Genomic DNA, 61,677 nt, shown 5'->3' with positions numbered 1-61,677 from the left:
TTGCGCATTTTCTGTTAGTACAATAAACCTCATTTTAATCCTGAAATATTACTGTGTCCATCAGTTATTAGATATATCAAACTGAAATGGCTGTTGCAAATACCAAAATATTTAGAACTAAAAATGATTAAGATTAATAGGGGTGCCCAAACTTTTTCATAGGACTGTATCTAATGCTGCAGCCCATCATTCTGTGGATTGCAGCAGTCGGACCCCCGCAGATAAGTAACCACTTACCATCATGGGAATGCCCCTTTAATAACTTGGCATATATTAATGTATAATGATATAAGCGTATCAGATTTTATTCCGCATCTCATGGGATGATCTGTTTGATGCCGAGGACCTTTCTCTGCATGAATATAATTCCAGTTTTGTCGGCAGTGTGACAATCCAAGCAATGCACACACATCAAAGAGTGTGATGGTGGGGGGACGGCCTGACTCCCCTCACAGCGTGGTATATTTTAATTAAAGACCTGCATTTTAATTGAATGGTTAATGATATGGTTATTATGTATACACACGCCACTTCCTTTTCATCTGACTCGGAGTAAAATGATGGCAGAGTCCTGTGTGTTTCTATAGTACATTTTATGGGTTATCATTCATAACATTGTATATACCGTATACATTTTTTGAAGCCTATTAAGACTGTTATCCAGATCTTCCAGAAACAGATAGTCCTATATGGTACGACCCCTGGTTCACACTAGCGTATGTATTCTGTCCAGTAAGAGTTTGCATGGAGACCCCCCCCCCCGGACGGAATACATACACTAGTGTGAACCAACCCTGACTTGTGTTATATCCACTGACCCAGACTGATCTGCAGATCTCCCTATAGTTGTATAATGACACATATCCTGCTAAGGCCATGTTCAGACGGCAGATTTTTTCCACTGGAGTCTTAGTTTTCAGAGGCAGATTTGCAGTTAGATGTAGATTTGCTGGCTTATCTGTATGTGGTAACAAACCATGGTCTCCACATGCATCCCATAAGTGACGTTTCACTCATTAGAGTGCTTGAGCCCTGACATGACGGACAACCATTGCTTTTAACCCCTTCCAGCATCTGATAGTCATGTACATGATAATGTTGGATCAGACGTAAGAAGAGGGCTCAGGAGCTGATCTGGCTGCTGAAGGGTGCTGGCTGTATTACAGTATTTAGCAGGAAATAGTGCAGATTTAGAAGATTTAAGGTGGTATTATGCTGAGTTTACACAGGGTATTTTCATCAGGATTTTGAGGCCGTATCCGCCTCAAAATCCTGACCAGAAAAACGGCTCCCATTGATTTCAATGGGAGCCAGTCAGTTCTTTTTTCCGGGAGCTGTTTCTTCCGGCTCTCGGGAAAAAAGAAGCGACATGCTCATTCTTCAGGCCGATTCGCCTTAAGAATCCACCCACAGACACTCGCTTCTCCCGACTAGGCCCATTCATTTGACATGCTGCAATTTTCAAAACCGCAACGTTTTTGGAAATCACAACATGTCCGCGCTGCAATTTTTTCCGCAAAGTGGGCATGGGATTTGCATGAATCCCATCCACTTTGCAAGTACTGTAAAAGTTGCAATTTTTCACGCGGCATTTCCGCACCGTGGGGCCCCAGCCTTAGGGTGAATTCACACTGAGTAAACGCTAGCTTATTCTGAACGTAAAACACGTTCAGAATAAGCGGCGTCTAAAGCAGCTCCATTCATTTCTATGGGAGCGGGGATACGAGCACTCCCCATAGAAATGAATGGTCTGCTTCTTTCACTCCGTGCAGTCCCATTGAAGTGAATGGGGAGTGCCGGCGTGTACGCTCCGGCATGAGCAGAGCTTGCCGTATACGCCGGCACTCCCCATTCACTTCAATGGGACTGCACGGAGTGAAAGAAGCAGCCCATTCATTTCTATGGGGAGCGCTCGTATCCCCGCTCCCATAGAAATGAATGGAGCTGCTTTAGACGCCGCTTATTCTGAACGTGTTTTACGTTCAGAATAAGCTAGCGTTTACTCAGTGTGAATGCACCCTTAGACTGGGTTTACACTGGACGTTTTTTTTTTTTTTTAATGTAGATTGTGAGCCCCACATAGAGCTCCCAATGTACATTTTTCCCTATCAGTATGTTTTTGGAATATGGGATGGAAATCCATGCAAACTCCTTGCAGATGGTTTTTTGCCCTTGCCGGGATTTGAACACCAAGACCCCAGCGCTGCAGTGCTAACCACTGAGCCACCGTGTGGCCCCCTCACTGGACGTTTTTGAAGACCTGTATGCAGTGTATATCTGCAATAAAGACATGCACACTAAAAGCAGTAAACTGAAAACCTCTGGGTTACTAGAATAGTAGACATATACTACTCAGAACTGCATGTAGTTATTCATCAAGAAGCTGCCATATAAACTGAGCCTGAGACAGGCCAATGGTCAGGAATAAGTGCTTGCATGAGCATCTGCGCCCTACTCTTGGCTGCTTCATTGCCTCGGTCTAATAGGGCCACTACACAGAGACAAGTCTAACTCCGTCCGCTTACAGAACAAAAACTATTTATCCCACATGATGGTCCCTGTAATGGTATAAAAAGTTATCAGTTAAGGGCGGGTTCATACCTGCCCCCGGTCTTTTCAGGTTTCCGCCTTCTGCCCGAGAAACTGGACAGGAGATGGAAACCGATAGTCAGTTTTCAGACCCATTCACTTGAATGGATTTGCAAAGTGTCCCCTTGTGAGCGTCTTCCGGTCTCCGCGGCGAAACCGTTTGTTTTAACCGGACACAAAGTTGGACATGCAGGACTTTGTGTCTAGTTAAAAAAAAAAAAGGTTTTGCCGCAGAGACCAGAAGACGCTCACCGGCGGACACTGAATGCGGGATTTTCATCTCTTGTCGGCAGAAGACGGAAACCCACAAATTGGAGACTGGGCGCAGGTGTGAATCCGCCCTATGTAGTAATAAATGTTACCAAAGAAAACTAAACATGCAGTAAATATGCCATGGGGAAATAGAACAAAAAAGTTGAAATACGGCAATTTTGTGTTTTTTATAGAACCATTAAAGAAAACAAACAAACAAAAAAAAAATTGTTTCACTAAAAAAAAAAAAAAAAGCCCTGATATGGCGGCCTCCACCTCAGGTTCCGGGCCAAAAAACCCCATGCGAACCCTGTAGTGACATTCAGGCCCTTCGCTTCAGTACAACTCTGGAAGAGACCTGCTGGAGCAGAAGAATCGGGACGCAAGGGAGGACACCAGAGCAACAGGGACATGCGTGTATTTTTTAAAAAAATTTTCACTGCCCCCAGCTGATTATAACGTTTAAAGTGTTGTCCACTTTTGCCTGGACAATCCCTTTAAGGCTAAGGCTCCACTGGGTGTATCCGCACCACTAAACCGCTGCGAAAAGAACCGCTGTGTGAACGCATTGCAGTTCTTTCCACAGCGCTTTTAACAGAAACTTTCGCTTAACATTATATCAACGGGAAAGCCGCCGCCGTTTCCATAGATATAATTGACATGCTGCGATTTGTAAAGCCGCAACGGCTTTGCAAATCGCAGCATGTCCGCACAGTGTTTTTTTCCGCAAAGTGAGCATGGGATTTGCATGAATCTCATCCCCTTTGCTTGCACTATAAAACGCCGCGTTTTTTCCCGCAGCGTCTCCACTGAGGGCAAATCGCGGCGTTTACGCTCAGTGGGGCCCTGGCCTTTGGCTGGATTCACACTTGTGTTGGAATTAGGGTGAGTTCACACCTGTGCCCGATCTCCGCTTTGTGGGTTTCTGTCTTCTGCCCGAGAACCTGGACAGGAGAAAGAAACCCGGCAGTCAGTGTCCGCCCATGAGCGTCTTCTGGTCTCCGCAGCGAAACCGTTTTTTTTTTTTAATCGGACATAGAGTCCTGCATGTCCGACTTTGTGTTTGGTTAAAAAAAAACGGTTTCAGCTCGGAGAGGCAGAACACGCTCACGGGTGGACAATTTGCAAACCCATTCAAATGAACGGGTTTGAAGACTGACTGCCGGTTTCCGTGTCCTGTCCAGTTTCTCGGGCAGAAGACAGAAACCTGAAAATGGAGACCGGGCGCGCAGGTGTGACCCCGCCCTCAGACTCCGCTTAAAACTGTCCTACAAGGAGGACTTTTCTCCGGTTTATTCTGCAGCGGACTCCATTATACTCTATGGCAGCGGTTCTCAACCTGGGGGTCGCGAGCCCGGCGGGGGTCGAACGACCAAAACACAGGGGTCGCCACATACCTCCCAACTGTCCCGGTCGGTGGGAGGTATGTCCCGGTTTCAACTGATCGGCGCAAGGAGGACGCCGATGAGTTGAAAACACAGGCGATTAAAACAGGAGCTGTCACAGCCTGCTCCTATTTTAACGCTATGCTGCGACTTCTGTATGTGTAGCCACAATGTGATGACATCACATCGCGGCTATAACTATATGAGTGAGCGAGACTGAGCAGGCAGCTGGAAGGTGAGTATAAGTGTTTGTTTGGTTTTTTTTTTAAACATTAAGGTGGAACATAATGAAGGGGCAGATGACGGGGGGACGGCATGACACTGGGGGCAGAGATGGAGGGACATGAAACTGTGGGCAGATGAAGGGGGGACGGCATGACACTGGGGGCAGAGATGGAGGGACATGAAACTGTGGGCAGATGAAGGGGGGGGGGACGGCATGACACTGGGGGCAGAGATGGAGGGACATGAAACTGTGGGCAGATGAAGGGGGGACGGCATGACACTGGGGGCAGAGATGGAGGGACATGAAACTGTGGGCAGATGAAGGGGGGGGGGGGGACGGCATGACACTGGGGGCAGAGATGGAGGGACATGAAACTGGGTAGATGAAGGGGGGGGACGGCATGACACTGGGGGCAGAGATGGAGGGACATGAAGCTCTGGGCAGAGATAGGGGAAAATGAAACAGATGGAACAGATGGGGGGGACATGAAACTGTGGGCAGATGAAGAGGGGGGGGGTACGGCTTGACACTGGAGGCAGTGATGGGGGGACATGAAACTGGGGAAGAGATGGGGGACATGAAACTGGGGGCAGATGAAGGGGTTATATGAAACTGGGGGAGAGATGGCGGGGGGACATATAATGTACGGGTGACTGTAGGAGGATTATACTGTGTGGGAGCACATGAAAAATGAATGAGAGGGCGGAGTCAACATAAAAGTAGGCGGAGCTAAATTCGCCGCTGCGCGCGCCACATACTTTCTCCCTCTTTCTAATCTTCAAAAGTTGCGAGGTATGCCTAAAGCCATCAGAAAATACATATTTTTGATGGCTTTAGCCACTGAGAAGCCACGCTACTGTCTACAGCAGCGCTATTCAGCTGGAACGCACGCCATTATGGACACATGTTCCAAACTGAATGGGGTCACCGCAACATGAGGAACTGTATTGTGGGGTCACGGTATTAGAAAGGTTGAGAATCACTGGTCTATGGGGTCTGGGGGTTGCTGTTTTTTCATTCGATGGGGTCTTTCGTGTCCCCATGAGGACCCAAGTAATTGGAAACTCAGCGTCACTATCATTTCACTCAGATTTCAGCACAAAGTACGCCCTTGAATTTTCCACCATGTGAACAGAACCTAATGTACCATTGAGTTTCCTTTTAGGAATTTGGGAAAGGCAGATATCACCTAATCAAATGTCTGACCCAGCTTTCCCATAATCAGACAAGCCTTCCTTATAAGCTGTAATAGTACGGCCTACTAGTGTCTATGTGCGGCGGCTATGATAATCTATGTGCAGTCCCATACCCCGGGCACAGCTGTGAGGTAACTCTACTTCCGTCCCTCCAGCGCTAGATGTCGCTACAGCCGCCAACCGCGGTTTTGCGCCGTTGCTATGCGTGATGGCGTCGTTACTAAGCAAGAGACAAGGGCAGCAGGTGACACGCCATTTCCGGCCGGCTGTGAGGGAGGGGCGAGGAGGAGGAGCTACAGAGCCGGCTGGCAATGAGAAGCAGAGCTTTAAATCAGGGGAGGAGAGCGGCCCGCGGCTGGAGATAGGAGGACACTGGCAGGCGCTTCCCTATTGTACCAGGTCACCGCTCTGTGTATACAGGGGCTCTGCCGACTGACCTGACCGACATGGATCTACAGGTGAGTGGACTCACTAGTGTAACCCCCTCAAGCAAGGGGCTGTCCGCAAAGCAAACCTCTCTCCTGCTGCCGTAAATGGGGTTAGGGCATGCTGGGAGTTGTAGTTTCACTGCATTTGGGAAACCTTAAAGCCATAGCACAGATGTCAGAAGAAGTTCATTGTATTGGTGGAACTTTCTGAAAGTCTCAGGGACTGGTTAGGAGAGGTAGGAAGCTGAGTGTGTGTGAGGGTGCTGGGCTGTCGTGTAGGGGGCAGTGTTATATTAGGCATTGTATTAGTAACACAGGACTAGTTTGGTTATTGTTATTAGAACAACATTGTAATAATAATATTATCATTGCATTATTTTCTATAGAAAAGATGCAGATGTCTCATCTGCTCAGCACAGAACTTGATGGTAATTTCACAGATTGGACCATTGGGATGTGTTCACACTGTGTTTTTCATACCAATTATCTATGTTGTGGTACCTGCACAGGCATACACTCCATACACTCCAGTCCATATAGCGGTCTGTCCTGCCATGTAATACTCTGGTGCTCCCATATGAGTATGCTGTGGTACCCGCACAGGAATACACTCCATACACTACAGTCCATATAGCTGTCAGTCCTGCCATGTAATACTCTGGTGCTCCCATATAAGTATGTTGTGGTACCCGCACAGGAATACACTCCATACACTACAGTCCATATAGCGGTCTGTCCTGCCATGTAATACTCTGGTGCTCCCATATGAGTATGCTGTGGTACCTGCACAGGAATACACTCCATACACTACAGTCCATATAGCTGTCTGTCCTGCCATGTAATACTCTGGTGCTCCCATATAAGTATGCTGTGGTACCCGCACAGGAATACACTCCATACACTACAGTCCATATAGCGGTCTGTCCTGCCATGTAATACTCTGGTGCTCCCATATGAGTATGCTGTGGTACCCGCACAGGAATACACTCCATACACTACAGTCCATATAGCTGTCAGTCCTGCCATGTAATACTCTGGTGCTCCCATATAAGTATGTTGTGGTACCCGCACAGGCATACACTCCATACACTACAGTCCATATAGCTGTCAGTCCTGCCATGTAATCCTCTGGTGCTCCCATATAAGTATGTTGTGGTACCCGCACAGGAATACACTCCATACACTACAGTCCATATAGCTGTCAGTCCTGCCATGTACGGTAATACTCTGGTGCTCCCATATACCGTAAGTATGTTGTGGTACCCGCACAGGAATACACTCCATACACTACAGTCCATATAGCTGTCTGTCCTGCCATGTAATACTCTGTTGCTCCCATATGAGTATGCTGTGGTACCTGCACAGGAATACACTCCATACACTACAGTCCATATAGCTGTCAGTCCTGCCATACAATCCTCTGGTGCTCCCATATAAGTATGTTGTGGTACCTGCACAGGAATACACTCCATACACTACAGTCCATATAGCTGTCAGTCCTGCCATACAATACTCTGGTGCTCCCATATAAGTATGCTGTGGTTCCCGCACAGGAATACACTCCATACACTACAGTCCATATAGCGGTCAGTCCTGCCATATAATACTCTGGTGCTCCCATATAAGTATGCTGTGGTTCCCGCACAGGAATACACTCCATACACTACATATAGCGGTCAGTCCTGCCATACAATCCTCTGGTGCTCCCATATAAGTATGCTGTGGTACCCGCACAGGCATACACTCCATACACTCCAGTCCATATAGCGGTCTGTCCTGCCATGTAATACTCTGGTGCTCCCATATGAGTATGCTGTGGTACCTGCACAGGAATACACTCCATACACTACAGTCCATATAGCTGTCAGTCCTGCCATACAATACTCTGGTGCTCCCATATAAGTATGCTGTGGTTCCCGCACAGGAATACACTCCATACACTACAGTCCATATAGCGGTCAGTCCTGCCATATAATACTCTGGTGCTCCCATATAAGTATGCTGTGGTTCCCGCACAGGAATACACTCCATACACTACATATAGCGGTCAGGCCTGCCATACAATACTCTGGTGCTCCCATATAAGTATGTTGTGGTACCTGCACAGGAATACACTCCAGTCCATATAGCTGTCAGTCCTGCCATGTAATACTCTGGTGCTCCCATATAAGTATGCTGTGGTACCCGCACAGGAATACACTCCTTACACTACAGTCCATATAGCGGTCAGTCCTGCCATACAATACTCTGGTGCTCCCATATAAGTATGTTGTGGTACCTGCACAGGAATACACTCCATACACTACAGTCCATATAGCGGTCAGTCCTGCCATACAATACTCTGGTGCTCCCATATAAGTATGTTGTGGTACCTGCACAGGAATACACTCCATACACTACAGTCCATATAGCGGTCAGTCCTGCCATGTAATACTCTGGTGCTCCCATATAAGTATGCTGTGGTACCCGCACAGGAATACACTCCATACACTACAGTCCATATAGCTGTCAGTCCTGCCATGTAATCCTCTGGTGCTCCCATATAAGTATGCTGTGGTACCCGCACAGGAATACACTCCTTACACTACAGTCCATATAGCTGTCAGTCCTGCCATGTAATCCTCTGGTGCTCCCATATAAGTATGCTGTGGTACCCGCACAGGAATACACTCCTTACACTACAGTCCATATAGCGGTCAGTCCTGCCATGTAATGCTCTGTTGCTCCCATATAAGTATGCTGTGGTACCCGCACAGGAATACACTACATACACTACATATAGCGGTCAGTCCTGCCATGTAATGCTCTGTTGCTCCCATATAAGTATGCTGTGGTACCCGCACAGGAATACACTCCTTACACTACAGTCCATATAGCGGTCAGTCCTGCCATACAATACTCTGGTGCTCCCATATAAGTATGTTGTGGTACCCGCACAGGAATACACTCCATACACTACAGTCCATATAGCTGTCAGTCCTGCCATGTAATCCTCTGGTGCTCCCATATAAGTATGCTGTGGTACCCGCACAGGAATACACTCCATACACTACATATAGCGGTCAGTCCTGCCATGTAATGCTCTGTTGCTCCCATATAAGTATGCTGTGGTACCCGCACAGGAATACACTCCTTACACTACAGTCCATATAGCGGTCAGTCCTGCCATACAATACTCTGGTGCTCCCATATAAGTATGCTGTGGTACCCGCACAGGAATACACTCCTTACACTACAGTCCATATAGCGGTCAGTCCTGCCATGTAATGCTTTGTTGCTCCCATATAAGTATGCTGTGGTACCCGCACAGGAATACACTCCATACACTACAGTCCATATAGCTGTCAGTCCTGCCATACAATACTCTGGTGCTCCCATATGAGTATGCTGTGGTACCCGCACAGGAATACACTCCATACACTACAGTCCATATAGCTGTCAGTCCTGCCATGTAATGCTCTGTTGCTCCCATATAAGTATGCTGTGGTACCCGCACAGGAATACACTCCATACACTACAGCTAACTCTTATATGGAAAGAAAATTGTAAAGAATATGGTTCCCGTGATAAGTGTCCAATTGTTAGACACAGTAGCTGGACAGGTTTTTCCTCCGCACATCTGGTTTAATGACACGTTTGTGATCTCATCTGTTTTGCTTTTAGGATAATTGAATTATTACAGTATGACATTTGTGACCTGTCAGTGCAGAATGCTATGTATATATGTAGAGGTGGTGATAGTGACAGTACTGTCATTGTAATGGATCTAATTATTATAATATCTATAATAACTGGTGCTGAGTAATACATACAATAACAAATCCACCAGAACACGAGGCAGTGCCCTCATAGATAAGTATGAGGTGTCCTTTTAGCCCATGACTTCTAATGTCCCAGTGCAGTTTGCACATAGGCTGCTTTGTCTGAATGGGTGAGGCCTATACAGTATACACCGTCTGTTATTGCTGTATAAAGGCAAACAAGCCTGTACTACATAAATCTTCCTACAGTATAAATGTACCGGTAAGTCGCAATTCCCTCTGTGTAGTTAGAGGAATGCTATCCATACTCGTGAGCTGTCCAGCTCAGGCCAGGTTCACATCAGCAGATGAAACCAACTCAAAATCCTCAAAAACTGATTTTGAATGATTCGAGTTAAAACCCATGGATTTCAATGGGCTGTAAAACCCCCCGCAGGTGTACGTTTGGAGCGTCTGTCTGGTATCTGCTCTTTAGGGGTAGAAGTAAATCAGATTTTCAGGACTTTGTCTAAAAAAAATGGTGATTCCTGATGAACAGCAAGAAATCCTTTTTCGGTTCTTTTTTCCTATAAATTAACGTCTATGGAAGTGGACACGAATAGATCACCAATGGATTAGTTATCTGTTTGTGTCCATTTTGTGATCCACTTTTGCCTTTGTGCATGCTCAGAGGGGTGTTGAGTGGGGGAATGGGTTTGTCAAAAACGGAGAGTTTGTTTGGTGGACGCCAATTGACTAATTTGTCTAAAAAGACGGATTTGGGTATCCACTGCGTGTAACTGTTAGGAATCCTTTTTGGATCAAACTATTTTGAGTTCACCTGTGAACCTCACTTTTTTTTTTTTTTTTTTTTTTTTTTTACCAGAGTCTTTCCTTTTCTTTTTTCTTCTTGGTAGAGGATGGAAGGCCAATATCTGGGTACCCTCATGTACTTGAGGTTTTTATATATGGCACAGCTAGCTTAAAGGGATCCTATCATTCAGACAACATTTTTTCTAAGTACCCCGTCGGAATAGCCTTAAGAAAGGCTATTCTTCTCCTACCTTTCGTTGTCTTCTCCAAGCCGCCATTCGCCTGCAATCCAGGTTCTTGTCGGTATGTAAATTAGCTTTCTTGCAGCACTGGGGGCAGGCCCCAGCACTCAGACAGCACTAGGGGCGTCCCCAATGCTGCGAGAGAACTCTCTCCAGCGCCGCCTTCTCTTCTTCAGCAGTGTCATCTTCAGCCTCTTCTTCCGACGGTGGCTTGTAACTTCTAAGGCCTTAGGCAGAGCAGACTGCGCATGCCCATAGGCCAAGAGAAAATGGCCGCTTGCGTAGTATTGTAAGCGGCCTTTTCCTCGGGGCCTGTGGACATGCGCAGTCTACGCTGCCCGAGGCCTAGAAGTAAGAAGACACCGCCGGAAGAAGAGAATGAAGAGGCCATTCCTGACGAAGATAGAGGCGACGCTGGAGAGAGTTCTCTCGCAGCATTGGGGACGCTCCCAGCGCTGTCTGGGCACTGGGGCCCACCCCCAGTACTGTGAGAGCACTAATTTGCATACCGAGAGAAACCAGGATTGTTGGCGAACGGTGGCGCGGAGAAGATGACGAAAGGTAGGAGACGAATAGCCTTTCCTATTCCGACTTGGTACTTAGAAAAAAAAAATGTCTGAATGATAGGATTCCTTTAAGCTGGCCATTCACATTATATGTATATCGGCCAAACTTGTCAGAGGGATTTAACAACTTTTTAAGGGTAAGTTCAGACAGTGTTTTTTGATCAGGATTTTGAGGCCGTATCCGCCTCAAAATCCTGACCAAAAAGACAGCTCCCATTGAAATCAATGGGAGTCGCTCATGTGTTTGTTTTTTTTTTTTTTTTTTCTGGGAACTAGTTTGTTCCGGCTCCCGGAAAAAGAAACGAGGTGCTCATGAATGGGCCTAGTCCGGAGGCGGGAGTGTCTTCAGGTGAATCACGAGGAGACTCCGCCTGAAGACACTCCCGCCTCCGGACTAGGCCCATTCATTGGGCCTAATCCAGAGCTGAGTTCGCGGCTGGATGCCAGGGCAGTGCACTGGCTTTAAGTTGTGGTTACCCGCAGATAACAGGTGGAAGAGGGGGTGGGACAGGTGGAATCCCACATGCCGATTCGTTTTTTTTCTGAGGACTGTTCCCCAATACTTTTTGGGAATATGGACATCATTGAGGGAGTCCACTGCCTTCTTGGTGTTTGGCTGCCATTAAATACTCTATTACTGTGCAGTGGTTGGCTGTTTGCTGCTAGTGTCAGGTGTGTGTGACCTTTTGCAAAATTTTAATCCTGTTGAGTTCTATTTTAGCTGAACCTTTAGGTTACCTGGTTGGTTCAGGCTCTGGGTTATGTGATTGGAACCAACACCCGGTTGCTGAATTGATCCTCCTTTCCTTCTGCCTCTCCTGTGTTCATAGGTAGATAGGTAGATAGATAGATAGATAGATAGATAGATAGATAGATAGATAGATAGATGACACCTGAATCAAAAACCATTTTCATCTTATGACTTGGTGCCTCTGCCCATATTTTGCCAATTTTGTCAATGCTCAAATGAGCTTTTTGAAACAGCAAGGGTTTCTGCTTACGTCTTTGGAGCAACATCATCACTCTTCATGCTCCAAAAAGGACTTTTGCATACTACCAAAAGTCAATATCTCTGTAATGGATGCAAAGCACTGTTTGTTTCGGGTGACCCTATCCTATTTATCTTTGGGGCTAGGTTGTTTTGCTGCACTGTGGTGACAGACTCCCTATACGTTACCTATACTAGGGGGAGTTACGGGACATTAGCCTGTATACTCGTAGGCATGCCGCAACAGCAAGTGATAAAAATAGATGGGTCTGTGGTCTTCCAGTATATTGTCTGCAGTTATAGGGTATGACCACCACGGACCACCTCACATGGGTGTCTACAGAAGTCAGGGTTTCCCTGTTGTCTTTTCCTTTTTATGCTGTGATCAGCTTTGAGGCCGAGCTCAGCTGGATAAGACCTCTTCTAAGAGAGCTGTAGTATAAAGGTGCTGATAATAAAGGTATCACCTCCACATCTGGACTTTAGACCTTGGTGGAGATTCTTCATGGACCTTTGTCCTATCAATCAGTATTGCTTACCACATATCAGTTTGTTTTGTAAGAGATTTAGCTAGTTGACGCTAGGTTCACGCTAGGTTCACACTTGGCGTTCAGGTTTCTATTAAAGGGATCCTATCATTAAAACTCATTTTTCTTCTGCCTAACATGTGGGAATAGTCTTAAGAAAGGCTATTCTTCTACCTTTAGATGTCTTCTCTGTGCCGCCGTTCGGTATATAATCTGGTTTTCGTCAGTATGCAAATGAGTTCTTTCCCAGCACTGGGGGCGGGCCCCAGCGCTCAAACAGCACGTGGGGCATCCCCAATGCTGCAAGAGAAATCTCCAGAGCTGCCTCCATCTTCTTCAGGAACGGGTCTTCTTCTGGCGGTGGCTTCAAACTTCTAGGCCTTGGGCCTAGGGCAAAGCTGACTGCGCATTCATGCCGGTCACAAGAAAATGGCCATACAGTACTGTAAGCGGCCATTTTCTTGTGGCCGGCAGGCATGCGCAGTCGGCTGCCTGAGGCCTAGAAGTTTGAAGCCACCGCCGGAAGAAGATGGAGAGTTCTCTTGCAGCATTGGGGACACCTCCAGTGCTATTTGAGCACTGAGGCCCGCACCCAGTGCTGCGAGCGAACTCATTTGCATACCGACGAAAACCGGATTATATACCGAACGGTGGCACAGAGAAGACATCTAAAGGTAGGAGAAGAATAGCCTTTCTTAAGGCTATTCTGATGTGTTAGGCAGAAAAAAAAGCGTTTTAATGATAGGATCCCTTCAAGGGGATCAGTTTGGGACTCCCCCCGAATGGAATCCTTATCTGCTTAAGAAAGCGGTTACACTCAGAAACTTGCAGACCTCGTAGACTATAATGGGGTCTGCCAGGTTTCAACATGGTTTCCGCACAAGAAGGGCAAGAAAATGCAGAGAGAAAAGCGCAACTTGCAGAACTGTTCTCCCTGCATTTTTTAAGCAAAATGGGGAACGCAATCCCCAGGCGGAGACAGGGCACAGGTGTGAACTGAGCCTTGGTTGATCAATTTAATATTTCCAACATCTCCACGAACATAAATAACTTTTTCTTTAGATTGTATCTTGTATGTAATTTTCAGACTTTTTGTCATTTGTTTCCTTAATATTTGATGTTACCATCAGCAATGTAACTTCCTCCTAAGCTGTGGTTACAACATGACGGCCGAAGCAGACAAGTCCCCCCCCCCCTCCTTCCTCTCATGAAAACTGCCTGTGTCAAGCACAAAACCTTTGAAATCATCGCTTTATGATGACTCAGAAAACAGTCAATCCCCAAAAAAGTCCCACTGTCTGATATAGCCTTGGGCAAGGAGGTTTATTACATTTCTTAATCCATGTTTTGGTGTAAAAGTTTTGTTAAAACTGGTTTGTCTTATTTTACTTTCACGGAAACAATGAAAATATCCGAGCAGGGAGCTGTGTACAAGTAAAGGGGAGAGACTCGCGCAGGCGCAGCTCATCATCATAAAGTGGGCCCTGTTCTTGAGATAGATGTGAGATCAGCATATATGGTATATCCGATAGTTGTAACCGTAATGGGATCTCCTCTAAGATGGGGTGTGTTATGTTGCAGTGCTGAATTGAGTATTTGTGCCACTAGTTTTTATCATCACTGCTGGGTGGTAATGAACAAGCAGCTTCACAGTACAAGACTATAGATGTAGCCAGAGCAACACGGTAGCTCAGTGGTTAGCACTAAAGCCTTGCAGTGCTGGAGCCCTGGGTTCGAAACCCGCCAGGAACAACATATGCAAGGAGTTTGTATGTTCTCCCTGTGTTTGCATGGGTTTCCTCCCATTCTACAAAGACATGCTGATAGGAAAAAATGTACGATACATTGTGAGTCCTATATGAGGCTCACAATCTAAAAAAAGACGACTATAGATGTAGCCATTGGGTGGGGTGGGGGTTCTTCATTGTCCTCTAAGTTTTCAGGAGGCTCAATGGCACTTGAGGTATAAGGTGTAAAAACATCTCATCTCATCATTCCAGGTCACTCCTATACTATAACTAATGCTGATCTAGTTTTCCCAGGAATCCATTTAGATGAAGGACTATGAAGTTCTTGTTTAACATCCCACCGGTTTTCAGATTTCTTGAACTGACTGACCTTTTCATTGGACTTTGCAGGATTTCTCCAGTTTCTAGCAATGATCGATATGGCGGTAGTAACAATTTCTCTCTGTCTATGCTTTCAGTATTTCAGTCTCCTTGTGGATGATGGGACTCTTGGTCACATGACTGACTCCTGGCATAACTACCAGGGTAGTAGCTGGCACAGGGCCCAGGACATTAGGGGACCTGGCGACAGCCGCTATTGCTGCATGTTTTTTCTTAATAGGCTGTTACCTGCTGGAGTTACTCCAGCTGGTAAGAGGCCCTATTTACTTATGTAAGTGATGTCGCGGGCCCCACCAACATCATTATTATACCCAGGGGGGTTTTTCAGATCCTCGAGTATAGTGATCGGAGGCCCAGGAGAGGTAAGAGAACATAAAAAAACTCTATTACTTACCTCTCCAGGCAGGCTTCAGGCCTACTTCTGTGACGTCGCATGACCGGGGCTTGCGTCCAGGGTCATGTGATGTCCTGGACGTCATTGAAGATGGCAGACACCACCGAGGAATGCAGCGGAACCGGGGATAGGTAAGTAACAGTGTTTTTCATGTTTTTATCCCACCTGGGTCTCCAATTATTATACCCTGGTGTCTGAAAAGATCCCAGAGTATAATAATTGTTCATGGGTGTTCATTAGGGGGCATAATACTGTGTGCAGGGGCCACAATGGGGCATAATACTGTGTGCAGGGGCCACAATCGGGCATAATACTGTGTGCAGGGGTCACTATGAGGGATAATAGTGTGTGCAGGGGCCACTATGGGGCATAATACTGTGTGCAGGGGCCACTATGGGGGATAATACTGTGTGCAGGGGCCACTATGGGGCATAATACTGTGTGCAGGGGCCACTATGGGGGATAATACTGTGTGCAGGGGCCACAATCGGGCATAATACTGTGTGCAGGGGTCACTATGAGGGATAATAGTGTGTGCAGGGGCCACTATGGGGCATAATACTGTGTGCAGGGGCCACTATGGGGGATAATACTGTGTGCAGGGGCCACTATGGGGGATAATACTGTGTGCAGGGGCCACTATGGGGGATAATACTGTGTGCAGGGGCCACTATGGGGCATAATACTGTGTGCAGGGGCCACTATGGGGCATAATACTGTGTGCAGTGGCCACTATGGGGTATAATAGAGAGCACAGGAATGCATGCCAAAAGTTACGCCACTGGTTCCGGGCCTATGTGGAGCTGAAATGGCTGCACGGGAGATGGAGGAACGAGGGTTCCCAAGTAAATTCAGGGGACTGGTGTGAATATTAGTCATCGAGTTTAACCAGTTAATCCCTGAATTGGGGATAAAGGGAGCTTTATTACTCCCCAGATAACCCCTTTAATTTGTCCACTTACTATAATATACATCTAGTTCATTTACTAAGTAATGCTATCTTGGTTCAGCGGAGATTTGTAGGTGTTGTACAAGGTAAGGTGAAATCTTAGAAGTCTATATCATATTGCGACATTTGGCAGCAGCTTTGCTGGCCCGGTGCCATGTACTAGTATGTAAACAAGTATTGTAGGGTGGTTTGGTTGTTATGCAGACAACATATTGTATGTTAGTAAGTTGTATATGCAACAGTCAGGTCTTTTTTTTTTAATTGCTTATCCTAAGAAAAGGAGATTAGATGTATGTTCTTCTGGTTTATTAGGCTGGAGGTAGACAAAACTTGTCACGTGACCGTCTCATTTCATGGGAATGCGATGAGTCAGTCCCCAGAACTTGGAGTACATAAATGTTGTAGCTTGCTGCAAGCCTTCCTATAGGCCCAAGGGGTTATCTGGACCTGTAAAACTCATGGCCTATCCTTTGCATAGGTCATCCGTATTAGTGATTGTGTGTTTGGCTCTTTCCACCCATTGAAGGGGTTGCAGTGCTCTTGAGCGCCGTATACTGGGCATAGTTCTGTTATCGTTGTCGTGGTCCTGTTCTGTGCCCTGTGCGTCTCACCCTTGTCCTTCTATTCTTTCTGCTGTTTGCAGTTCTTCTGTCCTTTCCAGGCCTGTTTTGCAACGTTTCAATACTGTAAAGATTTGCTACTTAAGATGCTTGCGACATATTACTTTCTTTTTTTGCAAAGATAGGCAGATTTAATCCTGACAGTAGCCATATCTGGTGATCCTGAGATGGATCAGATGATGGTAAACACAAGTAACGTAAACCCTAAAAATCCATAGTGGAAATTGCTTTATCATCATCCTTGGAAGGCTTCACGTCCCTTAATGGCCTTTTGACGTATTTTTCTGACCATTTGAAAACCATTTTCTGTAATCTATTTACTGGCCCTGATGTATTAATAAGTAAACAGCAAAAATTAGTATCCACTATAAGGTACAGTATAATGTGCAGTCCTGAGGTCGTCTGTTCTATCTGCATTTACACCAATAGTCATTGTGGCCTGTGCAAGTACAGGTTATATCCGCTGGTAGAACTAGTGTTGAAGAGCGTATATAGACATCATAAAAGAGGTTACCCAACTTTCCTAGGACTGCACCTGCACATTGGGGTCATCTGTCATTAGACTATATTCACACCACTGTTATTCAAATTGGCCCTTTTTCATTTGAAAGATACCTAGAGGTGAGAACCGCATCTATCGGGTATCCATGGCATGTCTTGTGGATATTCCATAAAGTTCTAGATGGGGAAACTTCAGGGTCCATTCACACGGAGGAAAATGGTGAGGAATTTTGTGTGGAATTTCAGCGCTGAAAAAAAATCCTCCCATTGACTTCAATGGGTTCCTTACAGAAAAAGGAACCCATTGAAGTCAATGGGGAGGCTTTTTTTTCAGCGCTGAAATTCCACAGAGAGGGAGGCATCTGTCACGGAAAGGTTAACATAGAGTAGAGATTTAATTGGGTAAATGACATGTTATACAGAATCTTCTCTCCTAAAACTATATATCCATCGTCTGAGCAACATGCTATATACAGCTTGAGCAGCATTTTCCATGTGGCGGGTTTCCTTTAAGATAATACATAATTTCTGTATCCCAAAGTGAGGCCTTTGTGAAGATAACATGGCGTTATTCCATAGAGATGTGCTTCTATTAACCTCCCTCTTACCAATGGTTGGAGGCTGCTGTATTTTCTACTTAGTTGCCTGGGCTGTAAATCTGGTGACTGTGAGTTCAGAACCAAAAATAAATAAATTTACCAGTCCGGATTCAAAATAAAATTATGGTATATCATATTTGATTTTTATTTGTATGTATTTATTTTTAATTGTGTTATTGGAGATATATATATATATATATATATATATATATATATATATATATATATATATATATGCGCACACACTAGCAACACCTGCAACTTTGTCCGTGACCCCCTCCCTCCTTGCGCGTCCCACTTGCAGTGTGGCTCTGGCCCCTCCCCCATTGCCTCGCGGCTGCTGCTGCCCTGGCCTCCCTTTTCTCCCCCCGCTGCGAAACGCTGGCTCCCCCCCCCCCCCCCCCCCGGCCTCCCCTCCCACTTCCCCTGTTCTGCCTGTACCCGCGACCCCATGCTCCTCACCCCCGCCACCCCGATCTTCCCCTCCTCCCCTCCCTGACTCGTTCCGTGACTGTGGCCTCCCCCTCCCCATGCCTCCCAGCTGCGACTCTGGTGGCTCCACCACCACCGCGACCTCGGTCTCCCCCTCCCCACCCTACATCCCCCCCCGCCCCCCACACCCCGCTGCCGCGACCCCGGCTTACCCCCAGACTGTATGTGCATAGGATGTGCTGACTGTGCTGCGCAGCAGCTACAGCCATGCACAGGGGGCCACGGGTAGACAGTGCTTTGGGGAGGTATGTGGCAGTTCCTGGGGCCCCGGCCGGACTTACCGATGGTCGCTGGCCTCCTCTGATGGCGGCATGTTGCTCGTATCAAGCAGCGCCCTGGGTGAGCAGCTATAGTTCCGCCCCCTGTATCGGCCACTCCAATCCCAGATTGGCGTGAAGGGTCGGCGGCCGGTCTGCGCCTCCACAGTACTGCCCCCTTCGTCGCATGGCTGAGATGACATCATCGTAGGTCCTTCAGCCTCCACCGGCCATGCCTTCGGGGCTCGCGGTTGGAAAACCCGGCATCCGACAGTGATGTTAAGGTGCCTATCTTTCTTTCTGGGTGCCATTGGAGGTATGTGTCAAATTTCACTAATCCGTTGGGGCACATCGGCGTGATTCGGGAACAAACATCCAAACACACAATCTTTCAGATTTTAGTAGGATAGGATTATATATTTATTATATTTTATTTTTTTTTCTTTTCCAGAATTACAAAGAAATTGCTGTAAAACATGTGCTTGACATCCGAAGCTTTATAAATGACTACTTTAAAGAACTGGAGCCATGCCATCTTATAACCTTGACGTTTGCTTCCACAATGGTGACTGTATGGGCTTACAACTTTGTATTTCAGCGAGAGAGTGAGTATTTATGGATTATTATTTTTTTTTTTTTAATAATAATAATTAGTAAGTTAGAAAAATTAAAACTTAACCCTCTGCTGTACGATTCGTTTAGAACTTCATCCTAAATTATATTAACTTTACTAATAAGTGTAATATATATATTTAAAGACATTTAAAGTCTCCATGCTTTGGTTAATGTGGAGATGCTCTCTTAAAGAGTTATGCTTCTGGGGTGGGACAACTTCTATAATGCAGTTCCTTACATAGGTCCCTTATGACAACATTCGGACTGCCTGGAGCTTCGTGTAAGTAAGGCCTTACTGAGAGAGCTGATGGATAGTCTACCTAAGGAGCTGGTTTTCCAAGTATCTAATGGAGGCCGTTCATCAGAGGTGTAACTTGATGCAAAATCTGTGATGTGGCTCCTACCTACCTTACGCTATATAAAATAGTGTTATATTTTATATGCCCCCTAAGAGTCCAATGGCTGCTACCACTGCACCCTCTATATCTACACCCCTGCCTGCTCCCCTCTCTTAGATCTCTACAGTAGTGCCAGTCACTACAGGTGCCATTTTGTGGTTGGCATGGGGTCTTTCACTTACTAAATGCAGACTTAATGTCAATGAATTTTAAGAAAATGAAGACATAATTTGATTCTAGCCCTGAAAGCTAGATCTCCTATTTGTATATCTATGTGAGCGACTTGTTATCTCCTGGAGTCTCATTGTTTCTAACCTTTGTTTCTGCATAGAGGAAGTGCCTGCCCTTTCCCTCACTTCTTACTTCAGAGACGCTCGCAGCAAGCCACCTGTGATCTTTACATTATGTCGCTCTCATAATCCAGCCTAGAAAGTACAGACGGCTGAGAAATATTAATAATAAATGATGCAAGCTTCTGTTCTGCCCTGCCAACCAGCTTATGGGTTTATGAATATTTGATACAGTATGTACGTCTATCAGGACAGAAAGGGTTTTATTTTTTGCTTGGAAACTTTAGTATATTATTGTCTAGAAACCTGAGCAAACAGAAAGTCAACGCTATGGATGCTTTATAGTATGCTAGATGGCACTACACCAAGAAGTTGTTAGTTGCACACAGACTGTTTAAAGGGATCCTATCATTAAAAATGCAACATAGGAATAGCCTGAAGAAAGGCTATTCTTCTCCTACCTTTAGATGTCTTCTCCGCGCCGCCGTTCAGTAGAAATCCCAGTTTTCTTCTGTATGCAAATTAGTTCTCTTGCAGCACTAGGGGCGGTCCCCAATGCTGCGAGAGAAATCTCCAGCGCCGCCTCCATCTTCTTCAGAAACGGCCTCTTCAAGTGTCTTCTTCCAGCGCTGAGGTGAATCTTCTACATATGCGCCAGTCAGCTTTGCTGTCAGGCCTCGGGCAGAGCCAACTGCGCATGCCCGCCTGGTGTAAGCGGCCGTTTTCTTGTGGCCATTTACACAGTAAGCGGCCAAAAGGAAATGGCCGCTTACACCAGACAGGCATGCGAAGTTGGCTCTGCCTGAGGCCCGACGGCGGAGAAGACTTCCGCATGTGTAGAGGTTTCAACCCAGTGCCAGAAGAAGAGGCATGAAGAGGCCATTCCAGAAGAAGATGGAGGCGGCGCTGGAGATCTTTCACAGCATTGGGGACCGCCCGCAGTGCTTCGAGAGAACTCATTTGCATACCGAAGGATATTCCTACGTGTTAGTCACAAAAAATTGCATTTTATTGATAGGATCCCTTTAAACCTGAGAACTGTGCAGGATTTAATAGGGGTCTGTCAGGTCCCTTCTGTCTGATAAACCAAAACACAATGTGTTAATTGGATCGTACCTTTGTGTCGGTTGCAATATACCACCAGATCCTCTTGCGGACCCTGGGGTGGTACAGTGTTGAGGGGGTTACACTTGGGTTATGGTAGAGATTTCCTATGGTGCACACTCTGCTGCTGTACTGCTGGTCTTGGTCCATCTGGTTTTGAATGTGACACAAGTAAAGAAGAGGGACTGTTGTCTTTAAAGGGGCTCTATCAGCAAAATCATGCTGATAGAGCCCCACATGTGCGTGAATAGCCTTTAAAAAGGCTATTCAGGCACCGTAAAAGTTATATTAAACTACCCCCCCTCCCCCCGTTTTAAAATAATAACCTAAAAAAGAATGTGCTCTACTTACGGATCGTGCACGCTGGGCGGGCATTCAGGGTGTATCTTCATCTTCATCCACACCTCTTCTTCCTCCGATGTCCTCTGGTCCCATCCTTCTCCGGTGCTTGCAAACGGACACTGATATAAAAAAAATAGCCTGGGCGCATGTGCAGTAGCATGCGGCTTCTACTACGGCTACTGTGCATGCGCCCAGGCTATTTTTTTTATATTAGTGTCCGCTCACGAGCGCCGGAGGAGGACGGGACGGGACCCAGCATGCACGATCCGTAAGTAGAGCACATTCTTTTTTAGGTTATTATTTTAAAACGGGGGGGTAGTTTAATATAACTTTTATGGTGCCTGAATAGCCTTTTTAAAGGCTATTCACGCATATATGGGGTTCTATCAGCATGATTTTGCTGATAGAGCCCCTTTAAAGAAATATTATCTTCAATTTGGGTTCTCCTCAAACACAGATGGAAGTGGCACTTCCTTCTATAGTCCTCTGTCCCTCTCCATTGTGGCAATTTATGGGGTGACCCCTGGGAAACAAGGGTATGTTTTCACATTTGTTGAAGTCCCCTACCTTTCAGAATCCTGTTAAATTTGTCTTTGATATAATTTTGTTGTAGGAACATATGATATTTGTTGTAGACCCTTTTTACATTATTGCCCCATCAATAAGCCAATGAACAAGCAAACATGTCTTTGATTATATCTTTTATGCAGGTATGAAAGCAGTTTGTCACATCGCCTTTCATGTCAACAGGATGTGCTGCTGACACTCATGCATACTGTATGGGGATTGAGCAGTCATTCCCAGATTGTCAGCTTACTTACTAAGATAAACACACATGAAGTGAGCACTGACTTGTATTGTTGGCCTGGTGCTTGATGCCCATGTCACAGTACCCAAACATCCCCTCCATCATTTACTAGGCTCTCTTCCACTGATTTATGTCTTTTTTTTTTTTTTTTTTTCTTTTTCTGAAGCTCTAACTGATCCCAAGCAAATGGCGTAGATTGTCTTGTTGGCCTCAGATGGGATGGACAAGGGGGTATGATTCTGACCTCTGACACAACCACCTAGTTATAGTTCAGAGTTGTTCCTCTGTCTTCTCCTGCCTGAGGCCACTTGCGTGAAAGTAATTGGGCACCAAGAGTAAGAGCACTCATTGCTCAGGAATGGTGAGAGCTAGAGGAAAAATTTCAACTGTGCAAAGCCCCACCTGTTAAAGGGATCCTATCATTGGATACCCTTTTTTTCCTCACTAACACGTAGGAATAGCCTTAAGAAAGGCTATTCTTCTCTTACCTTCTTCTCCGCACCGCTATTGGGTAGAAATCCCTGTTTTCTTTCGTATGCAAATGAGTTCTCTCGCAGCACTGTGGGCAGTCCCTAGCGCTCATACAGCACTGAGGGTGTCCCCAATGCTGCGAGAGAACTCTCCAGCGACGCCTCGATCTTCTTCTGGAACGCCCTCTCTCTGTGTCTTCTTCCATCCTGGGTTTCAATCTTCTAGGCCTTGGGCCGAGCAGACTGCGCATGCCCGGGCCACAAGAAAATGGCCGCTTACCCCAGCTTACTATGTAAGCGGCCACAAGAAAATGGCCACTTACACAAGCTTACTATGTAAGCGACCATTTTCTTGTGGACCGGGCATGCTCAGTTGGCTCTGCCAGAGGCCTAGAACATTGAAACGCAGGACGGAAGAAGACTCGGGGAGGCCGTTCCAGAAGATGAAGGTGTTCTGGAGAGTTCTCTCCCAGCACTGGGGACACCCCCAGTGCTGCGAGAGAACTCATTTGCATACCGAAAACCCAGATTTCTACCGAACACCAGCGCGGAGAAGACATCTAAAGGTAGGAGAAGAATGGCCTTTCTTAAGGATATTCCTACGTGTTAGTCAGAAAAAAAGGGTATACAATGATAGAATCTCTTTAAATGATGCAAAGACTTGGAGGAGTTGGTGGGGGGGGGGAGGTGAAGGGTCCTCTGCAAAGAATAAATCTCTTCATTACAGATTCTAATATTGGTCATTCTTGGTTACAGGTTTAAAGTCCAGATGTAAGAAGCAATTTTTCCGCTTGGTCAGAAGCTTGCCGTATATTGGTTCAAAAGTATGTAATGAGGAGCCCTGGATTCTTTATTTTCTCTGGATTTTGTAGGGCGCTGTACAAAGTGACCTGTGGTAAAGGCTGGAATGTTATTTATAGGTCTACAATGTTGCAATTGTATGAGAACAATAGGAAGCTGCATTGTTATTTCACACCATCAATCTTACTTAAGCAAGTGCTTTACATTAAACTAGTGACTTCATTATCACGAGACTGCGGCTGCTTCACATGTCCCGTTCCCTCAGCTGTCTCAGGGTTTACTTTAGGTCATTGTACAGAGGCTGAAATTCTGTTAAACGCTGCTTTCCTTACAGTGTACGAAGATGGGCAGATCAAATGGGATATTCAATGTTTATTTGTGTTTAATATCTTATGTTATGCTGTGAGATTTCTCTCTGTAATGGTGCCCATACATATTTAGCAGCTTATCTAATGTAGAAACAAAGGACTGGGTGTAATGAAACAAAGACTTTCTGACCTTCTTTCCCCTAGTATTTGCAGTCAGAGTAGAGTCAGAACAGGTTTGTTTAACTCTCTTTGTGTATTGGCGCTTTTGCCACACTTGGATGTTTCAGTGCCCAGCTTTGTTCACATGTGCACATGGGGGCACGTTTGGGGGAGAAGGGCCTCACGAACGCAAGCCTAATCCGCATACAAAAAGCGATTACTTTAGGAAACCCATGGGGTCCATGTGGTTTCCGTTTGGTTTCCACCCAAAAAGGGCAAAAATGCGGAGAGGTGAATGGGAAGCCCGTACGGAGACAGGGTGCAGATGTGAACTGGGCCTAAGCATATGTAAAGTTACAGTGCTCATAGATGGTCTTCTTTTATACAGTCTTCCTAGTATTCACAATATATGTACACCAGAAGTTCTTCCTAATAAACAGTGTAGCTTGTCGATGATCGACTGACGTGCACTCGAATGAGTATCCACAGCAGGGGACTGATTTCGTAGTGGAGGACATCCGTGTCATCCGTCCCCATTGATGTCTTATTCTTCATCTCACTCCCTGCCCTCAAGTCTAATCATAAGCCATTTAATAGTCTGCAAGTCTATAAAAAAAAAAAAAAAGTTTGATTGGTTGTTGGTTTTACTAAGCAATGGATTCTACCATTAAAATCATTTTTTTTTTCTCATTGACATGTAGGAATAGCCTTAAGAAAGGCTAATCTTCTCCTACCTTTAGTTGTCTTCTCCGCACCGGAGAAGACATCTAAAGTATAAATCCTGGTTTACGTCAGTATGCAAATGAGTTGTCTTGTAGCACTGGGGGCGGTCCTCAGAACTCAAACAGCACTGGGGGAGTCCCCAATGCTGTGAGAGAACTCTCCAGTGCTGCCTCCATCATATTCAGGAACGGGCTCTTCACACATCTTCTTCCGGCGATGGGGGTTAAACTTCTAGGCCTCGGGCAGAGCCAACTGTGCATGCCCATGGCCGCTTAAACAGTAATTAAGCCATTTTCTTGTGGCCTGTGGGCATGCGCAGTCGACTCTGCCCTGGTCCTGAAGCCTAGAAGTTTGACCGCCCGCACCGGAAGATGATGTGTGAAGAGGCCGTTCCTGAAGATGGAGGCGCACTGGAGAGTTCTCTCACTGCATTGGAGACTCCCCATAGTGCTGTTTTAGCGCAGGGGCCTGCCCCCAGTGCTGCGAGAGAACTCATTTGCATACAGATGAAAACCGGGATTTATACTGAACAGTGGCGCGGAGAAGACATCTAAGGTTTATAGTTTATAGACTTCTTCAGAAACAACCTCTTCACGTGCCTTTTTCCAGCATGGGCGGTCAAACTTCTAGGCTTCGGGCCTCGGGCAGAGCCGCCTGCGCACGCCCACAGGCCACAAGAAAATAGCGGTTTACTTACTGTGTAAGCAGCCATTTCTCTTGTGGCCACAGGCATGCGCAGTCGGCGCGGCCCGAGGCCTAGAAGTTTGACCGCCTGCGCCGGAAGAAGACGCGTGAAGAGGCCTTTCCTGAAGACATCTAAAGGTAGGAGAAGAATAGCCTTTCTTAAGACTATTCCTACATGTCAACGAGAAAAAAAAAAGATTTTAATGGTAGAATCCATTTAATTTTTGAATATTTCTGGTTGTTCAGGCCATCAAAATGACAGAACTGTTTCCAGAAATTAGACATTCTAGAGACCATCTCGGCCATCTATATACTGGTAGATTACTATATATCCATCTCCTTAATCTTTCTCCCAATACACTCATTATAACCTCTGAACTGAACTATAAACCTTGAACCCAGACATCCCAGAAAGCGATATCCAAGTGTAGAAGTATGGCCAGATCTCTAATAGTCTGATAAGATAAATGTAGTAAAATATCCTTTATCTATATCACATGTTGTTCAAGCACAGATTACAAATAACTGTTAGAATACAATCCACCTTATCACGGAATGGCTTTCCTAGTGTTCTCATTTGCAGGTTATTTTTTATTATAGTAATGCCTAGATGATGAAATATGAATCCACTATGCAGATAGTCTTCCTCATGTAAAATGCATGGTAACAGACTGCAAACAAATGCTGCATAGTCTGATCCTGCAGCCTTACAATGTTTCACTGCTCCACAATTCTTATTAAGCTACTAAATATGTTGTAGGGAACATAGAGAAAGGTGTAGGACTATTGGAGCAGACTATGTACAGAATTTCTTTAGATTTTGGAGAGACAAACTTCTCAACAGAAGCTGTACAGTAGATAAAGATAAAAAAAAAAAACTAAAAAAAATCAACTTTTGTGGTTTTTTTGTATGTACTCACCTGAGACCAGGTAAATCTATTAACTGTTGTACAGGGTTAAGCTCGGTTCACTCCACCTGTTTGAAAAGAGAGGAGAGAAAAGCGCAGCAAGTGCAGTGCTCTTCTCTCTGCATTTTCCGACCTTTTCAGGCAGAATTATTAAGCAGATTAGGTTTTGGGATTCCCCCCCTCACCCGAAATGAAGCACAAACGTAGGTGTGAACCTTGAGTTAAAAATAAGCAGTGAGTCTGAAACCCGGGAACCCCCTCTGATCAGCCAGCGCAGCGTTGTAGCCTATTCCGATCTTAATGCAAGTCAATGGGATTTTATAATGATTAAAATTCAGATTTTAAAAACGATCCTATTGACTACACAGCATGGAGTCCAAAAATCGAAGGCTTCAATTTTTGGACTCCATGCTGTATAGTGATTAAAAAAGCCGCCGGCTACTTAGTCCCTCCCCTGCTGTCCGGTTACCTGCACAGAACCGCTGCCGCTCCCCGAAACTCCCGGCAGTTGTTCTCGGTCTTCCTTTGTCATTCAGGCGCCGGCAGAGCATCGTGCACACCCCCGCCTCCCTAGGCTAGTGTTACTGATACTGGGAGAAGGCAGGGCTTGTTGTGACTTAGGAGAGAATGGGCAGAAACAGGGCGGGGAGATGTGAGTGCATCACGTTAGTTGAGCGATCGGGATCCCATCTTTTCCGATCCTGATAACTCAACCCTAGTGGCGACACTTAGTATTACAGTTCAGTCTCATTGACTTGACCAGGACAGAGCTGCAAACAGGCCATGGGACCGATGAATGTCTTGTCACATGATCGGTGAATCGAAAGCAGTGCTTACGGAGAACAGCGATTTCTTAATCTTGATCTACATGATTCACAGTTGTTGAAGAGAATAAGCTAAGCTTGTATATTGCATTTACAATAGTTCCCTGAAATCTTGACTCTTTAATAGACGTGGCTGCCATACGTAGGTTAAAAGGTAACACGTGTACTATCCATATTTCATTTGCACAGATCCAGAAGGAACTTGATAAAGCTTTGGATGAAATGGCTCATCGACTGATAAGTCCGAAAGAAGGAATGAGCTTTGTGAGGACTCTTCCGTGCAATGGACTAAAGCAAGAACAAGTTATGGAGAAACTGAAAGAATACTCTGCTCTAGGTATTACAAAACCATAAAATGACTGCGAATCGCATAAACTTTAGGTATCCTTGTGTCTGAAAACGCCCGGTCTAAAAACTTCTTCCATTACGGTGATTGTTTCAGGTGATGTGGCTTGGAAACAAGGTAAAGCGTCTGGAACGGTTTATAGTGGAGATGAAAAGCTTACACAACTTCTTGTAAAGGTAGGTCAGATCAAAATAATGCAGTGCAATGTCCAGCTGCTAAAACTTCTAGAAATTTCAGCCTATTAATACTGTACTTCAGCCGTATAGAATATGTATTAAATGGAACCCACCCACGTGAATGGACAACTGCGTAATGTATAGCTGTAGTTACATAGTAGATGAGGTTGGGTGAAGACCTCAGTCCATCAAGTCCAACCTATGTAACTATGTAATCCAAGTATTTGGGGCATACTTTTTGTTGCAGTGTATCACTACTACCAAACAAGTATCTTTTCTGTCTACAGGTGTATGGAGAATTTGCATGGAGCAATCCTCTACATCCTGATGTGTTTCCTGGTGTACGGAAAATGGAAGCAGAAGTAGTACGAATGGCGTGTAACCTTTTCAATGGCGGCCCTGACACATGTGGAGCAGTAAGTTATTCGACTTTTCTCTCCTAGGCTCCTAGAAAGAGTGGTTTCCTTTTGGTGACCAGTTTAGATAGGTTATACAAAGATGGTTCAGATACTTAAAGGGATCCTATCATTCACACACTATTTTTTTCTACGTACCACGTCGGAATAGCCTTTAGAAAGGCTATTCGTCTCCTACCTTTCCTTTTCTTCTCAGTGCTGCCGTTCGCCTACAATCCCGGTTCTTGTCGGTATGTAAATGAGCTCTCTCGCAGCCCTGGGGGCGGGCCCCAGCACTCAAACATCACTGGGGGCGTCCCCAATGCTGCCAGAGAGCTCTCCAGCACCACCTCTATCTTCATCTGCAACGAGGTCTTCACCGCTTCTTCTTCCGACGGCATCTTCTTACTTCTAGGACTTGGGCCTAGGGCAAGCTGACTGCGCATGCCCGCCGGCCACAAGAAAATGGCCGCTTTCAATACTGTGGAAGCGTCTGTTTTTTTTGGCCGTGGGCATATGCAGTTGGCTTGCCCTAGGCCCGAGGCCTAGAAGTAAGAACACGCCGCCGGAAGAAGACACAGTGAAGAGCTCGTTGAAGATGGAGGCGGCACTGGAGAGCTCTCTGGCAGCATTGGGGACGCCCCCAGTGCTGTTTGAGTGCTGGGGCCCGCCCCCAGGGCTGCGAGAGAGCTCATTTACACACCGACAAGAACTGGGATTGTAGGCGAACAGCGACACGGAGAAGAAAAGGAAAGGTAGAAGAAGAATAGCCTTTCTAAAGGCTATTCCGACGTGGTACGTAGAAAAAAAATTGTGTGTGAATGATAGGATCCCTTTAAAGCTTTCCCCAATATGTACATCCATATAGCTAAGGCTATGTATACATGGAAAACTTTTTCATCTGAAAAAAATAAAAATAAATCTGACTTTCCATAGATCAGACAAACTCACCAAGAGCAAGGGAATACTTAATTTTTCAGAAGTATATTTATCAGTTAAAAAGCACAATAAAAAACCAATTACATCAACACAGACAATGTCTATAAGGCCGGGTTCCTCATCTACGTTTGATAATCTGTTCGGGAAGTCCGCATGGGGACCCCCCCGAATGGACTACCGAACACATTGGCAAGCGGAGAACTTATGAAAGCACACGGACCCCATAGACTATAATGGGGTCTGTGTGCTTTCCGTGCGGTGTCCATATTAGGACACTATTACCACTGATCTTTATAGTGAGGACTTCTGCCCTGGCTTGGCAGCCCCAGAGTAAGGCTACATGCACATGACTATGTATGTAGCCAGGCCATGATTGAACAGAACAGTCAACACATGGGTGACATCCTCGTGACACCCACAGCTCCGATCACTTCCCTCAGGGAGCAGGGGCTGCTAAACATACCGCTATAGGACATGTCCTGAGTTTGGCACCAACTCACTGACCCCTACGTTGGACAGTGAGAAATCATTTTGTCGGTACGCTAGATGTGAAAAACACTTCTATCACATTGACAAAGCACGTGGTTGTGTGGACAGAATAGCTCCTTGTTTGCAATGTGTCTCCTGTTTATAAGACCTGAGGCTCAGAGGAGTCTCACAACCTATTGGTTTCATGCCAAAACCACTCGAAACTTGAGACTGTTAATTCCATAAGTTCCACTGTTTTCAATGTCGCTGTGCCTCAAGGACTATGTTAAGAAATTCCCAACTGTGTAAGGAGATACATTTAGGAGAAAAACACTCCTAGCTCTTGTGTGTTTTCATGTGTGCACCAGGTCATGGTGTATTTCATTTTTGTACTGATGTGACATGCAGGAAGTGTGCCGCAGCTGTGCTTTGTGCACGAGTTCTCCAGACTACGTGTTGTCTGCTGAGGATTAAGCAACACTTACAAAGCAGTAGATTTCCTCATGTCTGAGAACACTTGGGCTACATTTGAGTCATTGAGACACTTTATTTGAAAGCTATAGGTTTATATATATTCTCAAAATAACAGTAAATGTAGTAACTACTACTGCTGTGTGCTGCTGTGCCTAGACACAACTACCAAGGGCATCTTTCACCTACCTAAAGCACACATTACATTATACCTTTTTATGGATGTCACTTTGAAGCACTGCTGTTTCTGCTCAAGAAGGATAGGTATTCTTAGGGTAGGATAAGATAAGATAATCCTTTAACAGTTCACACAGGGCACTGGACCGCGTATTTTGATCCTGATTTGAGCTGCGTCAGAATAGGACCGAAATGCGCCTGTTGTGGCTTCCCGCTCCGGAGTAGGCCCAAATAAATGGGCCTACTCCAGAAGGTGCTGTCTCGAGGCGGACGCCGGGGCTGAATCAGCCGCGGAATCCGCCTGAAGAAAGGGCAGCTCGCTTCTTTTTTCTGTGAGCCGGAACATACCGTTCACTGAAAAAATAAGCTAATGGTCTACATAGACCTCTATTGTGAGGGGGCGGATTCTGAGGCCCCCTCTTGCCCCGTGTGAACGAGCCATATAGCAGTAGCAGAATTGACTCTCCCTCTACAGCAGGGGTAGGGAACCTTAGGCTCTCCAGGGATTGCAAAACTACAACTCCCAGCATGCATACTTGCTCTGCTGTTCGTGGAAGTAAATGGAGCATGTTGGGAGTTGTAGTTTCACAGCAGCTGGAGAGCTGAAGCTTCCCTACCCCTGTTCTACAGGCTGGTGCAAGCAGGAGATAGTAGGAGTCTAAGTGGCCGGAGCAAGGCGTCAGGGAGCAGCTTTACTCTGTAATACAATGGAAGATGTTCCGGGTTTCTGAATGTCTCAATCTCTTCAGATGAGTAGGGGTAGAGATAGAATTCTAATCTTTGATGGATAAGCTTATACATGTGGACTGATCTCTCTTTACAGGTGACTTCTGGAGGTACCGAAAGCATTTTGATGGCCTGCAAAGCATATAGAGATCTAGCATATGAACGAGGAATCAAGTATCCAGAAATGTATGTTTGACTATATAAGGGAACAGAAAGTTTTTCTGGCAATTTATAACAAAAAAAAAAAAAAAAATCCCTTTCCACAAACCAAAAAAAATTTGTGAATGTATATGCTTTCATGTAGCGGATAGTATTTAATGGTGTGCAATGCATTATGTACATTCTTCCTATGTATAGGTATGATCTGTGCCTTACACTAGGTTCACACTAGCGCCCGGAGTCCGTTCTCAGCTTTCAGTCTTCTGCATGCAGAAGACGGAAAACTGTCAGACCGGGTCCGGCTGTGAGTGCCGGTGAGCGTTTTATGCTCTCCACCGCAAAACCGTTTTTTTTTTTAAATCGGACAGAGTACTGCTTGTCCGACTGTGTCCGATTAAAAAAAAATAAGTTTCGCGGCGGAGAGCATAAAACGCTCACCGCTGCTCATGGCCGGACATCGTTCAAACCCATTCAAATGAATCGGTATGAAAGAGTCCTGCAGGTTTCCGTCTCCTGCTCAGTTTTGTGCAGGAAACGGAAACCTGTATGAACGAAGACTGGGCGCAAATGTGAACGAGCCCGAAGTCTACCTTATTACTACATCGCAACCATTCATTAGCAAAATGTATTCAATCACCGGCATAATCTACAATTGGTTTTAACCTATCCTTTTGGTCGTTTCTTTTTCCCATCCATTGACTGCATTTGATAGACTTGTCATTTTTTTCAGTCATGTAAACTATGGAACTGGAAATCTACATTAAAAAAAAAAAAAAAAATCATCATTTTTGGCCAAATTTGTGACACTTTGTGACCGATATAACACTTTTAACAATGTGGACGTGTGGTTGACGCTCTGCCAGAGTCCTGAGAGAGTAGAGACCTGGCACATGACTATAGAACGCCTTTTGTGGTTCTCGTAAATCTGTACACTACTTGTGTTTTTCTATATATTTGGCCATATGTTATTAACCCTACTGAATGGTTCTCTTGTAGTGTTGCTCCAGTAAGTGCCCATGCAGCATTTGATAAAGCTGCTCATTATTTTGGAATGAAGATGGTGCACATTCCCCTGGAAAAGAAAACCATGAGAGTGGATGTGAAGGTATTTACGGTTTTAATTGCAGTATGGTTTTGGTTATTTGCAGATCTCCTATTATGTTGTGGCTGAAGCTCCTATGCATTTTCATGGACTACATACTCTACTTGACTATGTAACTGGGTAGGTGGAAGGGAATATTCCCGCAAGATTGGGTTAATCAGGTTTGGTTTGTATTCTGCAAAAATAAGATGTCATAGGCTGAGTTCACACGGGGTATTTTGGTCAGGATTTTGAGGCTGTATTCGCCTCAATCCTGACCAAAAAGATGGCTCCCATTGAAATCAATATGAGCCACCCAGAAACCCGCTGTTTCTTCCGGCTCCCAGAAAAAAAAAGTGAGGTGTTCATTCTTCAGACTGATTCACCTCGCAATTCGGCCTAAAGACACTCCCTCCTCCGGACTACACCCATTCATTTTGGCCTAATCCAGAGCGGAGTGCGAGCCTGGATGCCGGTATACTGGCATCCAGTCGCAGCTACCTGTATTTTGGACCCACAGATTAGGGGTTCACTTGAAATTAATAAAATACCACAGTAAAATTGTGAGCCCTGTTTTGGTAAAATACTACGAGTGCTCTTTCCGTTGGAACACCATACCATTTTTTTTTTTCTCCCTTTAGGGGTTTGATGACATAAAACGTCCTTTAGTTATTTTATGAAAGTAAATGTCATTAATGTATCTGTCATTGTGAATGCTACATCATGGTGGCATCATGAAGGGTCTGGTTTAGTTTATTAGCCCCTTCTTGGTCTTTGCATCAGTCATGATGCCGCAGGGGGCCGCCTTTGTAATAACTGAAGATTTTTTTTTTTTTATATTTCCATACAAACCCCTTTAATGAATAGGGATAGTAAGTTTACACAGTGTGATTTTTATCTTCATAAGCAGAATATTGTTGACACTCTAAATAATGCCATGATTTTACACATTTTTATTAAAGGCTATGAGAAGAGCAATCTCCAAAAACACAGCCATGCTGGTTTGTTCTGCACCTCAGTTTCCACATGGTGTTATTGATCCTATAGAAGAGATAGCTAAGGTAAGTGTGCCTGCTTCATCTAGACAAGCAATTGCTTATTGCCATAGTATGTTCCATACATGTTATACATTGGTGCTGAGTTAGGCCTCGTTCACATCTGCTTTGGTATTCCATCTGGGGAACTCCACATGAGGACCCCACCTCAAACGTAATACCGAATGCAACTGCAAGCGGTGTGCCAGTGAAAGCACATGGACCCCATAGCCTATAATAGGGTCTGTGTGTTTGCCGCCAGATCTCCGCAGGGATCATGCGGACAGGAAAGTAGTTCACAATCTACTTTCCTGTCCGCATGATTCATGCGGACAGTGTGCGGCAAGCACACAGACCCCATTATAGTCTATAGGGTCCGTGTGCTTTCATAAGTTCTCCGCTTGCTAATGCATTCGGTGTTTGTTTTTGTTCCCTCCCCCCAATCTTCCCAATATAATATATTTTGCCATTACAAAGTACAGATCGTCCGGGGGAAAAAAAAAAAATCATGCGACTTTGTTCTTCTAGCATTATGTTGTTCCAATCCTCCAAAGTTAATTTTATTTTCTTTCTTTAGCTGGCATTGAAATACAAGATCCCTCTTCACGTGGATGCCTGTTTGGGTGGATTCCTCATTGTGTTCATGGAGAAAGCTGGATTCCCTCTTCCACCTTTTGACTTTAGGGTCAAAGGAGTGACTAGCATCTCAGCAGATACTCATAAGGTATGATGACCAAATAAAAATGTGTAACAGAAGTGTGGCTCCGTTCCCACGGAGTAACACGCCGCGCATTCAGACATGTATACACGTGTCAGAGTGTGAGCGCTCAAAACAGATCCCATTCACTTCAATGTGTGCCGGCTTACAGACACTACACATTGAATTCAATGGGAGGATTTTTAGCCCATTGATTTCAATGTGTAGTGCGCGTGAGACGGAGTGTGTTACTCCGTGGGAACGGAGCCTAAAGGTCTTCCTTGGTAAAATAGTGTAAAGAATCATTGCTGCTCATTATTGGTATCTGTATGGTCACACTGCCGAATTTGATGTGGATTCCATCTCTAAATCAGCTCTGAATTCTGCTTTCTAGTTATTGCAATAGGAAGCAGATCAGATGGATTCTGGGGCAGATTCCACAGCAGAATTTTGTCAAGCAGAAAAATTCAGCTTCAGATTCCTGAAGCCAAAATTATCAGCTGGAAGTGCGCCAAATGGGCATGTTGGTCCCATGAATGGGCTTCGGCAGCCTCAGTGTTAACGCTATTTTACCGGTCCACCTCTCCATTGTTCTGGACCTCTGACAGGCCAGAATTTCAGAGAGGTGATACTAGCGTGAACTTAGCATAAGATATATTACAGTGTTACTTATATGATTTACCGTATTTTCCGGACTATAAGGCGCACATAAAAACCTACGAATTCCTCAGAAATCGTAAGTGCGGCTTATAGTCCGTTGCGCCTTATATATGGATGGAAGCGGCGGCAAAGTCTGCGTGCCGCTTCCATACATACATAAAAGGCACCGTAAGGGTGCATTCACACTACGGAACGCCGGCGTGTATCACAGCCGTACACGGCGGCATTACAGCAGGGCTGCCGGACACTTCCCATTCATTTCTATGGGAGCCGGCATGCGAGCGCTCCCCATAGAAATGAATGGAAAAAAGCAGTCCATTCATTTCTATGGGGAGCGCTCGCATGCCGGCTCCCATAGAAATGAATGGGAAGTGTCCGGCAGCCCTGCTGTCACGCCGGCCTGAAACAGAACGTGAAACTTACCGAGCGGTGCAGGGCGGGCGGGCATTCAGGCCTCCTCTTCCTCCGATGTCCTGACCACTTCCTCCGGCGCTCTCGAACTAATGGCCTGGGCGCATGCGCAATATCATAATGCTTCTACTACTGCGCATGCGCCCAGGCCATTATCAGTTAGCGAGCGGCGGAGGAGGAGGACGGAACATCGGAGGAAGAGGAGGCCTGAATGCCCGCCCACCCTGCACCGCTCGGTAAGTTTCACATTCTGTTTCAGGCTTTTATTTTAAAACGGGGGAGGGGGGGTAGTTTAATCCAACTTTTACGGTTGGGCTCTATCAGCATGATTTTGCTGATAGAGCCCCTCCTCGCCTGCCGAGCGCTTCCAATAGAAGCGGCTGGCACGCGGGGGGTTAAGCGGCCGCTGGCAAAGTCTGCCTGCCGCCGCTTTCAATAACATATAATGCGCACCGGACTGCGGCTTATAGTCCGGTGCGCCTTATATATGAACCGAGACGGACTATAAGGCGCTCATGGGCAATGCGCCTTATAGTCCTTAAAATACGGTATTTCTATGAAATTACAATGTACTATAGACCCCTCCTTATAGCACTATATAGAGGATGGGGAGAGGCCTCTAAACGTATCTAGGGTGATGATTGTCATGAAGGTTGATGGGGCAAGACAACCACTTTTTACCACCAAGTCCTTTGAATGCACATGCCCAGTAGCAGGCGGTGGCTTCATGTGCTGTACTAAGACCTCTCTGCACTGTTTGATGGCTCTAGCATCCAATATGGAGATCACTAAAGCAGTCACTGGAGAGTCTGTCACTAGGCTGGGGAGTATTCAATGCAAAGAACGCATGGCATTACACATAATGGAGTGTGTGTCATGGGAGCGACATTATAATATGACTCTCAGTAGTACAACCCCAAATTTCTTTAAGTAACTGTGTATATTTTACTTAATGGTTTTCTCTTCCGTTGCCTTTCTAGTATGGCTATGCTCCTAAAGGGTCTTCAGTGATCTTATACAGCCATAAGGACTACAGGCATTATCAGTTCTTTGTTGCCTCAGACTGGCCAGGTGGTCTCTATGCTTCTCCATCTGTAGCCGGCTCTCGACCTGGTGGGATTGTGGCTGCTTGTTGGGCAACAATGATGCACATGGGAGAAGATGGCTATATTGAAGCCACCAAGAGCATTATTTCTACAGCACGATTCATTGTAAAAGAGTAAGTGCATTCTGTTTATGTACATATGTTTTATCCTTATAGTTACATGCCTACAAATACATTATATATTATTCTCTAACTATTAGGGCTAGTTCACACGGGGCACAGATTGGTGGATTTTGGTGCTGATTGTGACGTGGGAAGCCGGGTCACAATAAGGCCAAAATGCACCTGCCACGAAAGTCGCGGCTTCCTACTCCGGAGTAGGCCCAAATGAATGGGCCTAGTCCGGAGGTTGCTGCTGCGAGGCGGACACTGTGGCTGAATCAGCCGCGGAATCCGCCTTAAGAAAGGTCAGCTTGCTTCTTTTTTCCTTGAGTGGCAACATGTAAAAAGTAAGCTAGCAGTCTACATAGACCTCCAATGTGAGGGGGCGGATTCTTATGTTGATTCAGCACCAAAATCTGCCCCGTGTGAACGAGCCCTAAGTTGTCTCAGTGTAAATGGGTGGAGAGGAGACTCTAGCCCTTAAAGGGACCCAGTCTGGTCGACAGGGCAAGACTTTGTGGACTGGTGGTTGAGTGTCCCATAAAGAATTGTAGCAGTACCATCCTTGCCCACAATTAAAGAGGACCTTTCATGTCCTCTATGACGTGGCATCTTCTGTAAAGCTACAAAGCTACCAATATATCTGCACTTTCAGAGGGGAGAGCCTCACAGCTCAGCGTCATCACTGGGACGTGAGGAATGATCCCTATATAATAATGTTCTATAGAGATGAGCGAGTAGTATTCGATCGAATACCTCCCCTCTACAGGTATTCGTGTAAGTGGCCGGACACCAAGGGGTTATGCGCAGTGAATATTCAATGCGTTTAACCCCTTGGTGTTTGTCCGCTTACACGAATACCTATGGCGGGGAGGTATTCGGTCTAATGTTCTACAGATGTGTACTGTAATGGGGTCTTACTCACCACCCACCCAGGTCAGCCATAGCCAAGACGTAGCTCTTTGGTGCAACAAGGGCTTCACTGTTATTCTCATCACACCAAACAACTCATCAGTATATCAGGGAAAAACCCAATATGTTGACACATGTTGGGAAGCAGAAAAATGCTTTTTTTTTTCTTTTTTCTTTCAGTTCCAATTCTTTGGATGCATTGTGACAAAAAGAACAGGCCTTTTGTTTAGGTTTTTTGTTTGTTTTTTTCAATTAAATTTTTTTTGAGTTTGTGTGGGATAAATAATGTTCTTCATATCTTGTGGGGCGTTACAGATGTGTCAATACCAAATATGCCTACTTTATAAACTAAATTAAAAGGAAATTCATAATGCCATGTTTTAGCCCCTGCACGGATATATGGTAATACTTCTGTATTTACGTGTATTATACTATTTAGCCTTAAGGTGATGTGGGGGTCTTTTCATTGGACCCTGATGATGCATCTGCACCCTGCCATTGCATTGTGTGGGTGCTGATGCTTACTAACCCCTTAGATGCCAGTGACTAATAACTCCAGCATCTAAGGGGCTAATAGGGCTGTCAGCCTCTATGGCAAACATCCACTGATGACTCCTACACTGGGGGTGGTCTTCTGAGAAATGCATGTGATGTAAATGTGCGAATATCATAACTTCAATGTATGCCAGCATGGATTCTGCAGAATAATTCAGGACTACACTGCCCCCCAGAGTAGCATGGTGGTAAAGCATCAATTCCTGCCGAATGGGTAAATCATTAGCAAGTGCCCGCGCCTTGTTCTTGGCAATTGGACTTAGTTTGTCTGCACGTTCATGAGTTTATTCATTGTTCTGCCATGTTAAGTGCTAGTTTATATAATATATATACCGTAATAATATTTTGCACTTTTTTATTCAAGGTTGCAGAAAATAAAAGAAATCTTTATTTTTGGCAATCCTGAGGTTTCGGTGATAGCACTTGGTTCAGAAGTGTTTGATATTTATCGCTTGTCCAACTCTTTGACGGCAAAAGGCTGGAATCTGAACACGCTCCAATTTCCATCAAGGTAAATGATTTGGTAAATGTGCAGTGCTAAAAAAAAATATTTGTTTTATAATTAGAGATGAGCGAATACTATTGGAAACGGCTGTTTCGAGTAGAACGCTCCCATAGGAATGAATGGACGCAGCTGGCGTGCAGGGAGTTAAGCGGCCGGACGCCGGCTGCATCCATTCATTCCTATGGGAGCGTGCTACTTGAAATGGCCGTTTCCAATAGTATTCGCTCATCTCTAAATATAAAATATAAGCTCTTGTCCCCATCGGTCTAATTTTGAAAGCCATTGTCTCTTTAAGACCCCCACAATATGTATTCTGCAGCATTGTACATTAAATCTTTTTATAGTCTATGGGGTCCGTGTGCTTTCATAAGGTCACCGCTTGTCAGTGCGTTCGGTGTTCTGCTCGAAGGGTTCCCAGGCGGACTCCCCGAATGGAATGCTGAAAGCAGATGTGAACCAGGCCTGAGTTCCTAGAAAATTTTAGTATATGTCATCATGTCAAATATACCACAATGGTTAACACACTCCCTAAAAATTTTTTTCAAAAATTGCCATCTTTTGAGAAGTAAGGGCTAGTTCACACGGAGTGAAATGGTCTGGATTTTGACGCGGGAAGCTGCGTCTGAATCCGGATCAAAATGCGCTTGCCGTGGCTTGCTGCAACTGCCATGGCTTCCGACAGTCACAGATTTCTACTCCGGATTAGGCCCAAATGAATGGGCCTAGTCCGGAGGGTGGTATCGAGATGCAGACGCCACGACTGAATCAGCTGCGGAATCCGCCTGAAGACAGGGCAGCTCACTTCTTTTGTCTGCGAGCGGGAACAAACTGCATGCTGAAACAGGAAATGACCGGCTCTCATTGATTTCAAGGGGAGGCAGTTTTTTTTTTTTTTTTTTTTTTTTTTTTTTTTTTAGCAGGATTTTGATGCAGATTCTGCATCAATCCTGACCATTTTACTCAGTGTGAACTAGCCCTAAGAGAAAACCAAATTTAGAAAGTAATATAATCGCTAAAATGATACCAAAGAAAACCTATATCTTTTATCACAAAAAAGGAATAGTTTAGCTCCTTAGATAAAAACTTGAAAAAGTTGGGGGTTTTTGGTTTGTTTTGAAAAGCGGGAAGGTAAATTTCTATTTAAAAAAAAAATAAAAAAATTAAATAAACTTTACGGTATTGCTGTTATTGTACGGACTTGCAGAATAAAGGTAACAAGAACTTAGTGATGAGCCCAAACCCCTAGTATTTTATAAATACAGCATGTGTGAGAGGATAGATAGACGCTGGATAGACTTCTGTTACAAAATGTGTATAGTGAATTGGATTTTAAGTATGCTGTCCCCTACTATGTAACATATTTTCTATTTCCCTCCCCACCCCCCAACAGTATTCATATATGTCTCACATTGCTGCACACAAAACCTGGAGTAGCACAACTATTTGTTCAGGACGTCAGAGATTCTGTGTCAGTGATAATGGAAGATCCCACAGCCAAAACCACTGGAGCGGTAATTCTGATTATTAATTATAATATTGCATTATCTTTACCTAATATCAGTCGTATTATTATTTATTTATTATGCTTATATAGCGCACATAATCTCTCTATCTTATAAAAATGAATTTCTGTCTGTCTGTTCTCTATGCACGACCAAACGACTGGCCCGATCTTCACCAAATTTGGTACAGATTTGAACAGATATACTTCAGGTATCTGGGAAGGTTTAAGAAGAGACCCCAACTTGCTTGGACATACCGTTGCTGAGATACAGCTTTCCCAACACAATGCCCCCCCCCCCCCCCTTAGCCAATACAAACCTGCAAGTCTCTCACTCATATTCCAACTGCAATACACACTGTCACTGCACATGTACAATCCAACACTGATATCCAAACTGAGATACATGCATCAGAGGATTAGATACACAGATCAGCACACAGTATCACACACACCAAAGGATTAGATACACGCGTCTGCACACAGTCACACACACCAAAGGATTAAATACACGCTTCTGCACACAGTTCCACACACTGAAGGATTAGACACATGCGTCTGCGCACAGTACCACACGCCAGGGAATTGAATGCGTGCATCTGCACACAGTTCCACATACCAGAGGATTAGATACACGCATCTGCACACAGTTGTACACACCATAGGATTAGATACACGCGTCTGCACACAGTTCAGTGTGGTCAGAAGGCTTTTCCAAAATCCCCCCTCGCCCTGCATTGTTGGTGGCACTTTTGCTTTGTTTCCCTGTCTACCTATTTAGCAGAAGGAAATTTGGTCTCACTCCGCCTGTCCAACAATCTCCTTCATTTGCATGGGTGTTCTAAATGAGAAACCTGGACTAGTTTTTGTCTTTTTTTTTTTTTTTTTTTTTTTTTTTTTAATTTTCATGTAGATTGTGAGCCCCATATAGGGTTTACAATGTACATTTTTTTTTTTTTTTTTTTTCATTTGATTGTCTTTGTAGAATGGGAGGAAATCCATGCAAACACGGGGAGAACATACATACTCCTTGCAGATGTTGTTCCTGGTTGAGTTCGAACCCAGAACTTCAGCACTGCAAGGCTACAGTGCTAACCACTGAGCCACCGTGTTGTCCCTCAATATTGTCTTTAGTGACAAATCCAGGTTCGATTTGGGATCCAACGATGTTTGGATTTGAGTATGGAATCCTTCTGGTGGAAGCTTCAATCCTAGCCCAACAGCTGATGTGATATTGTGGGGAGTTATTGCATATGACAGGCGGCCACCACTAGTAGTGGTACGAGGGACGCTATATGTGCAGGACAGGCAGGGCTTCCAAAATGGCATTTTTCAACAGGATATGCATTTTTGGGACCACCTAGGATTCCAGCTTTGGTAACCTACGAGTGTGCAGGCCCAGCTGCATAAGATATCACACAGAACCAGTATTCCTCAATGCCCAACTGTATGGGCTAGTTCACACAGGGATCCGCATGAACACATTCCATTGCGGCTTTCCGCTTCAGATTAGGCCCAAATGAATGGGCGTAGTCCGGAGGGAGGTGCTGCGAGGCGGATGTCTGGGCTGAATCAGCCGTGGAATCCGCCTGAAGAAAGGACAGCTTGCTTTTTTTTTCCACGAGTGGGAACAAACCACTAGAGGAAGAAAGAACTCTAGTGGTCTACATAGACCTCTAGTGTGATGGGGTGTATTCCGCGTCAAAATCCGTCCCCTCTTGCCCCATTTGAACTAGCCCTATCTGATCTTTTAGTCAGGCTAGAGATGGCCCAACAGGACATAAGAAGCCTCCATCCAATTATACAGTTTTCCCTTATCCCTTCAGAGTAATACTGTAATCTCTCACATTTGTCATCATTACATTTCCACATGGGGAGCCTCAGCTGTCAGGGGGGGCACAAAAGTTCCCCATACATGTTTCATACGTGTGAATGCAAGTGCATTCCCTGATCTGTGCTCTATTCACTGCTATGCGGCTTCTTGATATTAAAGTCATATGCTTTACAGCAGGCTCATGGCAATAGTAGACTGGAGCCATCGGTTTATGGGAGGATTTTATTTGGGGGGGGGGGGGCTAGATAAGCTGTGACATCATTCATTGGCAGTAGTGGAAACAGTGATGTAAATGAGGTGACTGCAGCAAAGAAAAACTACTTGTTCCATCATATTCTGCAGCACTTTACAGACATTATCACTGTCCCATATAGGGCTCACAATTATATGTTTCCTATCAGTATGTCTTTGGAGACATAAACACGGGGAGAGCATACAAACTCCTTGCAGATGTTGTCCTTGGCAGGATTGGAACCCAGTGCTGCAAGCCACCGTGCTCTTAGAGTTAGCAAGCGGCAGTCTGTTAGGCATAATGGTCAGAGTGAATATTGTGCTTTATTTTTCAAAGTATAGATGGTGACATTGACTAAAAAAAAAAATTAAAAAATTTCATATGTTTAATATGTTGCATTCCCTTTAATAGAAAAAAAAATTAAATCTGTAAACTGGAAATCTTTCAGTAATATATATATATTTTTATCTTTTTGTCTCTTTAGGGTGCAATATATGGGATGGCCCAGACTATTCCCGATCGATCTTTGGTCACTGAGATTTCCAAAGCCTTCCTGGACTGCTTGTATCTCACAGAATTGCCATCCAGTACCAACCAGATAAATGGCTCCCCTAGACACCACTAGACACGACGAGTTTCTTGTAGGCGGTACTATTTAGAATGGATCCACAGGGCATCAAACTCTGACGGCTTTTTATTCCTTTTTACTTTTGTTGACTTTTAAGGATGTGTGGATTTTTTATATTTTATATGCCCAATGAGTATGGTACTTGTTGCCTAGAAATATTGTCCCCTTTCCTCAAAAGTGCAAACTGTGAGTAATTTATGTACCTTGTCAGATCGGAGAATTTTTGGAAACGCTGTTTAACTTTGAATATCCTCTGTCACTCTGATAGGTTTATGTTCCTGTATGCATGTTCATAGTTCAAATCATGGCATATTTCACACCGATGTGATGTCTGAACTTAAATACTACAAATCTATGTCAGAAGTAGAGACGGACATGATATCCTTCTCTGCTTCCGGATAGACATTGGGGGCATGTTGATGCAATAGGTCATTCATACCCAGTCAAAGCGGGTTCGACCAAAGCGACCATCCAAATCACTAGGACAAAGCTGTAGCAAGTACAGCGCAGATCCAACAATAGGTACAATGATGTGGCCCTTTGGTAAGAGTAATTCAAAGTAACACTATTGTCCATTTTTGGATGTCTAGCACAATGGATCTTAGACCCTAAACACAAATGACCAGATGTAGTTGGTTATACATGGACAAATAACGGCCAGTGTTATAGATTAGGATAAAGCAACATATGGGAAGTATACGGTCGATGATAACAAACCATTTACTAGAATGGAGGTCAGTTATATAGGTTTATAGTCTATTAAATGGATTCTACCATTAAAATCGATTTTTTATTTTATTTTTTTTCTCATTGGCACGCAGGAATAGCCTTAAGAAAGGACCGTCCCTATCCTACCTTTAGATGTCTTCTCCGTGCTGCCGTTCGGTATAAATCCCGGTTTTCGTCGGTATGCAAATGAGTTCTCTCGCCGCACTGGGGGCGTACCCAATGCTGTGAGAGAACTCTACAGCGCCGCCTCTATCTTCTTCAGAAACAACCTCTTCACGTGCCTTTTTCCAGCATGGGCGGTCAAACTTCTAGGCTTCGGGCCTCGGGCAGAGCCGCCTGCGCACGCCCACAGGCCACAAGAAAATAGCGGTTTACTTACTGTGTAAGCAGCCATTTCTCTTGTGGCCACAGGCATGCGCAGTCGGCGCGGCCCGAGGCCTAGAAGTTTGACCGCCTGCGCCGGAAGAAGACGTGTGCAGAGGCCTTTCCTGAAGACATCTAAAGGTAGGAGAAGAATAGCCTTTCTTAAGGCTATTCCTACGGGTCAACGAGGAAAAAATTCGATTTTAATGGTAGAATCCCTTTAAATCTTACTCTGGGAACAGTATATATGCACAGGTGCCAAATAACATTCCATATATATAGCCTTGTTTTACGCTCGCCATGGTCATTCTAATAGCCATTTAATATGCCTTCCAACTTCCTGATACACATGTAGTCGTATGACGGTTGGGTGTGCTTGTGTTGTATTTTAATGGAAATAAGCCACAACCACGAGTCTTAACTTTATATTGAACCTGCATTGGCTACAAATGACTAATACACTTGAATTCACCAGTTGTTGCCAACAAAATGACAGGTTTGGCTAATGTTGGTCTTATGTGTATACCTACCTTTAGTGGTTAAAGAACAGAATTTATTCTTTTCTTGTTCGATCGGTTTCTGTATATACAACAGACAGGTATGGTGTTCAGTGCAGGAATGTAACCATGAACGTGGCCAGAGTTTTGGATGCTAGATTTGTTTACATGGGCAGTGAATTTCTGAAGGAAGGGGCGTTGGTATAGTTTTAATATTGGTAATTTAGTACAGGCAGTAATCTTATCACTATTGTTAATCCCCATATAGTTTGCACTTGTCTCCAGCACATGGTATATAGTATATAGTGTGTGATCACCAAACAATTGAATCCACTTTCTATTCGGTTCTTGCACATGAGGGGTGCCAACACTGGTTCTTTCACTTACAGCGTACCTAAACTTTGTACCAATTTATATTCTGCCAGCATTATAGGCTATTACTAAATTGTGTAATATACTACGTTGACCAATTATGGCACTTTTTTCGTGAAATCTTTGTCCCCTTTTTTCTCGATTAGCCCTGGAAACCCTCACTGTATATGTATAGACCGCTCCCATGTCCAGAGTGTTGTCAACTAGTGATATCTCTGAACATAATACATGAAGTTCTGTAATCCTGGTAGCCTATGAAAGCTAAGTATATCCTCCGACAACAGAAACGCGTTTCCATGATTTATAGTGCCTAAGGTATAGATGTTTTGGCCCTCTCAAATAGGGGCCATATTGATCAGAAAATAATGGAGATACAAAAGTCGATCTACATTAGTCACATCATGGGGCATTCAATAAGGATTTTTTCAGGTGTAATTGAAGCCATCAGTGGGTAACAGACCGGTGCACTTGGTGCGTTCTTCCATGTTTGTTTCATTAATAGCAGATATTATATGTAATTGTTTTTGGAGTTATTGTCTTCTAAACCGCTGTAAGATATTCTAATGTGTGTTTTCTAGACAGAGCACTGTGACTTGCGTATCAAGAAGCTGTTGACAGAATGTTTTTAAGGCTACAAGCTAATCCAGCAGCCCCTTAAGGTAAGTTCACACGGGGTTTTTTGGATCGGAACCTGAGGAGGGAGTGTCTTCAGGCCAAATTGTGAGGCGACTTGGCTTGAAGAATGAGCATCTCGCTGCTTTTTTCCAGGAGCCGGAAGAAACAGCTCCCGGAAAAAAGACCTGAGCGGCTCCCATTGATTTCAATGGGAGCCGTCTTTTTGATCAGGGTTTCGAGGTGGATGCGGCCTCAAAACCCTGCCCTAAAACCCCGTGTGAACTTACCCCATATGCATTCTGAACTTGACCTAGGGAGCATGTGGTCTCGATGAGGAGAGAGATTGGTGGTGACATCTCCTATGAGAACAAAAGAATTGGGCTTCTGGAAATCCATGGCTGTGGAGTCGGTAGGCCAGGTCACTAACAGACTACTCTACTTTTCCATAGTCTGACTGGTAAATGGCTGACAGCCATGATCATGATTTATTAGAATTGCATCACTAGCTTATATAAAATAACCTTCCTATTTTGTAACCCACTTTCTGACTACACCCCAAACTGGCTTCGATTCCTACTCCACAAGTCTAACTTGACACAACAGCCCTGTTGAACTCCAACTACCTGTTCCCTTTCTCCCGACATACTCCATCAGGTGAGAGTTAGGAAGTCTCAATAGACCGCCCGGGGCCTGGAAAGCAATGGAAGGTGAGACACACCGCTATGAACTACCGTCAATGTGTGCAATTTGGTAGATTTCTTATAGAAAGATTCTATTGTTTAAGACATTCAAATTACTTACCAAGGTTTCTATTGCTTAAGTGCATGTTGTTTGTCTTCATTCCACTGACTGCTATAGAAATCGCTGCTCGGCTAGTTGGCCTGCCACTTAAGATGTCACCTGTAAAGATTCAGCACTGATGCACTTGTTGGTAAATGGGCATCAAGACGTGTATGATATCTGACAAGCACAAACCTTATGGGTGAGATCTGCAAAGTGGCGGTGAACAGTAGTACCAACTTGGCATTGCTTATATACCATAGCAGGCATACAGTTGAATATACAAGATGTGATCCATGTTACGGTAAAGATTCTGACACCATGTGCGCCTTGAGGTACATTTACAAGCTGGGCTTACATGATCCTATGCATATGAAAGGGGGTAAAAAAAAATCACTTGAAATGGAGAAATATTCTTCCAAAATCCCATGTAGCAATGAACGGGTTCTAATATGTAACCCCCAACATGTGAATATGATGTACCTTTAATGATCCTGGTATTGGTGTCTTGATGTCCGATGCGGTTTCCAATGCCATACATTGTTTTTTGTCTTGCTTTGCTGTTCACCACTTCTCTGTACGTTACCACTTACAATTTTATTACTAATTGTTTGTGTCACTTTGTTAGATTTGTTGGCAGCTTCATTCTAGGTTTCTATCCGTTCTGTTAACCATTTTTTTAATAATACAATATATACTGTCTTTTTAAAATGCCCGTATTTTACAGCAATCGATCTATACGTGTAGAAATTGGCCAAGCTAAATGTCAAAGTGCCTTTTATCACCTTGTAGGTGGCTGATTAATTCTAATGTAATGCGATAATAGAATAAAATTCTTGAATTTATTACTATAGTTGTTGTGATCATTTATTATAAATTAATTCTTAAAAAATGGAAAAACCCAAGTACCAGTAAATGTGCCTGCTAATATTTTACACCTACCAGGTATGGAAGGTCACCTGTAAAGCAAAGATCCTGCTGGACAGGGAAGCGCCAAAATGGGTGTTTTGAGGTTTTTATTTTTTCATTAGGCTGGGGGAGGTGGGGGGAAAAATACCTGTTCCCAGTGCTCTGGTGTTCCCCCAGTGGAATCCCTCGCTGGCTGAGACGTCTTATATCCCATGTGCTGAAGCCATTGATGGGCCATAAGGGCTAGTTCACACTGGGATAAGCGCCGCGCATTTTGGTCCAGATTTTGACACGGGAAGCAGTGTCAGAATAGGACCAAAGTGTGCCTGCCTCGGCTTCTGAAAGTCACTGCTTCCCGCTTTGGATTCGGCCCAAATGAATGGGCCTAGTCCGGAGGGTGCTGCTGCGGCTGAATCAGCTGTGGAGTCTGCCTGAGGAAATGGCAGCTCGCTTCTTTTTTCAGTGAGCGGGGACACATCGCTCATGGGAAAAAGTAAGCTAGCGGTCTACATAGACCTCTATTGTGAGGGGGCGGATTCTGACGTGGATTCAGTGCCAAAATTGGCCCTCTTGTCCCGTGTGAATGAGCTCTAAAAACGCTGGGAGGTACCGAAGCACCAGGGGCAGATGAGTGTGTGGTTTTTAAATTTTATTTTTTTTTCCTCACCTTCCCAAGTGTAATTAACCAATAGGTAGTTATTGTATTTAGTCAAAGGCCCTCCTAGTCATGTGATTACAGACTGTGTACAAATTCACACTCCAACTGGAAGTCACTTTCTATACAAGTCTTTCAGAGCCTGGATCTACAGTCAGACATACCTAGAACTCTGTCGTCTTACTATATAAGGAAAGTCCACCTTATTAGGTTTCTACTGAAGGACAAACATCTCCAGTATACCAAGTAAAAAACCAATGATGACTGTTATTCAGGCAGCAGAAAAATAAGGCATTTATTACATTTCTTCACATTAGATAAAAACAATAGTATGTAATGTTGGATATAAAATATTTAGAAATACGGTTAGAGATGAGGACTTTTTTTTTTTTTTTCCTCTCCATCCTGTACATGGGATGGTTCATTTCACTAACACTACCATGGCAGTATGATAGTACGCAGCATTATCTGAGTGCCTGGGATAAGAGGGGTTTTACCATTAGCAATGCTAAGGAATTATTACAGTTGACAAACATACAATAAATGAATGAGAATTTGCATGTTAACATCAATAACACTCAGGGGCGGATCCAGGGCCGGGCGAGCCGGGCAACCGCCCTGGGCCCCGCGCTTAGCGGGGCCCCGCGGCGCGGCCGGGACCTAACAAAATGGTCCCGGTCGGAATGTCCCAACTCCAACAGAGCTCAGCGTTAAAGCCGGAGCTGAGCTGTGACAGCTCCGGCTTTAAACGCCTATGTATTTCATCTCATCGGCGGACGCATTTGTAGCCGCGATGTGATGACGTCATCACATCGCGGCTACAATATGTGTCTGAGGGAGAGAGCTGCGGGGGAACGAGGAATGGTGAGTGTGTGTGTGTGTGAGTGACAATGGCATGACACTAGGGCAGATGGAGGGGGAGAACGGCATGGCAATGGGGCAGATGGAGGAGGGAGAATGGCATGGCACTGGGGCAGGTGGAGGGGGAGAACGGCATGACACTGGGGCAGATGGAGGGGGGAGAATGGCATGGCACTGGGGCAGATGGAGGGGGGAGAATGGCATGGCACTGGGGCAGATGAAGGGGGGAAGAACAGCATGACACTGGGGCAGATGGAGGGGGGAGAATGGCATGACACTGGGGCAGATGGAGGGGGGAGAATGGCATGACACTGGGGCAGATAGAGGGGGAGAGAACAGCATGACACTGGGGCAGAGACGGGGGGGTGGGAAATGAAACTGTGGGCAGATAAAGGGGGAGAATGGCATGAAACTGGGGACAGAGATAGAGGGGGGGGACATGAAACTAGGGGTAGATGAAGGGTGTATATGAAAATGGGGGGGAGATATAATTTACGGGTGACTGTAGGAGGATTATACTGTGTGGAATCACATGAAAATTGAATGAGAATGGGTGGAGTCAACATAAAAGTGGGTGGGGCCTAATTTGCTGCGCACGCTGCACGTTTTGTTCCCTCTTTCTAGTCTTCAACAGTTGGGAAGTACAGGTTAGAAGTGCGAGACCCCCAGTAAGTAGGGCCCCGCCAAATTGCCAATTGCCCAGGGCCCCGCAAACCCTGGATCCGCCACTGCTAACACTCTAAGTCAATGACTATCTTTGGATATCCTGATCCATGGCCGTGCGGCCTCCTCTTATGACAATGTGACGGCAACCTGTTCGATAAAGCTGGCCAAGTTGATGTCTCTTTCGGAAAGTCCTCCACATTCGTGAGTGCTCAGGGTGATGTGAACCTTAAACACGGAACAATTATATTATAAAGCAATATCAAAACACAGCCATAAAACTGAAGACTAGCGCTAGTATGTTTTATTATATTACTACCTTGTTGTAGACGTTAAACCATTCCGGATGGTGATCTAACTTTTCAGCTTGTAATGCAACTCTGGTCATGAATCCAAAGGCCTACATGTACACACATAATTCAGATAATTACACATTCTAAATTTTTTTTTTTTTTTTTTTTTATATACTACACTTATAATGTTCAACAAGATTAATATATCATAATCCTGATTGGTCAAATTCATTGACACTTTGACATATGACAACGTATAACTTGACACTAATAATCTTATTACAGAACACAACAAAAGCCATTGAGTTAAAGTTCTGAGTCACAGTGTAGTTAACACACTGTATGTAGTAAGAATAATCGTAAATTGCAATGTTACGCTGGGTTCACACCAGCGCGCGATCTCCGTTTTTAGGTTTCAGTCTTCTGCTGAAGACTGAAACCTGGCAGACCGTGTCCAGCCGTGAGCGTTTTGTGCTCGCCGCAGCGAACCGATTTTTTTTTTTTTTTTTTTTTAACCGGACACAATCTTGCTTGTTCGACTTTGTGTCTGGTAAAAAAAAAAAAAAAAAAAAAAAAAGTTTTGCCACGCAAAGCACAAAACGCTCACTGGCGGTCACTTTACAAACCCATTGAATGAATGGGTTTGAAAAATGACTGCAGGTTTCAGTCTCCTGTTCAGTTTCTTGGGCAGGAAACGGAAATCTCCAAAACGGAGACCGGGGCGCAGATGTGAACTTATTGCTTAGTTCCAGTTTACCCTATTAAAGTCCTTGAAGTGAAACTCTTTGCAAATAGCGTCTCTGCCGTCCAATTCGTTCCAACCAACTGCCCTGAGGTTAGGCAGGAGCTGTTCTCGTTCCTCTCCACTGAGTCTGTGAGCTTTTCCTGCCTTAAAATACAAAAAAAGAAATTTATTAATGTAACTTGTCTTAACTATTATGTAGATGTTTAAGGAAGTTTTTTTTTTTTTTTTGGGTGGGGGGGCAGTAAGAACACATGCCACTGTAAAAGTAATAGGACTATATACTTTTATTCAGTGATAAAGGTCAGTTAACAAAGGTTACAAGTGGAGATGGGGAAATCTATTTGTACTGAGCTGGATTTAATCCAGATATTTCAAATTATTCAGTATTTTACAAAACCTAACAAATAGAGATTCGTTTCAGACTAATTAAAATGGCCACCTCATTCTTCTTTGGGGTCTCTTCAGAACCTAAAGTCTGATAGGTACGGTGAGGGACGAGGGGGAAGAGGAAAAAAAAATCACTCCTTTTAACTCTTTTGGGCCTTGTCATGGCATTCTTCTTCAAATATCAGCATGAGCTCACCACTGAGGCCTGTGATTGGACCATAGCACTGACATAGACACAAGTTTTATTCCCAATGTGACTGCTGGTGGCCCAATCACAGGCCTCAGTGATGAGCCCATGCTAATGATATCACTGAAGAGCACTGGACACCACAAAGGGGCCTTAAAGAGGTGAGGGAGTATGAACATGTTAAAACAAAAAAGCCTCCCATGGGCCTCCACCTATTATACGCTGGGGTTTGAAGAGATCCTAGATAATGGCATTTTGAGCTAACTTAGGAGAGACCTAGAAATTGAATGGATCAGTTCCTAGGAGCCTTGATTGGGTTCTACACTGTTTTAAGCAAATTTAAATTATGGTTCATACCAAACTTGTTCAATCCAAAAACTAATCCACCACCCAAACCTTGGGCGAACGTCCACTTCTAGTTATAAGATGCCCAATGCTGCACCGACAGTGGCATTAATAGTAAGTATTTGTGTGTGTATAGAACACTAAAGTTTTTATTGTGTACAAAAATTCCGTATGAGGCCCAACTCCCCATGGTCCCTAACTCCCCATGCAGATTCTCCGAATGGAATACCGAATGCAGATGTGAATGAAGGGTAAGAAAAAAAAAAATATCCTGAAATATTGCTCTGTTTCTAAAATGATGAAACTTTTTATATGGAATTTTATTGCTTATTTGTTCATATATCATGTTTGTACAAGCTTTGCCCAGCAAATTAAAGTAAACAGGAGAAGGTTACACACGAGTACATTGTTCATTTTACTGTGAAGCTCAATGAAAGAGACGTCTCTGTATCTTAGCAACCAGATGAGAAAATAGATACTGCTCCATCATCGCAATATACGCTGGATACGATGACTGAGAGCGATGATTAAAGGAGAAATGCTGACTATACCATTACCGAGCCCGTGACGCTAGACAATATTAAGCTATAACAGTCAAACTCGCCTTCATTTGTTTCTTCGCTTTTCCTAATGACAGTTAAATGTGGCACAAAAATATGAGCAAATTTTTGGTCCTTATATTTCTTGTTCAACAGAACAGGTTTTATGCAAAGCAAAATTCAAGGACCGTGAAGGGTGGTGGGTACAGCCAAAGCAAAGGTTACATGCCATCCAAAAAAAATATAGGTTAAGGTTGAGGGATCGGATTCTGCCCGGCCACCGAGTAAATTTCACGATTGGAGTTCCGATCCCGATCTTTTCCGGCGGGATCGAGGTCAAAGGTTAGCTCAAGATCGGCACAACTCTATTCGTGTATATATCATTAATAGGGTTGAGCGATTGGGAAAGATCGGATCCCGATCGAGCAAATTTCACGATCGGATCGGCTGGAAAAAATCGGATTTTAAAAACGATTCTAAAATCTCAAGATCGGCTCAACCCCAATATAGGGGCATAATCCTACATTGTGTGACCTGAAGGATTGAAGACTTATTGTACGTATTGCCCTCTCCCCTTGACCCTAGTAAAGGCCCTAAGGCTAAGGTCCCACGTGGTGTCCCGCAGCAAAAGAGTGCTGCAGGAAAAATCACAGGGCCAAGGTAATCGCAGTTCTTCCCATAGCACTTTAGACCAAGTTGGAAGAGGTTTCCTCTGCGGACTATCTATCAATTATACCTATTGGGAAACCGCCGGTGTTTTGGTAGGTATAATTGACATGCTGCAATTTCCAAAACTGTGACGTGTCCGCACCACAGATTTTCACCTCAAAGTGGGCATGGGATTCCCTAGAATCCCATCCACTTTGCCCTTACTGTAAAACTCCACGATTATGCCTACGTCGTTTCCGTCCCATTGGGACCCTGGCCTTAAAGTTTTTTGTGTAAATAAGTTACATGCCTTCCATAAGCATAGGTTGGAAAGAAGGTTTATTGATCTGCATGGAATGTTTGTCTTTCGTGTGTTTTTGTAGATTTCATTCTCATACACTCTGTAGTACATGTGGCTCACATCCAGAAATTAGGCACTGACCTCCCCTCTGTTTTTCCAATGAACCCAGTCTTTCCTGTATGAACAGATTGCCACACTCACATGGGAGTCAGACCAAGGGTCCAATAGAATTACATTGTGAATTTGACCACTTGTTTATACTGGACACACCTTGCACTTCAGAGGGAGTAGAAGGGAAGTCAGTGCTCCAGAATGGAACATATAACTTCACAATAAACCGACCAGTAAGTTATTCAGTTTCACTACACAGTGTCTTATTTTCAAATGAGGGGAGCATTCTATTTTTTCTAAAGTGATTTTTTAAGACCCCTGTACATTTTAGATCAAAGTCAGATGAACCTGTTAATTTTGGTAGGACTGGCCAACTATCTTGTGTGTATGAGGACCTCCTGACTCCAGAGTTTTCATCCCATTGTTTACACATCTTTTTCAAGGGACCTAGCCTTACTAGGTTTATAGGACAGATGACTCACTGCTCTCTGAAGGAGAGGGTGGCTAAGTTCTCTATTACTTCTAAAGCTGTTATCTACTGCTTTTCTGTCCAGGTAATCAAGTAAGCTAATTGCAGTTTGCTGATAAAGGATAAGACAGGAGTAGGGTTGAGCCGATCTTGACTTTTAAGGATCGATTTTGAAATCCAATTAACAATCATTTTTCATTCGAACCCGATCTCGATCCCAATTCCGATCCCAATGCAAGTCAATGGGATTTTTTTTTACTAATTGGAGATTGGATTTTAAAACCAACCTTTTCACTACACAGCATGGAATCTAACAATTGAACGCTTTAATTGTTAGAATCCAATCTGTAGTGATTTTTTTTTTTAATCACTAAGTAGCCAGAGGATTTTTTTTTTTTTTTTTTAATCCTCTGGCTACTTAGTTCCCCCTGGTGTCCACTTACCTGCAGAGATGGCTGGTCCGGTTCCCGGTGTTCTCGTTCTTCTTTGCCTCGCTGCCCCCTGCCTCCCAGGGTAGGAGAGTGTGGGCGGGTACTGGGAGGGGAGATGTCACGTCTCCCCGCCCTGTACCCACCCACACTCTCCTAAGCCACAAGCCCCGCCTTCTTCCTAGCTCTTTAACACTCACCTGGGAGGCGAGGGCAGCGAGGTGAAGAAAAACGAGAACACTGGGCACCGGACCAGCCATCTCTGCAGGTAAGTAGCTACTAGAGATGTTAGCGAGCCTCCCATTAGAATGAATGGATGCAGCTGGCGCGCAGGGGGTTAAGGCTGTGTGCTGGCTGCTTCCATTCATTCCTATGGAACTGCAGCGGAGCCTTCACACTGAGTATACACTATATACTCAGTGTGAAGGCTAATGTTGTTAGCTTTTCCCACAATGCTTGGCCAGTAGCAAAGCATTGTGGGAAATAATCAACTATCTTGATCCCACCAGATTGTGTTCGTAATTCCGATCGCAAAATTTTCTTGATCACCGATCAGAATCTGATCTTTTCCGAACATGATCACTCAACTCTAGACAGGAGCTGTTATCTATCTATTGTGTGATAGCAGCAGTCCACAATAGTTTATACAACACCACACATTCATTGACTATCACTAGAACATAGTGACAGTGGCATTACGACAATTGACATATCCCTTTTTCTCCCCTTTATAGTACATTTACAGATCTTTCAGAGAAAGCAGGAAATACAGGACACTAATACAAGGACTGTTTCAAGTCTTGATCTCTTCCTGTTTTCCTACAGAATAGAGTCTACAACTTTAGATGTGGCAACCACATGTGATTTTCATCTTCATTTCCATCATGGTTTCTACAATAACTTCCAGACTTTTTCCCTTGTGTTTCAAATTACACTTGCATTTAGTATTGAGCAATGTTCATTACAATATACAGAGAAAATTGGTTCTCCTCTCATGGTGCCCTGAAACATTGCGTAATAACCATCTCACATCCATGTTAAACCTTACTTAACATGACATTCATTAAAATTCTGGTATGGCTGCAATTTTGTGAAAATGTGTACCAAGTAGCCAGCAGATGATTTTTCCTTGATTTTATTACACTAAATTGTGAATTAACGCTACATTCACATGATGCAAGAGACTCAGTAGGAGACTAAGTCACAAAATCTGCTCGAAATTGGCAGACAAAAAAGTCCATGCACATCAAGGCTTTTTTCATCCACTGCATTCAGTTTTAAAACATTGGACACCTGATGGACCCCATTAGTCAGTAGGGTCAGCCAGGCTCCATATGAAACTGCAATTTTAGCAGTCTGGCTGCTGTTCCTCCAACAGACCAGAACAATGGACAGTCAGAAATAATCTGGACCTAGTCTGTCAGTATCTTAGTTATATCATGGGGAAACTCAGTCCGTATGTTGGGTAGATTTACTGGCCTGCACCTTATGCCGGGAGAGGCAATGTAGTAGCACTATGCTAGTAGCATACATACATACATAGTACATACTATGTAGTAGCACTATGTAGCACTATGCTGCTTTGAGCACATGCCTCCCAGCAACATGCTGTCCTCTTCATGGCTAATACTTGGTCATATGAGTGCACCCTAAGTGGGCATTCACACTGAGGAATTTGGCACTGATTAAAAAAAAAACAAAAAAAACCCCGTTGAGTTCAATGGGTTCCATTTTCCGCGCTGAACACATTGAAATCAATGGGTTAAAAAGCCTCCCATTGATTTCAATGTTACATAGTAGATGAGGTTGGATAAAGACATTAGTCCATCAAGTCCAACCTATAACACGCGGAAAACGGAACCCATTGAACTCAATGGGAGGTTGTTTTCTTTTTTCTTTTTAATCGGTGCTGAATCTGCCACGATATCTCCGTGGCAGAATCAGCGCCAAATTCCCTTAGACTTAATTCACATGGCCGTAGTGCTGTGCCAGTCCACGAAAAATGCAATAGACGGCACATGAATGACATCCATATCCAGTCCATGTTTTCAATGGACCCTATGACTAAAAATAAGCTGCAAAAACAGGGAGAAATAAAAACCTTCCAATTATACACATATTGTCTTGAATTTTTTATTTTTTTAAATTTTTTTTAGCCAAACATGAATTCAAAGATAATAAATAAATTAAAAAAAAACTATAAATAAACCACCAATAACTGCAAGTCTGAATCTGGTTTCAGTGTGAACCCCATAAAGTTGTGAACGACTTTCACATAGATTGTGGACATTTATTGACATGAAAACATCGGAAGTTGGACACGTCGTTCAATCTACACTTAAGGGGGTATTCACACGATGTAACGCGGTGTTGATTCTGACACGTAAACTCGTGTCAGAATCAGCACTTCAAAACAGGATCCCATTGACTTCAATGTGTTTACACGCTATAAATGGAACCCAGTGAAGTCGATGGGATTCTGTTTTGCAGCGCTGATTCTGACACGAGTTTACATGTCAGAATCAACGTTGCGTCATCGTGTGAAGCCCCCTTACGAAATGGGAAACTGTTGCTTTCAGACCTTTCAATCTATAAAAGCAGTTCTATAATGTAGAGAATTATTAATAAAAAGCAATACCTATGCCGGGCTACTTGATAGAAGCAATATTACTTCCTCATCGTATGAGCACTGTGCACATATATATATATATATATATATATATATATATATATATATATATATATATATATATTATATCTCCATTTGCTGTTATGTTTATTGTATATGTACACTAGACATACTATACTGACTTCTAGATGAAATATCGGTAACAATCACAGAAAATAGACTTGTCATCTGTTCCCTTTGGCGAAACAATGTAACAAGAGTAAAATGACATTCTCTCCCCTCCCTGCCATAGCAGTAATGGAAGGAAAGTCAGGTGAAGTTTATATACCCAGCTTTATCATGTAGCAACCTCTCCAGGCTGATCATTAACTAATGCACTTTGACTTGTGTTTCGTCCATTCCTTACTTGTATCTGTAACAAAAGCTCATGAATCTAAACCTATTCCCCCTAATAGAAAGTACAAAGTGACAATGAAGGCGCATAGAGTGTATAAAGCATACATGTCCTTACCATGTCTACACAAGGGATTATCAACTGGTGGCTTAGCCGCTGTGTCTGTCACTAGCCTGGGCTCAGCTTCTGCTTCTGGAGCTTGGTGTTTAGGAGGAGGGGGGTGGACAAAGAATCCGCCCATTGCAAACAAGCAGGGCTGTGTCTTATTGAATTCACTGAAGAGCATAGGGTGATTCAGCACCAGAGCTTTCCAGTGGATGGAGTTGGTGACCATGTTATTTGTGAGTCATGTCTGTGAATCTAGTTAATCATTGCTGAAGCCGATGAATCCGGATTGTGCTCTGTCTATATTCACATTGTGCTCTATATTCACAGCACATGTTACACTTGTGATGGGCAGACAGGGAACAATCTTATCAAAATATAATAAATGACGATTGATAGATACGAAGTTAGGGCTTATGCTCTGTAACATTTTCTGATGTCTGTAAATAATGGTCATACCCTTCCATTATTAACTGCGATTTTGCATCGGTTTGTCCATCTTCGATGACAGATACTACAGATAGCGGAATCTTCACTAAATACTAGTATTTAAAGATTTCCCTAGACCCAGTTCCCTCCAAATCTTCCAGTGCCGAAGATTGTTGCAAAAAAATCTTCCCATACACCTGAAAGGAATTTGTTAAAATCCATGCACCTGTAGAAAGAGCCCTCCCCATTCACATACACTCATGTAATGTCCAGAGATCCATCACCAGATCTTCCAGGTCTGTTCAAGATTAAAATAAACTCATAATTTCTCCATAAACAATGTACTTTCTTTTATGTGGATGAAACGGAGTTGCAATACCAGTGGGGTTGAGCGATCGGGATCGGAAAAGATCGGATTCCGATCGGCGATCGAGAAAATTTCACGATCGCGATCGGATTTCCGATCCCGATCTTTTTGGGCGGGATCGAGATCGGGGCTTATTTCCCACAATGCTTGGCTACTGGCCAATCATTGAAGGAAAAGCTTAGCACCTATAGGAATGAATGGAAGCGGCTGGCCGCTTAAATCCCTGTGTGCCGGCTGCATCCATTCATTCCTATGGATTGACCGCAGCCTGCCACTCTTCTGCTTCGTCCCTGTTTTACTGTATACTCAGCTGAATATACAGTAAAACAGGGACGAAGCAGAAGAGTGGCAGGCTGCAGTAAATCACTTTGTGCTGCGCTGCTGTGAAGACGACGAGGCAAGTTCACGAGTAGATAGATACTACTGCGGGGGGCGCAGGGCGCTCTGAAGACATGTGAAGGACAGAGGACCAGACCAAGAAAAACTGGGAGCTGCAGCTGTGCAGGTAACTGGACACCGGTGGGGGGGGGAGAATTAATCACTACACAGTGTGGAGTCCAATAATGTAAACAATTTTTGGACTACATGCTGTGTAGTGAATAGGATCGTTTATAATATCCGATCTCCGATTATTTAAAAAATCCCATTGACTTGCATTGGGATGGGAATTGGGATTGGGTTCGAATGGAAAATGATCAGAAATTGAATTTTAAAAACAATCCTGAAATTTCAAAATCTGCTCAACCCTAAATACCAGTCATAGCCACTCAGAAAAGTGGCGCTGTTTCTTGCGGTACTGATGTGATTCATAAACAAGTTCAATATATTTTCCTTTGGGGGAAAAAGTTGCAAACCAACTTACAAATAGCTAAAGTGGCTCAGTGGCTTGCAGTGCTCATATGCCAAGCATGTACATGTGATGACACTAGCGTGTACGCCACGTGATCGCTAAGGCCAGTGAGCGAATGTAAGGCACATTATTATTACCGGTTGTATACAGAGACCAGCAGGGATCACTCAAGGGGTAAGGTGAGTGTAGGATACTTTCTCAATTGACTTTATCTGCTGGGTTTTTTTTGTTTGTTTTTCTTTTATAGCTCACAGTTAAGAAAAAAACCTTGTTAACCAAAAACAGCCATGTAGATCTATAAACTGGTTCTAGAGAAGCATGAAAGGTATTGGGATGTGAAAACACACGTGGCCTCCCCAGACTATTGGTAGAGATGAGCGAACAGTAAAATATTCGATGTTCGTTATTCGTTTCAAATAGCATCTCAATATTCGACTATTCAAGCGAATATCGAACCCCATTATAGTCTATGGGGAAAAATGCTTCGTTTCAGGGGAAACCACTATTTGACTCAGGAGGGTCACCAAGTCCACTATGACACCTCAGCAAATGATGCCAACGCCTCTGGAATGCAACTGGGGCAGCAGGGGAAGCATGCCTGGGGGCATCTAACAAGCCCAAGTCACAGTATTACCCCACCATCACAGCCTAACAACTACACACTTTCCACACTCAAAAAAAAAAAACACTATGAAAGTGGGAAAATACCTGGAAACCTTTTTTCTTCCCCAATTGTATGGACAGAAACCCAAATTTTAAGCTAAAGAAACATTACCAAGCACCCCTTTAAATCACGTTGCCCATGACAACCACAGATGGACTAGGCAATGGGAAATCCAACAGTACCCACCATGAACTGTCATTGTGTGTGTGTGTGTGTGTGTGTAGTTCATCACAAGGCTGACAGACCCAACTCCAAATGCTGCAGCACAAGCCAAAGTCAGCCTAAGATTGTCTCTTCTTCAAGTAAGACACAAGATTCTTTGGAACCAGAACAGGAAAACCCAGTGATTGCCATTGCAGCAGTGCCTAGGCCATTTCTCAGAGCAGTTCATTCAGAGATTAAATTGGAGAAAAATAAGAACATTTACTGTGAGCGAGTCTTCATGCACACTAGTAGGCATGGACAATCTAAGTAGAAGATCCTCATGCTGAGCTGGCCTCACGATCAACCAGGATAATCAGGGCTGGAAACAGCCATCACATCTTGCCGAAAGGAATCACCCTCGGTTTGGAAAAAAGCCATCTAAACTTTGCACCTTTAATTGAGTTGAGCATTGCACCAGCAGAATGTTAGGCCCTTTGGGTGAGTTGAGCCTCTAACCAGCAGAGATTTAGTTTTTGGCCCTTGGGGTGAGTAGAGCCTTGCACCAGCAGTATTTTACTTTTTGGCCCTTGGTGTCAGTTGAGCCTTGCACAAGCAGAATGGTAGGCCCTTATGGTGAATTGAGCCTTGTAGCAGCAGAGTGTTAGGCCCCTAAAACATTGAATTGCAGGCACTTGTGGGGGAGCCCTAAAACATTGAATTGCAGGCCCTAGTAGAGGAGACTTAAAAAATTGATTTGCAGGCCCTTAGGGGGGGAGCCCTAAAAAATTGCATTGCAGGCCCTTGGGGGGAGCCCTAAAAAATTAATGACGTAACCTCAGTGAGGTTTTTTTTAAGTATTACATTAGGGTGAAGGGGCTGGGGTTGGAGGAGGAGGAGTGAAGTGGGTGCTGGCAGCCCCTCTCCAGTACCTGGACTGTGGACTGGATACCCAGCTGGATATCCACGTCCTTGCCCCCTTCTGCTACTGACGAGGGGCACTGCTGGCAGCCCCTCTCCAGTACCTGGTCTGTGGACTGGATACCCAGTTGGATATCCACATCCTCGCCCACGTCCCCTGCTGCATGATTGGCAGGTTCAGTGTATGTGTACAGTGTTCCTGCAGTGTAGCTCTGAAAAGAGCTGTTTTATAAGAATGTTTTCCTGTCTAGACAACGCTAAAATCTGTTTCTCACCCTGAGAACAAGCTCTCCCTATCTCTCCAAAACTAAAACGAGACGAACGTGGCGGCCACTAATCTTATAAATTGGAGGTCACCTGATTTCAGCAGCCAATAGCTTTTTCCAATTTTTTTTGCCTCCGTTGTCTTAGTTCCAGTCCCACCTCCCCTGCACAGTTATTGGTGCAAAAAAAAAAAAAGCGCCAGGGAGGGTGGGAGGGGATACAAATTTTTACTGCGTCTGCCACGTGGTACTTGATTGAAATCGAATACCTCGAACAGCCTGATATTCGATCGAATAGCTATTCGATTGAACGTTGTTCGCTCATCTCTAGCTATTAGGAACACTACACATGGCACCACCATCTGCTTCCATAGAACGCTGTGAGTATAACGTGTGAGATCTTCTGGTCTTGCCGAATTTGAGCCAAATTTAGGAAATGTTCCAAGATGTTTCATAAATTTGGCACTTCTATATGTCTTACACTCTTGTCCACTTTCTGTGCTACCCATGTAGTACAGTAAGATTTGAGACAAGTTCATGTTTTTTCAAAAAGTCATAGCTGATAAATCTGGAATACAGACAGCTAGACAGGCTAACCATGTCCGCGTTCCCATCCACTTGTCTAAAGCTCAGGCTTCACGTTGCATTGCAGCTTTTTTTTCAGATTTTGTTGTGTTTTTTTGAGCCAAAGCTAAGAATTGGTTGGGGGCTGATTGGTGGGGGTGGGGCTGGTGCCGGCACCGGGCAACCCAGGCAGGTGCTGCGGCCTGGGAGGTCCATGAAGGGTCAGCAATGAGCACTACCATCAATACAGATAGAAGCACTCATTGCCTTGCAATGGGCAATGTAGCGCATAGTGCAACAGTAATTACCACTTGCACCATGCTGCAACCGGCCTACCAGTAAATAAAAGCATGGATGGATGTGCAGGTATGTGCCTGTGTGATGCCCGTGCATCGGCGGCTCCTTTCATTAAATGAATAGGAGCCATGGAAGCATGGGCCACAAATAGGACAGGAATAGGATCTGTCCTGACTGATACGGTCCTCACACGGGACCGTGAAATTAACAGTTATGTGTACGGGCCCATAGAAATACATGCATAGCACACTCACCCACACCACGGTCAGCTGCAAGGTTCCTAAGGAAGAGGCGGGCATCCTCAGAGCTGCAACTAATAAATATGCTTGCACGCTAAACGCTATGCAAAACCCCAGGCATGTGGAGGCTACAGTATTGCATGGGGGCAGAAAGGAATTATACTGGATGTGTGGACAGAATAGAGACATTATATTATATGAGCACATAAGGAGCCCATTATACTATGTTTGGGGGGTATAAGGAACCCACTATAATGTATGTTGTGAGACAACATGGGGCCATTACTGTGTGGGAGCATAGGATTATTTCTTTTTTGCTTGGAGTAGTTCACCTATCTTTTCTTCCCTATCTGACCCAGACCATCATGACTCCTTCTCTCAAAGCCTGCAGAGTTTGCTGTCCAAATATCTTGAGCCTTTCATTTCTGTGCCATCCCCGCCTTCTAGAATATGCATGTGTTCAGAGAGAGTGGAAT

The 61,677-nt window shown here is 44.4% G+C and overlaps 2 protein-coding genes across 2 annotated transcripts; one reads left to right on the top strand and one right to left on the bottom strand.

Annotated features, from left to right (window-relative positions):
- Nucleotides 1–5,928: 5,928 nt before the first annotated feature.
- SGPL1 (sphingosine-1-phosphate lyase 1) lies at nucleotides 5,929–46,642 on the top strand. Its single transcript, XM_075258657.1, has 14 exons — nucleotides 5,929–6,106; nucleotides 19,345–19,498; nucleotides 23,677–23,744; nucleotides 27,517–27,664; nucleotides 27,770–27,849; nucleotides 28,137–28,265; nucleotides 31,123–31,211; nucleotides 32,181–32,289; nucleotides 33,228–33,326; nucleotides 33,877–34,023; nucleotides 36,048–36,286; nucleotides 38,106–38,252; nucleotides 39,637–39,757; nucleotides 42,298–46,642. The coding sequence occupies exons 1-14, from the start codon at nucleotides 6,095–6,097 to the stop codon at nucleotides 42,436–42,438; spliced, it is 1,683 nt and encodes a 560-aa protein (XP_075114758.1). The 5' UTR covers nucleotides 5,929–6,094; the 3' UTR covers nucleotides 42,439–46,642.
- Nucleotides 46,643–48,576: 1,934 nt separating this feature from the next.
- Nucleotides 48,577–56,569, bottom strand: PCBD1 (pterin-4 alpha-carbinolamine dehydratase 1). The gene is made up of 4 exons (XM_075258604.1): nucleotides 56,479–56,569; nucleotides 49,936–50,067; nucleotides 49,205–49,285; nucleotides 48,577–49,113 (listed from the first exon to the last, which is right to left on the bottom strand). The coding sequence occupies exons 1-4, from the start codon at nucleotides 56,479–56,481 to the stop codon at nucleotides 49,015–49,017; spliced, it is 315 nt and encodes a 104-aa protein (XP_075114705.1). The 5' UTR covers nucleotides 56,482–56,569; the 3' UTR covers nucleotides 48,577–49,014.
- Nucleotides 56,570–61,677: the final 5,108 nt, after the last annotated feature.

Source organism: Leptodactylus fuscus, chromosome 10 (genome assembly GCF_031893055.1).
Source record: "Leptodactylus fuscus isolate aLepFus1 chromosome 10, aLepFus1.hap2, whole genome shotgun sequence".
NCBI lineage: Eukaryota > Metazoa > Chordata > Amphibia > Anura > Leptodactylidae > Leptodactylus > Leptodactylus fuscus.
The sequence above is the reverse complement of the archived record's forward strand: the minus strand, read 5'-3'. Positions and strand labels throughout refer to the sequence as shown.

Excerpts from the sequence above, each read along its gene's own strand:
- SGPL1 (XM_075258657.1), top strand. Across the intron at positions 31,212-32,180 it reads GGAATCAAGTATCCAGAAAT|TGTTGCTCCAGTAAGTGCCC; the intron begins GTATGTTTGACT and ends GTTCTCTTGTAG. Across the intron at positions 33,327-33,876 it reads CTATAGAAGAGATAGCTAAG|CTGGCATTGAAATACAAGAT; the intron begins GTAAGTGTGCCT and ends TTCTTTCTTTAG.
- PCBD1 (XM_075258604.1), bottom strand. Across the intron at positions 49,286-49,935 it reads ACTTCAAGGACTTTAATAGG|GCCTTTGGATTCATGACCAG; the intron begins GTAAACTGGAAC and ends GTGTACATGTAG. Across the intron at positions 49,114-49,204 it reads GGTTTAACGTCTACAACAAG|GTTCACATCACCCTGAGCAC; the intron begins GTAGTAATATAA and ends TCCGTGTTTAAG.